The sequence below is a fragment of the Varroa destructor genome, unplaced genomic scaffold, assembly GCF_002443255.2.
Source record: "Varroa destructor unplaced genomic scaffold, Vdes_3.0 BEIS01000007.1, whole genome shotgun sequence".
Taxonomy (NCBI): Eukaryota; Metazoa; Arthropoda; class Arachnida; order Mesostigmata; family Varroidae; genus Varroa; species Varroa destructor.
In genome coordinates this window covers 34,146,462-34,217,503 of record NW_019211460.1, presented here as the reverse complement: position 1 = coordinate 34,217,503, position 71,042 = coordinate 34,146,462, and the positions used below count along the sequence as shown (strand labels likewise).

At 44.1% G+C, this 71,042-nt stretch overlaps 1 protein-coding gene and 1 long non-coding RNA gene across 3 annotated transcripts; both read right to left on the bottom strand.

Moving 5' to 3' along the window:
• Positions 1–12,972: 12,972 nt before the first annotated feature.
• Positions 12,973–50,162, bottom strand: tinc (transmembrane protein tincar). 2 transcript variants are annotated; one of them, XM_022814907.2, is made up of 6 exons: positions 49,246–50,162; positions 19,764–20,008; positions 18,266–19,610; positions 17,370–17,694; positions 16,782–16,888; positions 12,973–16,660 (listed from the first exon to the last, which is right to left on the bottom strand). In XM_022814907.2, the coding sequence occupies exons 2-6, from the start codon at positions 19,978–19,980 to the stop codon at positions 16,117–16,119; spliced, it is 2,538 nt and encodes an 845-aa protein (XP_022670642.1). In that variant the 5' UTR covers positions 19,981–20,008; positions 49,246–50,162; the 3' UTR covers positions 12,973–16,116. The 2 variants fall into 2 exon arrangements, with proteins under 2 accessions (XP_022670642.1, XP_022670641.1); XM_022814906.2 differs by having other exon boundaries at positions 16,782–16,942; positions 49,246–50,161.
• A 13,272-nt stretch (positions 50,163–63,434) lies between these two features.
• On the bottom strand, positions 63,435–69,282 carry LOC147754622 (uncharacterized). The gene is made up of 3 exons (XR_015317910.1): positions 69,139–69,282; positions 65,092–65,220; positions 63,435–63,848 (listed from the first exon to the last, which is right to left on the bottom strand). It is a non-coding gene; the product is annotated as an uncharacterized LOC147754622 (long non-coding RNA).
• Positions 69,283–71,042: the final 1,760 nt, after the last annotated feature.

Genomic DNA, 71,042 nt, shown 5'->3' with positions numbered 1-71,042 from the left:
CGGCCGAATCGATTTTCAACTTAGGGAAAAGCAGCCGCCAGCTTCCATCTGCTTGGTCTTTCTAGCCATCAACGGTTGTACCCGCGATGATGAAGTCTGAACCGGCAGAAAAGTTACTCTCTACTGTAGATAAAGTATATGCATCCGTATAATAACAATATATGATTAGTATAAAAAAAAAAGGTATAAAAAGAAAATATTTATTTAAACGTCTGTGCAGGTAAAATATACGGACTGCGGCCTTCTGGCTTATGAGATGGAGAGAAAAGGGTATTGCACACGCTTCAGATCATCCTTGCAGACTTTGACAATGGTATTCCCAGGTTCTCCTGCATGAGCTCTACTAGGACCTTTAAAAGGCTAGAATGTCATACGTATAAGTCCTTCTCGATAACTGCTTAGGCCAGGTATAACCTAACAAGTGGAATCAGAAGGCAAGACAGATGACACGCCATTACCCATTCTTCTTGTATAGTTGTACTGCAGGACAAGGCTGTTCAACTAGGAAGAGGCCTGTGAGGTAATATTGTTCGTTTATAATGCTCCTGGGACACCATGATCATAATCAATAGCCTATTAAGGTGCTAGACCTTCTTCTAGCGGAAAACAACTTGCCGACCTAGTTAAAATATAAACAGCTTGTAGTACAATTTGTAAGGTGCCTTTAGCTGCTAATTAATTATATCATCAGTTTGGAACATTTAGTAGTATTCGGTCGTCAAATATTAAATCCTGTATATCAATCTATAATGGTACTAATAACGTTAATGGTAAGTTTTTCAAGCAAAAAAAAATTTGCCATCTGTTACCTTTTTTTAAATATAAGGGCCATTCCAATATCGATATTCGATGTTTTAAACACACTGAGAAAACTGAAAGACATATAGATAAGAAAAAATGTATATAGATTACAAAAAACAACTCAATGAATAGTTAGCCCAAAAGCGGACGTATGTTCCTATGAACCTGGTAGTTTATACCAGCCATTGCCCCTTACGTAACAAATCTTATTAGTCGAATAACATGCTTGTCCAAATGCACTGTAATTTTATAATTAATAGCCCCTATAACTAGAGCTTGGTTCCAAGGCATGCTCATCATGCTTCCTAACATTCCTAGAGCTGTATGTAACCGTGTCGGTACTTCTTGGTTGGATTCAAACAACATGAATCGGGTGGTTCAGTGTAGGTGAAGCCGAAAAGGGGAAGAATGTTATATGCCTCTATATACTTATTTCTACATATACATTGGTGCGCTTGATAGAAAACGTAAAGCTGTCATGATGGGTAAAAAGGATAAATGAGATCTGAGCTTGTATGGCCGTATTGTGGAGAATAGGGACAGATGTGGGGCTCCGGTAGGGCAGAGTACATTTTTATCATTGCATGTTAGCTCTGCCGGAGGACGTACGAACGGATGCGGCAATACAAAGCCTCAATATGGGGACAGAGGACATGATACGGGGATCGCGTTACGAAAGCTAAGGATTCGTACGCCTTTCTTCCAGGTTTGTTTCAAATACACGCATCTAAGTTCTCTCTGTTCTTCTTCTTTCGTCCTCCATTAAAATCGCGCCCCTCCTTTTTCTTTGTTGCTATCCAGCTTTCTGTCACAGCCATGTCTGCTACTTGCCATAGCGCACAATCTAGGCTATTAACTGAATTGACAGGGCTGCCGCAGCAAACAAACATAACAGAGAATGCAAGGCACAGGACACACGGGTCCTCGAAAAGGGAGACCATGCCTTATCAGAAGTACATTTGTATAGGGTACATCCGGTAGACAAGGAGAGAGTCTACGAAGGTAGGATAAATAACTGAAAAGGATTTGCTAACCTGACGTTCAGATGTCGAACTCGCATGTGGGTGTATGAAGGAGGGGGCTCAGATGTGAAGGCATATTTCTAAACAAAATACGCTGAGTTACACAAAAGAAAAAAGGTCGTCACTATATTGTTGAAATCGCCAGCCACTTATCCAAACATGAGTCTATTATTTGTACAACGGTTGTAGTTGATACATGAACATCATTTCCTTATTAACAATATCTTCTGTCTCATTACAGCAGGTCTCCTCAGAAGTGTAGTCGCGGCTGTTTAATTTTTCTGTGCACCTTTATACTCAACTTCCCTTTGTTTACGGCTAAGGTAAACTTGTTGGCCTGTACTCCCATTCCAAAACTAGTCATTTTGTCCGGGTCCTTTACAATAACTTTCGAAGGGACAGCAGCGTTTTGGTATTCAAGTTACGTTCTGGTCATCTGGCATTGGAAAAATTAATATGTAAAGAGATGGGTATAGTTACGGAAACGGAAAAAAGAAAATAAAAAAGTTGCCTGTCCTCAACCTTAGCGCATTTGGAGCTCTACTGAATCGCCACCCATCAATACGGCTTTGAATATACGCGCCTATATATATATACCACACCATGATCTTAATGAGTGTCGTGTCTGGACTTTAATGTAGCGCGATATCTTCTATCGCATCTGTCGGAGATGAGCTGTAGATTCGGCGCAGCTACCTCGGATAGTATATGACATGCAAGGGTAGTTTCTGCAACAGGATTGTAGCCACTGGCTGTATAGGGTATAATGTTCTACAAGCCAAATAGTTAAATACGGCTTTAATGATTTGACTTGGGAAAGCGTGCCGCTAGAACCGTAGTAACTGAATTAGTCCAAGAACTATAGAAGACTTTGAAGAGATATTTCAATAAATCTGTAAATGATTATTTCATATCTTTAATGTAGAGGCATGCAAACGATGTTTCACATTTTAAATAATGTTGTAAGAAAGATGACGCTTAGAAGAGGACAATCAATACTTGACTGTGAACTTGTTTAGGCCTGCATGAGGTCGTTGCTTAATCTTAGAATCATTCCTGGCGTTTTTTTCACTGTACTTCAATAAAAATGGAAATAGATATCTACAAAGAAGCAGGAAACTCTTTGTGATAGTCTATAACTTAGCTGAAACCAATAGGCTTCACAAATTATCTAATTATTATAGTAGATATATACAGAGGATGATCGTTCTTATTATTTTCCTAGAAAACGGTATGCTTGAGGTATGCATCTGTTGGTGACCTTATACATTTATTTCAGCTGTCACCATTTTTAAGATTTCGATAACAAGTCTGTTTCTTTTTGTGGTTTTTTGTGTTTAGGTTTCAAACGAGAATAGCACGAGCATTGTAGAAATCACTATGGTTGTTTGAGGCGTGGAATCGTAAGTAAGGATGGGTAAAAAAATTGGCTGAAATCATAAGAGCTAAAAATAGGATTACAATAGACGTTTACAGCAAGGCGATTAGCAAGCGGATTTTTGGTTTAATGCAAGCAGTTTATGGGTTAATTCAGGGTCCAACTGCGAATGAGGAAAGCTCTAATATCTCGCGTAACTTAAAACACATACACACAGGTGAACAAAGACAAATAACACTAGTGTTAAAACAGTGCTTCTGCTTGGCAGGTAAGCCGTTGTGAGCTTCTGACACGCCGAACTTCGTTTGTGGCCCTGTAGAGAATAGGCGGATAATGTGTATAGCACGTTCCCCCTAATAGCCCCTTGGCCATGCTCACACCATCGGTGTGAATTAGAAAGTGGCATGAATTGATGGCCGGGTATCAAAGCTTAAAACCTTGGAAGGGCCGCAAAAATATCTATAAATTAACTAAGAGGGGTTGACTCTTTGACTGACTGTCTAGTGGGGCGATTATAATGAGCTATGCACAGCGAGAAATGACTGCTGGAGGGAAGAAAGTCATCGCAAATTCACTTCCAGCGCCACTATTTTCTTGCAGAGAATACTTGAATAGGACTCGCTGCTGAGGACTTGTGCGGGCGTCCCGTAGCGCACGTCAGTCGGTCTTCTGTAGCGACAGACCGGGTAATCGCCTTGTGAGGGGTACTTGATTCCACGTCATTCACTACACGAAAACTCACAGACGTAAGGCCGCGTACGTACGAATATAGCCAGCAGTGCCTCCTGGTAGTGATCTGCGAGTTCATATTGTTTTCTGTAACGGCCTCATACACATGGCAATTAGACCGTTGCATGGCAGCTGGCCCGCAGATGTCTCTACAGATATGACTGACGTGGCCGTCCGTCAGTTGGCATCAGGATACGTTACCGCTGTTCCCGCCATTCACCCAGTTTACTAAGACCCACAGAAGACGGGCCAAAACGCGAACGAAGGTTGAGTTTATGTAAAAGAGCATGGTATGGAGTTGTCGATGTACGTGAGCAGATGCCATCTGTGGAGCAACGCCACCTGCACTAAATCGTTCAGCCTGAGCTTGTTGTGAAATTGTTTCACTGAAGTACTCTGACTGATTTGGCCGGTCTGAATGTTAAAAGGTAGCGTATGGATAAACCTCAACGAGTGTAGCTGGGTAATACATATCGATAACTTTGTGGGTTATACGATGAAATGATATATTGTATATGATATTTACCAAAAAGCCGGCAATAAGACTGTTACCTAGTTAATAGTAAATATTCAATATATAATAGTGAACATGATTAAATTTCAAGCTAAACGTGCTATCAGGTCCACACTATGCTCCATTATATAACATGTACAGTATATGTAGGTTACCGTATGTAATATTTAGGATATAATGCTTGCTCAGTTGCTTCACTTGCAATATTCAAGTCAGACAAAAATTAATTAACCAAAAAATTGATAACCATTGAACACGGACCGGGGTCTTAAGCTGTTGGTTACTACTAGCTCAGTCGTTCAGAATTAGACCTAGCTCAGAATTACAGCCACACTATGCACAGCGAATAAGTCACAGTGTGAGATAGTAGAGTAGTAGGTATCAAACTTTGTATTTTTTAGTGTATTTTAAAAAGTATAAACGTAACTGTTTGGTACTACATACTTATAAAATATTACAGGTATGTGGCTGAACGACAGCCGCTTCCACAGGACTAAGAACTGACTCTGTAAATAGCTTTTATTGGGGGTAATAACAGCATCGTATGCTTCCATTCTGCTTTCAGGGCAAACCCTCGAGAGTAACAAAGCGCATTGTAAACATCTAATAGAGTCTTCTTAAGCGTTCTATTCAAACAATCTCTAGAAACGTATATCAGTCGCCATATGAATAGTCGGTCGGAAGCTAGATACCAGTAAATACAATTTAGTTGTTCTCAGATATTAACGTCCCGAAGGCAGTAAATGAACGAGAAGTACTCGTAAATGTGGTGGAAATACTTGTAAATATAGAACAATGACTCAGCATGTACGTATAGTAAATGTCGATGCTTTTTTTTGATGTGAGGCTGCATGCCATCCTTACATACAAGGTGGTTGATCGAACGTGATGCTACTATAGACATTGATCATGCTAGTACATATAAGCTGTCCATTCTGTTTTCATTTCCTTAGTTTCCTCTCCTACAAGAGCATATCGCTTGAAACCATTTTCTCGTTATTCTTTGCTTACTATAATTTTGAGCTTCCAAGCTTCCGCTGATCCCGCATAACTCCCCAGGAATCTTTCCTCGCAGGTTTCACCTGGTATCATCACCCCACCCCACCCTACATGACACTAAGAAGTGGGCAAGGAAGGTCCCGTCTGAATCCTGACTAGGTGGCAACACGTGACAAAGGCCAATGTAGCGTAGGCCGTACTGTTGGCCTAGGCTAAAACCACTATACGATGGACTCTTTCAGCTCTGTATACAGTACTTGCGTACCGATATATTACACATAGACACATACATTGATCGTCGAGTTAGATTCACCCTAACCTAGATCCATTGCGCTGTAGTGCCCACCCGGTATGTCATGGCTTTATTTCTTACCCCCCCCCCCCCCCTTTTCTACTTTTCTCTTGAACATGTTGCCCTCGGCCGGGTATACCAGAACTCCGCTGCGGTAATACTAAGAGTGCAAGAGCTTCGACAGACAGGGGTTTGGGTCTGGCTTGTCGACATTGAAAATCCATTCTCCCCCGCTGGCCGGACAGGGGACTCCTTGCCATCGTCCTTTTTCCCCTCGATCCTTTGATATATTACAAACCAGGTTATGGTGAAGGGATGGGGTAACGGACTGGTGCAAAGACTAGGCAGCAGGATCACGGCGGGTACGAACTGCCGCTGATGCTACGAAGACCACGGACTTCTGAACACCGAAAATCCTCTATAGGGGCTCTTATTTACGCTGTTAGCAATGCTGCTAGCCCGATGCTAAGTCGTGCCAAAAAAGAATCATGAACGAAATTAGGCAAAGCTCTATCGAAAAGAAGGGATGTTATTATTGCTGTTGTTGTTGTTGTTATCATTTTGCCAGCCAAAAATAACTTTTCGCTCTTCGCCCATCCAAGTCCAATGTGATCGCACACTGCGACCCCTGGAGGCCTTTGCAACCAACCAATCCCCTGTGAAACACATTGGCTGCCCCATTTGTGCTCGGTCGACACACACTTTGTGGATTCGCAATGACATTGCTGCTTCAAGAAATAGCAGCAAAAAGAGAAGCAGTCGAATTATGTTTTTTTTTTCTCCACTGTCGTAGACATAGAGTAAAAAAAGTGAGAACTTACAAAGGGAGGGCTAACGAACAAACATCATATCTTACAATCAGGCCATGGGGTTAGGGCTAAGACGGCAATCCAATGACAATGGAAATATTTGAAACGTCTGAGATGTAAACAGCAGGAGCCTTAACGGGTGACAATTCTCATCGTTATTTTCATGCTAAGCTTTTTTTTTTTTGTTTTCGCATGACTATCGTTCATTAGTTTCCTTTGCGGGCGCCAAAATTCAACTTTATCCATCAAATTTTACACATAGGCACATGCTCATAACTCTAGGGCCTCCACGACATATTCATCGAGCCATAGAACGAACACTCCGTACGTAAAGCGGAGAAGAGTAGATAGCTGTTTTCGCATATTGTCCTACCAGACTGACACATCACTGTTACCTAGAACACGCTCAAACGAGTGAAAAAAATGTATCTATTGCCAAACGAACACGTTTATTCACGGGCGCGAACACTAAATAAAGGCGGATATGTAGTGGGGAGATAAGCAGGAATGATAAGGATCATGACTGTTGTTGGCTTTGCACCTCTTCCCCCGCCTTCCCTCGTGTGCCCCACACACCAATGCCAATATCCCATCCTACTCTTACTGTTACCCGTTCCAAGTTGTTGCTCCTAGAAACATCTCCACCGCTTAACCACGATGCTGCCTTTGTGCTCAGTCCCACTCGCTGGCTAGGATCACTATTTGTTCCCGCTTCTCCAACTCCTCTTTTTCGCAGTGCTTCAGTTGGATGATTGTCTTATCTAGATTCGTCTCATGTCCGCTTACCGTACATCTCTGCCTGTTGACCTGCCGGTCTACCGATCCGCTCTTCAGTGACTCGCAACCACGCGGGTACTTACATATGCTTGTGTGAGTATATGTCGATGTGATACGATAACACGCTCTATACCAGCCGAGCGTGCTCAAGCCGGTGCGGTAGGTTGTTCCTATTAGCTGCGGTTTTGGCTGAAGTAACCATTGAAGAACGGACCTAACTGAGGGTACACAGACAAGCACACCAACAAATGCAACCATTGACCGACCATATGTGCGCTGCTGTAGGTAAGTCTTCGCATGCATTCTGCCGCTTTACTAAAGTTCTACCGGCCTCTACGCTGTAAACGGTGGCGATACATACTAGTGGGTTACTGGTGCACTAGTGGTGTAAAGGGGTCCGGTTCTATTGTGGCACTAGTGATGCTGGGTGGTAGTGCGTGGGGTGATTTTTTATCGAAGTTCGCAAAGAGGTAAAGAACGCGTGAGTGAGGCAAAGAAATGAGCCAGGCGTGCAGAATGCTGCCACCCCCCCGGCCTCCCGCCACTGCTGCTCTGCTTATTGGCCGTGGGTTTGGTTTGGACATTTCGTTGTACATCGCGAAACATCATCACTTGGGCGTGGGCAACATGATGGACTCACGCGCTCGGCCACAAATTTGACGCCATTTCTACTCTATCTTCATTTAAATCTCTCGACATTTCTAGATTTGTGTATACAGATACTAGTAGTTGATTTTATGGCGCTCGTTTGAAGTGGGAAGCGCTACAATTCCAGCGCTTGTTGCATATCGACGTACCCATCCAATCAGGGCCAGACAGTATTTGCACGCATAAATGGTTACTTTTGTTATTTTCGAAGGGTGAGATAAGCCCAATCTTAGAATAGAATATTTTTGGTCTTGCCTCAAAATGGTTTTATTCATGTTTTTGTTTATGAGACCATTATACGATACTAATTACAAAATAGATTGCTTTATTTGCGTAACGCGGGTGAGCAGAGCCATGATTTCACACGTATATCATACATTGACTTTATATCATACATTAACACCGAATGATATCTGTATTTAAAAATATTCAAGGATATGTATATAGGTATTTAGTAATCCTATTTAAAATCCTCTTTCGGTATCCTTTTTCTGAAACAGCAGTAGATATCTAGAAAATTCCGTTTATGCTTTTTGTTCTTATGATTATGTCCATATGTATATGGTATGTTCTTTTCTGTGCACACACAATATCTACTTTATTTATGTCATATTGATTTATCTGTTCCCCGTCGCAGGATTCCATCGGTGCCATAGTATGGCCTTGTAGTACACTAACAATTACTGCTTCCACAAGTTTGTGTCGTAGAGCAAGTTAATCAAGGGAAGCTTTATGGTATAAACGACTCGAATCGTCTTTCTTCAATCGATCATGCCATTTTGAAATTCTTCACTAAACTCAAGATACAATCATTCCCTATGCTCTTCTGTGTTCAAATCCAAATCCGAGCACCCAGATCCGTCGGCGGACCTGTATTTCGGATAGCGGGAGCAAACAGCGTTGCCGATTTTGATACGAATACCAAGGCGGCAAATAGACGCGAGTTCCAAGACGAAACTGCCCTGGACCAGCTTGGCCTCGGCAAAGCTAGAGGAAAATCAAAGGGATGAAAAGATCCCGCTGGAGGCGGCTCTATTTCCCTCCAATTTGGATCTTTGCTCATACCATGCCCGGGCTCTTTTCAGATATTGGATTCTATACACTCAGAGTTGAAGCGAGGAGCTCAGAGCAAGGACGGAGACTTCGCCGGGTTTGTGTCGGAATGGAAACCTGAGTGAATACGGCTTGAGGCAATGAGTAAATGACGGAAGGAAAACCTAGTACTACTTTTGGTTGTAGCAGTAGTTGTTCTACTGAAAAGATGTGCAAGGCAGTTGCTTGAGGCAGGCTGGAGGTGCGGTCGATCGAAACTACAAGAAGGCGAAGGACAGACAGACAGACAGCTAGCCAACCCGGGCTTTAGAGAGCCGTCCACGTACACAGAGTGAAAATCCATACACGTAGTCCAGTCCTGACTACAGCTGCAACAAGCGACGTAAGAGCGAAAGCTAGCAGAGGGAGCCAAATAGGATTAGACGAAGGGGAAGGAACTGCTATGGGTATAAATTGAGTACTATGCGCCGCAGCTGAACAGAGGAATACAGTAATTGGCGGTGGTGGACTCTCATTGTCTCGCGGAGGGGAGGCAACGTATGTTTGTTTATGCTGGAAAAGGGATTAGAGATGCAGAATGCGCCAAATATGCTATATGACCCAGAAATACGTCCAACCTACACTAGTATTAGTTATGTTAATTTTGCGGAGAAGCACTAAGGGATTAGAACGTAAAGGAATTTATGATGAACCCTTGGACCAAAGCAAGGAAATGGGTCAAACGTAAAGGTGTAAATGAGTTACGGCACTGTGTTCTGGTGGATTATTTCCATGATCTGAACCTGATAGGCCATCTTCGAGTATTACACCTCTAACTAATAAACGCATGTAACAAACATCGTGTTTGCACGATAAAAGAAATTAAACATACAGTAGTAACATAAGCTTCCCCATTTTGGAAAACAGTTTAGCGATCCGTAAAAGAGCGGCGTAAGGTAAGTAATCCTTTCAAGTCGTTTCCAAGAACTCTTTCGGTCGTTCACCGCGTATGCAAATCGTCACGTTTGAAATATATATATATATATACACATATACTTGTCAGGCCGCTGTATTTGCGACAGGTTACTGCTGATTACCCTCATACGATATTTCTAAACGGCACTTTACGCTGGGAAAAAGGGAGCGTGTAATAATAATTAAGGGTTTGAGCTAACGGTGACAAGCGTTTGTAGTTACGCTAAAGCTCTATACATATAAGGCTTATGCCTCACGGCTTTTTTATTTGCCTACCAAAAGTGCCTCCAGCATACTTCTCATGGTTTCGAGTTTGCGTTCTACCCCCCTCGCCCTTGCCAACAATATAATCACTAACGATATTATCACTAGCAGCAGCTCTCTTCTGCCGGGGTTCAGGGAGGGCAATCATCTTCTTCAGCCTTTTTATTTATATGCTTACACTATTCCTCTTGTAAATGTATGTATGTAACCAACACTCGAGCATAACGGACCCAAACGAAGACAAGGGAAGAGCTGTGCATCAAGTGAACAAACGGCCTCGTTTTCGTCGTTTTCTTTCCGTCCTTCTCGGCTGCGTTTATCTGACACCTACGGATTTATTTTGTGTAGTGACTGAGCAATAATGGCGGTAGCAGTAATGACAGAAGCAGTGGCAATCTACGAGGTGAGCGACCCAATCTCCGTCAAACTCAACTAGGGCTCTGAACGCTGCTGTGCGTACGGCAGTTCTGGTTGAAACAGTTTTCCTGTGCCCACTTTCTCTTCAGCTTCCTGTCCTTTCTCTCTCTCTCTCTCTCTCTCTCCCATACACACTCTCTCTTTCGTTGTTTCTCTTGTGTATAATACTTCAAACCGTCGACATCGGGTCTCGCATCTTCTGCAAGCGAACGACGGTCGCGGCGACGGGCTTCAAATTATCCAGCGAGTCGACTGGCCGACGGATCGTTTGCAAGTGGGTATTCCGCAAAAGCTCGGGGGTAGCGATGCCTTTAGTTCTGTCCGCTTGGCTTTTTCCTAGTCTTGTACGTTCTCCTTCTTGAACACAAGTGCAGATACGAGCTTGTTGAGAGTGCGTATTCAGTACGGCGGCTAGGAGACGAAAAATGAACGCTGCCTTGGGGGCTTCGGTGAAGGACTTGGGAGCTACTGGAAATAGGAACAGGAAGGAGAACCAAGGACCAAAGGAGTTTGATTAAGTTTCGGATAAACGATTACCACCGTAAAGCGAAAGCAGTCCGAAGAACCTGAACAGCAACAAAGCAGTCCCCGCAGGCGGCGGTTGCAACATGGCGGTGGCAGGTGACGCTAGCAAGCGTTGAAATGGTAACGCCGCATTGCCGCAGGCTAGGGGCCTTTCTTTGGTACTTGTGCGGCAGGGTCAATAATTCGAATATATATACTGACGTATAGTACGATCTATAAATGTAGCAAATGCAGTTACCGACACTTACCGTCATTAAGCTAAGAATAGGAGGACCCGTAAAGGAAAGCTTAAAAGCACAGTGTCGAGCAATCGACAACTGTGAAATTCAGGAGCAATTCAGGAGCTATATATGTCACGGGTGCACCTAAGTGCCTCTCTTATCTGTGTGCTCCAAACTTTTTCAAAAGAGCGGAGTGACATGAACTGCGTTAAAGACTGGAAACGCGCCACTAAAATGGGAGGCTGAGTGGAGGTGGGCTCCAGTGCTACTGATTCGGACCAACCGCAATCAAACGAACGGGTGGTAGCGCTGTTAGCGCAAGGGGCAAAATATGGGGACAAAAGCCAGGACTGAGCAGGAGAAATACACGAGATCAAGTAGTAGCATAGGTGGGCTCACTAGAAAGAGATGTAGAACAGAAGCTTCGGCACTCGGTGCGTCGCGATTTGCGTAACGATCTTTGGACGGCGGCACAATCAGACCCAAAATGGTGCAGTGAGGGTTAAGGGAAAAAGTGCTAGAAGGAGCGCAAAGAAAGATGTTAGCACAGACTTGGACTGGACTGGCGGGAGCGAGTTGACAATTGGGATGTGGCTTTAGCCCTCAATAACGAGAGACCGGCGATGATGTACTTCTCGGGAGACAGGTGCAAGTTCGTCCTGGTTGGCCTCGCCACGTAAATCTGTCGGACGAGGCAAAGCACGGAAGTAGAACTGTGGAACTATGGTTGGGATGAAATGAGGAGGTGACAGTTGATTACAGGGGTGTATCGATCTAGGCCACCACCCCACCAACTGAAAATAGTGACGGCGGCAGCTACGGTCTTAGTCGCTCGGATGAAAAAAGCACTTATCGTGTCTTGCTCGAGTCGGGTGCATGAACAAAATTGAAGTTGAGTTCTCATGGGACTAAGTGGTTTTTCCTAGACCTTCCCTTGAAATGGATCGATTGGATATAAAAGTAAATGAACATAGAACAAGCAAATTAGCTCGAGTAAATTTGACAAGCAGGAAAGTCTTGTGTGGCTCTTGTATAGAGAACATATAGATCGACACTGACCGTTTTGTCGTATTTTCCCAAGTTCTTCCAGGTCAATTCAAAAGGAACGGTTGCCGACAAAACCTCATCTCCCTTATCTAATAATAAACACTTTAATTTTTCGGGGACAGTACAAATAATAGAGCATTAAATTAATTTATTATTATTATTATTTAATAATCATCGCCTTCATGTAATAATTTCAATCATAGTATTTGCTGCCTTTGCGGCATTTTTCATTCGTGTACACATGTTCACGCGGGCGCATTGTATACTATACAGCGGGAAATTTCACCTTATTGTCTTTCTCGTAATACCTAGGCAGTACTTTCTCCACAGCATCGTAAATAACACAATGGAAACCAAATGTATCGTTTACCTAATGCCATATTGTATTGTGTTGCCTGTAACAGATTTTACGCTAAGCACAGGTTTGCTGATGGACAAAAGTGAACCACGCATTTGAGAACTAGCTTATGGCAGACGCTTATTTTTCGGCATACGATACATCAGCCCATTTTTTTTTCCCCATTTCACGTTCGCCTCCTGAGAGAGACCGACAACCCCACAATACGGTCGGTTAACAACTGGGCAACCCGAAATTCACGCAATTCTGTACTGGGCGTGATGATCTCTCAAGTACGCTTAAATTGATGATTTGTTTACTTGACATATCGTAGTTGAAAACAACCAGTATTTGGAAAATTGTCGTATGTTCGCCCATCTGAGATGTTTTCCTTCAATTATCTTATCTTGATTTATACATTTCATTCGTTAGTATGTACTTACTATCAGTCATCGCTGCTGTTATCATTCTCATAAATACTGTTGCGTTAAGATTACAGCAGTAGCAGAATAGCCCATAAAGACGTGGTTCTCTCTTGTAGTCGCTTTAGACTGTCTATATATATATATATATATATATATATATATATATATATATTATATAATAGTGTACATTCTAATTGCTTTGGGATGTGCCTAAGCGTTCACGTTGCTTTCCGAACCCAAGACACTTAAAGGATTCATATCGCCATGGTGCGCGTCCTTTATCCGCCGCTTCCCTTTAACGGCTACCATCGTCCCACATCCGCATGTAGCATTGTTGACCGTTGACTACAGCCGTCGATCGTACGACAGCCGTTCTTAGTTACTTCACTTTTATCTCATCACATACAAACTCTGCTCACTTTTAGTTCCTATTTCTGTCTGTCGAATTTAACCTGGGATTAGTTTTAGTTTCTTGCATTTTGACAGTTATTGCTTTGCCAAAAAATGCAAATGTGTTAACGGACACACTCAGTGTTGTCGCCGACGGTTAGAGAATTGTATTTACAAAGGGAGACGTTAACATATCAATACACACGCTTTACCCTATGTGCATGTAGAGATATTCGGGTGTACTGATAGATTTTCAGTCTTGTTCGTATACGCCATGTACATACATGCTGTTGTTGTATAGAGTTTTGACGCCATTTCTGCTCATGCTGAGGGGGGAGAACGTCTCGATCAACGAACGCTCAGATAGAATGGCATTAGCTGTAAATATACCGTATATACATGTACATAACTATTTTCCTCCTCAGATTAGAGCGTTAATACTATTGGAGTTGCTTAATGTGTCATTAACAGAAAGTCAACTTACAGAGAAAAACAGAGTGAACAATAAAAATAAGAGTAAAAAATAGTTTTATAAAAAATACCACTATATCAGAAGGTGTGGGAGCGCCGATTTTTTTCGTTCTGTTCTTTGTATAGTATGGTTTGTTTGAACTTGTTGATCAGTTACATCCTTCTTTCAGGTCCTGATGGCATTGGCCTTCGACAACTTATCTACGATGGCTCCACCACCAGCCGCATAATCCTACAAAAATGCAAGATCATTGCCTCGGCTCCATAATTTAGCCGCTTTTCCTTCAAAAGAAAACACCGTCGGTCTCTTATATATTATTAGTTTTCCCTTTACTCGCCTAATCGAATACGACTCTTACACGTGAATATTTATTTGCTGCCTTTCGTTTGAACCGCCCTTAATGGTCGGTAACCTCCATTTTTTACCTTTGTTTAGCAAATATTAAGTGACTTACACAAATATAGCATGTTTTTTTTTCTCTAGATTATTATCGTCATCGATAGTATAGAACCGATTAATCCGATATGATTGTTAATTATATGAAAACAGAAATATTATCAAAAATTTATTAAAAATAACATTCATAATTAGTACTCACATAAATATATGGCATCGTTAATAAGATATTGCGAAGTGTCCAGCTCGGGCTGAGATGACTAATCAAGTCGGTCGATCACCTCTGACGGAACACTCTCATGTTTGTGCTTTCCTATCAATAGTATAATGTTTCTCGCGTGAATCTTTACAGAAATGGAGCTGCCCCAACCTCAAAAACAATGAAGTAACAGGCAGTGCGTCGTTAAGCTTCAGGGACATAAGATCGTTACCGATGTCAAGTCTAGATATAATTATTGTTTTTTCTATTTGCTGCCATTTTTTTTTAAATTAACCTTCCCTATTATAAAAATCGCTATGATTTCCTGCTACGGGTAATTTGTTAGCAGCACAATGCAAAATTCTGTTAAGTTGATCGGCATCAATCGACGAACTCACTCTGGTCACTGATGGGCTTTCTCAGATTGCATGATCGGACAAGTCAATGTAAATGTGCAGAGGATACAGACTTGGTCATCTTACATTTATTTTTCACTGTTAGGGAAACTTTACAATTTTGTGCAAGCATGTGAGAGGAGGACCGGGCAAACAGCGGAGTTACCTCTACCTCCAGGACTCGCGATGAGCCTATGGCACAGCTCAGTGGCCATTCGTCCGATCTGGGACAAACACACATACACGGACACAGCGGTATAGATACTGAGTATTTCGATTCCGGATCGACGACTGACGCTGATCATGGCGGGGTAACGCCAGCCGAGATGGTAGTATGGTAGAACATGTAGAACAAGGAGCACGTTTCGTACAGCGAATAACAAAGGCGTACGAGACCGTAGCATATTCACCTCATTCACCTGCTGTGTTTAACCTTTAAAACACGCTCACACGCGTAGCACGAGTAGACTCTGCTCCGGTACCGAAGTACCTTCTCAGGCTTGTTCCTAAGTATCTTTGCTTCTTTCTCAATATATATATATATATATATATATATATATATATATATATATATATATATATATATATATGTATATATGGTACAGCAAACTTAAATAGGCATACGTGTGTGCACTATTAGTCTTGCCGGTTTGGTCGCTGATTCACTTTGAAGAGTTTAAAAAGTTACTTGACGATTCGCAAAGGCCTTCAAGCAACCAGCGGCCCTGGACAACGGCGCGTTCCTTTAATAAGTTATTCCTTTCTTTTACGCACCTTTTCCCTCTTCCGCGTTATCTCTTTCCATTTTTGAATGTTTTCTTCACACAGGATTCAACTTGAAGATAGCCTAGGTTAAATCACGTCGCTATTTGCGCTAAGTGTAGAATACTTACAGAGACACAGCCATAGTTCAAACTCCCTTCGGCTCTGACTCGTCTTTATTTCTCCATATTTTTAGTTTCCTATCTGTTAACTTAGTTTCGACGTACACCGAAGACGACTATTCCATGTGAGCCGTTGGTTTTTCTAGTTTGCTGTTTATATTGATATATTTACTGTTGTGCGGCTGCTGGGGCTCGCTGATTCCAGTCGGAGTTATCCGAGAGCTGCAATCCGCTTTGGGGAAGGGGTGGCATCGCAGGCGGTTTGGAGAAGTTGGGCATTGATGGGAGCGAAGGGACCGTTGGTGGCAAGATCCGCGTAGGTCCAACGGTGAAGTCCGGCTGTTCGGTGAACGACGTTAACCGCATAGGCGGTCGTCTGGCTTGCATATCGCACACGTTCGACGCGTTCCTCCGGATAACAAGACTGTTTGTACCGTCCCCGTACCCATTGTGAGTTATCCCGTTGACTCCACCCATCGTCGTGCGCTGGAGGGACATGCTCTTCCAGTTGTGCTGCACGGATCCCGAACGCTGATGTATCGTCGCCGTAGGCGGCAGCGGAATCTGGTTTTGGACTTCAACAAGTAACTGTTCAAGAGAATTCGTCCTCTTGAGCTGATCGCTGCACGCGGAATGCACGCCTGAGCTATTTGAGTCATTTGAACTTCCTCCCTTCTCTGGACTCGTTGATGTATCGCTAACACAATCTGACCTGCAGTAATATTGAAAAGAAATCGCATTGTCAGCTACAATGAACGTGTATCAGTCAGTTTTACCCTACCAATATGTTACAACTTGCACAATATCCATACAGATAAGTGTTTACAACTCACCGTGGTGTGAGTGTTGCGGGGCTCAGGGTACCGCCATTTTGCTGGGTCAATATACCCCGCAACTGAGGATTTTGTGTGTCGATCGTCAACGGATCAAATTCACCGTTCTGCGCAAGAAGAACGCCATTAGCTTCATTCTCGTCGGACAGAGGACATAGTGACTGCAGGTTTCGTACGTAGCAGAGCCACGTCGGACAAACCCATCGTTTCAATGGCACGGGACATAAACACGCAACAAATACAACAAGCAGAGGATCGCCGAACAGCAACGAATAGAAGGACGGAATACGCTTGTTAATAAATTATAAAGTGCGAGTATAGCAAGAACTGGTGAGCACCGATACGTGTAAGCATCGACAAAAGAAAACAAAAAACTGAATAGGCTAACAAAAAAATAGATATTCAATGAAAATATAAAGATTATTACATTTTAACTGCGCGAGAAACTTCAGTGCGATAAACAAACAATGCAAACACATCGAGCGCAATAAAAGCTAAATTTTGTCAAAAATACACAAAAAGTTGCTTGGCAACTTTTATAAAAAACAAAAAAATTCTAAAAACATAACTCCAGATTTGTTTTCCTACCTTGTAAAATTGGCTGCTTGTTTCTCGGCGAAGTGATGATGAGTTTTTCAGTGGGCTCATCTCATTGCCATGATTTAGCTCTTCCGGCAATTTAGCCGGCGGCTTCTTGAGTTTCTTTGGGCTTTTTCCAGCGCTGCGAGTTTTACTTGGACTATTCGAAGTATCAAACGTCACTTTAGGTTTCGACGGTGGTCCACTGGCAGGTGGACCCTGAGGCCCGGTCGGAGCCTGACCATTAATCAATGGCTGGCCCTGATAGTTTTTAGGCTTTTGCGAACGAAGCCATGAGAGGCTGTTAGGCTGGTCGCCCTCTTTGATTGGCATCCTATAATACGAACGAAAAAAAAACAGCCGCATTAATGCTTATGTGTTATATGGGGCTGTGAAAGTAAAACCTAATCTTAACTATCATTGATTTCCTTCAAATAAAGAAAATTTCGCAGTTATTTCCGTAAACAGCTCGAATATTTACGTAACACATATTCTCTTTGGAAATATCCTTCTAGGACAAACCAGAGTGCTTCTAGCATCCCGTATTGTTTGCCGCTGCCTTCGATTCTAATATTTGGAGTTAACTAACTAGTGCGTGTTGGTAAAGTCTTTCAAGGAAAAACGTAATTTGGATTTAAATACATACTGGAGTTAATGGTGTGGACTAAAGAGGAACAGCTGTGAATGGCCCGACATTTAAGGACGTTGAAGAAACTGGGTGTTTTACCGTAATGGAATGGCCAAACTGTCGTCAAAATTGCAACTGAGCAAAAACTTAAGCTTATATGATGTAACTACTCGATCAACGACTTTAACTCGATCGTTTGATTCGAGAAAATACCTAAAGTCAATTTTAAACATGATGTTCGATACTACCATTGACTATGATCCTCATGGAAGCTTACCTTGGTTTCAGCCAGTAGATATCTTCATCCTCGGAAGGATGAGGTAGTTTTTGGACCTGCTGTTGACGTGAAGCCAGTCCGAGAATAGCTTTCTTCGAGGATATCTCACTGACTCGATACGTTTGCCCGTTGTCAACAACCAGCAACGGATGATCAGGCCCGTCAGCAATTTTCAGCAAGGGCGTGTAACTATACTGATTTTGACCCGTTGCACGTGCTGATGTCGAAAAGTTCATCGGGTGCTCGGAGAGCGGGCCGTTCTCAGCACAGAAATCCCACTCGTGTTTCACAGTGAACAGGAGCCACATCAGAATCCATATGGCGATATGTCCAACAATTCCGCAAATCGTGACGAGAACTACGCCATCTAGGCTAGCTTGATAGATTTTGACAAGATCATGGACAATGGGAGCTCCGACGAGAACCATCGACACCAGAACTAAGAGAGAGTAGATGTGCGGCCCATGACCATAAAACGTAATCCCGCCTGCCTGAGCGCCCTGCCATGTGATGTGGTGCTTAAGCGCCGTTCTCGACTTCCACTCGGAGTATTTAAGTAACCCATACGAGTAGACGAGAGAACCTGAAACCGTGACGAGGACCGTATAGATGAAGTAAAGGCCAAGCGTTGAAGGCACATTGAGTATAAACGGTGCGAAGCGGTGCAAGAGGTCTCGCTGGCCCACGATGTGTACACCATGCAGTATTCCAACCGAAGTGAAGACGAGTAACTTGAGGCAAACCATCGTAAAAACCAGATAGAGAGAAAAGAACAGTGAAAAACACTTGTTTCGCTTCCAGAATACGGCAGGATAACGCAGAGAGTAGATGAATAGTGCTAGAGCATAGTTGATAAACTCAGCTGAAATATGGCCAGTTACATCAAGATGGTTAATAGCTGGCCTCGACGGCTCCTGTGTGTCACGCTCCCAGAGTTCTGTCTCGTTTACTGTGGGTAGAAAGTGTATGGGAACGAGACGTTCGCGGTGCGGGATCAAAAAGTCCATGTCCGTGTGCCACACGTCGCTCCGCTTGAGGAAACCGTGTCGGATAAGACGAGCATGCATAATTGCTTTAGGCACAAGCAGGCAAAAAGCCGACCAAAGGTGTAACGTTGGTGCAGTAGGGCCGCCATGACGCCAAGCAGCCTTCAGCCAGCGCTTTAAAGCGCCTCCACACATTCCTGGTTTACGACGCGCGCGTCGCGGTAGGTTCTCATAGAGTGCTGACGGGTCGGGTGCAGGTGTGGCCTCATCGACTTCTCCACCAACAGTTGCCGCATCATTCGACATGTTTCCCACTTGAAGGACCGCTGATGCCACAAAAAATGGCAAGAGAACGACTCCTGAAATCGAATAGGTTAAGTTATCAAATAGAACAAGAAATAATGCTTCTGCCTAAGCAGACTATATCAGTCATAAAACTCGCTGCGTGCACGTCTTAAATAACGTATAGATCAATTACTTAATTTAGTAATGATGGTAACACCATGACTTACCAGCTCCTATACAAGCGACGTATGCATTGAGCTCTATATACGGTTGGTCCCTCGAAGGCCAGGGCAGAGACATGTATCTAGTAAAGCGCTGCACACTGCCCGCTATTACGTAGATGGACAGCGCGAGTCCGGCTGTGCAGTACCACACGCTCGATAGCGTGTTGAGGTGAGGTTCCCGGCAGACCGGGAAACCGTGCCGTCGCGGACCGTCCGCCATTTTAAATATGATTGCCTATCGTCGGGTCCTGAGATAAAAAGGAAAAAGAAAATTTAATTAGACATATTGATGTCGACATACAATAAATATATATACGCACACGCATACTCACGTACTACTAATAATATTTGAATTATATATACACATTGTTTGTAGATTTTCGCCATCTGCCCGAGCAAGTATAATTCGATTATAATTTAATGTCACAGATGTGCATGAATATATCGGGGAGCGTGTGACCAACTCCCACGGACACAGAATGATGGCGGTGATGATGGGAAGAGTCAGCGTACACAGGACCATGCAGTGGATACGCCGCCAAGACGGGATGGCGCCGAGGTTCTCACTAGCCTTTCAGCGACCTAACAACAACGGATAGCTGGCTGGATTCGCTATTAGACGGGGGCAATGAAAGGCACAACGTACATAGGATTAGCATGTGTAGCTTGCCGTCAATTCGTGAATATTAAACTTTTACTGAGATCCCGCTGGGCACACATATTCATATCGATGCCTGTTAGTATGATGCGTTGCACTGCAAGTTGTGCGTGCAAAGCACTGATCTTTTAATGTCGGTCTCTTCTGTTCACTACGCTAGACTCTAGCCCGCGGCCCCTACTGTATAAGCAGCGTTTTCAGTCATAAGAAGCCATACACTATGTTATTTAGTACTATTATTGAAAATACGAACGAATTAGTCGATCAGAAAGAAAGCGCTTGTCCCTGCTTCGAACGGGTACCGTTCAGAGCGAAAGTGGAGGCATTGACCAGGTAAACACAACATATTCCACTGAACTGTAATATTTGTTTCGTGTGATAATCCTGTTCAGGCCGTATCTAATTTACAGTACTATAATAAGGTAGGCCCATCATATAGGTTTACAAGTAGGAAATCATACTTCGTTGCGTTTGTCGATCGTTGGCGCCGACATGAGTCGAGCTGCGATTGAACCTGTCTGAAGTGATACTAAGGTGCAATTTGCGCTAAAAGGCTTCGGGCCGTCCACCTGTGGGTGGAGTGGATGCTAAAGGCCGGCGAAACCAACAAACTATTTATATAGAACTCATATGAATAAAAGCTCGGCAATAACTGACAATATTTTGCGAAATCTGTGTTGAACAACGCACACCAGTACGAGCTTTCAAAAGCGAGTATATAGAAATGCAGAAGTTCCGCACGTCCTGAGGCTCAGAAGATTCATAGACAGGACAAACGTTTTCACATACTCACAAAGTTTGCTACACACAGGAGTTTAGTAATATACGGCGAATCTGCCCCAATTACACTTCCAAATAGAAGCGCTTTTACCTGCGACCAAAATTGCTGTCTCCAGTTTGCTTTCGCCTGATGGCCATAATGGCTCCGGATCGCGACTTATATCGAAGCGCGTTCAAGTTGGCTAGTACGGCTGCTGGTTGTCCTCTTGTCCGCAGACCCTCCAACGTAACGTTTAATAGCAATCCACTCTGTTGAGGCTAGATAAGTGGTGACTGTTAGCGATCCAATGACGAACGGACTTCGTCAATAGTAAAGTGCAGGGGGTCGTACGGGCCCATATTTTTCCAAACTGTTCTCCAAGCCAAAACTCATAAAGTTACTCTCGGGATTGAACGAGAAGGCTAGAGAGCGGGCGAGTTAGGCAAAAATGCCATCTATGTAAGCCAACGATATAAGCAGCTAAATACCTCATACACAGAACAGCGAGGGTTTTTAATAGTTAGTAGTCAACTTGGACGTATTGAATTTTCCTTATATATTAAGTCTACGAAGCAGATGGGGCTTCCATCTAGCACGCAATGCAACATCGGCAATGTAGACCAATAGGATTCACGGGGCCAATAATGACGAACAATTGTTCGATCCGTTTAGCCTCCGGTCCTTCGTGACTGCAGATGCCAGTTTTCAGAAGTCCACTGTTGATGACGGTTTCCTGTTCGGAGACATGTATAGCATAACAACCATGACTGTATTATATCCGCGCGTAATTTCTTTCTACCTAAAAGCGCCATGAAACTTTGAACAGACTCAGTAATTATTATTACGGCACAATAGATATCCAAGCATTCACCGCTTGCAATCAGATATTATGTGTGTGACGATACTGGTAACGTTCCTCTAAGAAGCTGAAATTCGTGTTCCATTTGTCGTATATTAGTTGCCAGGTCCGTAATTCAGCTAGCCTCCGATAATATTATATTTTGCGTGCGATTTGCGTTCAGCATGGGCGTACATCCGTATATAAGAGCATGGTTCTATCAAAAAATAAATATAACGTCACATACGACCGATCCGTGATGGATAACAAAAGACTGTGCTTGTGCTTGTGCGTGTGCCTCTGGGGAGTGTCGGCACGCAAACCGATTTCTTTACTCACCAAATGAAAAAAGGGGCCTTGACCATAACAACCAACCGTTGCTGCCCGCGTCCAAGTACGCACTTTTGCAAAACTATGCCTTGAACTCCATAAGCACCCTTCCGTGACCGTGCGAGCCGGTAAACGAAGCAGGCAATGGGTCGGCTTCATTAAAATAAATGGACTTCGACCTAAAACGGAGAACCATACCTCGACGTTGCTTTCGTCCAAGCTGCGGTTCCGATCCCCTGTGAAACCCACCCTCATCGCTTCCACCACCACCTTCCACTCATAACGGAGGCCAAATCCCCACTGCATTCTAATACTGCCTTAGTGGTGGAGTCGATTTGCCTCCTTTTCTGGAGAACCGGCCATACGCAGCCACCACCTATGACTGACGCACACACAGCGCAGTACTCACATATCTAAAGTACGCCGAAATGTCAGACTTCCTATTGAAGTCGTACGTTTCTTCGGTAACTGTATCAGTATGTCTACACATATAAACAGGTCTACGCACGCTCCAACAAGTTAGTGAATCCATTCCTGTCAGCCGTCCATGTTACGCAACATGGCCTTTCAGTCAGCCGAAAACCCTCTAAATACTATATCAGCCTGCTTGCAATACGTCTGTCTGCTCGAGTACTAAGGAAGCGGGATACAAGAACCTCAGGTAAAGTTCCCATGTCATTGGCTTGCATTGCTAAATAACTTAGTGATGTACTACCTTACCGCCATCTGTATAGCTCCATAAGATAGGTCGCATACTGCTGAACCGATAAACAGGCAGGTTCAGGCTGTTAGTGATGTCATTGTGGCCATTGCCTGCAGTTCTGTGCAGCTCCAAGCAGAGATTAAACAGTCGTGGGCTATTGCAACGCCTTTTGGCAAGCAACTTCAGTAAATTCGTATCTCAGTAAAGGCAATTACGAATGGGACTGATATTAAGTATTACCTAGCATCTTGACCGCATTACATTTACTGCTAGTCACAAGCAACCCAGCGTGATCTGAGGCAGACTGTAATACAGTCTCGTTAAAAATAGTGAACTCTAGACATGCGCGAGAGGGTCACTCTTAGCTTGCCTTCAGCTTGAGTCTTGATTCGGCCTAAAGACGAAGGACTCCCAAGCCGCACGAAAGTGAGCTGCCAAGTTAATATCCACAAGATGATGCTGGCGACCCCACGCAAAAAGCACCGCAACACTTCGTAATAGCTGGGGGACTAGCATAGCAACTTTCCCTTGATTGCAGGTGAAGGCTCGCCGCAACGTTTGATTAATCTGCAATTACTGCAGACTATTCGCAGCTAAAGGCGGCCACAAGTGCAGTTGACCGGTAGCTGATTTACCCCCCCCGCGCCCCCCCCCCCAAAAAAGCTCGGTCAAGTTAGGCTCCTTAGTCAGCTAACGCTTAATCCAAACAACCGGGCTACCCCGTTTTGGTCATCAATGAATTTCGTCACTCGTTACCACTGTAATGTATACTCGGGGCACTATTTAACATCCCAACATGACTGAACAGCCATGCTCTGAGAGTACTAGCTTCAGCTGTCACACGACAGACTATAAATACTCTGCGAAATAAAAGCTAGCTAAATATCAAAATTTGATTTAACATATCTTTATTTTATGTCCTCGTGTCGCCTTAAAACATATTTCGTACAACTGAGAATATTCACGGGTGAATGGAAAGACATCGTAAGTAGCACTTAAGATGCCTCTGTATCAAGTAAACGTATTACTTTATTAAACAGAACAAAATTGTTATCTCGATAATTTGTTGTGGTGGCCGCTGTCATAGTTTTCGTGTCTGCTCAAAGTTTTAGGTTTTAACAAACACGATGTCGAGACTACATTGTTATTGTTGTTATTCTGTTAGAGTGTTTATTGTTTGATGCCCTTCCCTGACATGATTATGTTACTTACTAGCGGAACGTGAAGCTCCGGCCACCGCCTTTCCCTTTGGACGCGTAGAGAAACGGAAACCATTTCTTCTTTTAACTTTGAAGTCAGCACAATTTTGCTTTACTTGGTTGTTGCCTTGCATTCGTAAGCAATAAATAACAGCATCGGGTGTGAGCAGACACCGTCGAATCTTGTGTTTTATATGAATGCATTTGACCATTGTCGCCCTATTTAAACTACGTGCTTGAGCTAGATATCGTTGCTTTTCTATTGTCATCGCCTCCGCTTGGCTCCTATAATCCAGTCTAGGATATAGATGACTAACATGATGAATAAGTTGCATGCATTTTTTATCTGACTCCTTCGTCTAACCTTCCCCGCCACACGCAGGTTCCAAATTTCCACCGAGATCGTGTACTAGAGGTCGTCGCCATCGTACACCAACATGCGGCACCAAGTTACACCAACGACCATTAGCACATCAACTACTACCACTATTGCTGCAGTTGCTTGTGCGCTCCACCGTTTAATTTAATATGGCCGCAAGGATTACACAATCGCCAGTGTCGTCTCCTTAACATTTGACATCTTTTTTCTGCCTTGCTCTGAATCTTCGTTCGACATCGTCTAGATATTCATATATTTATCTTCCCCTTTTGACTGCTCACCCCCGTCGCTTTCATACACATGCCCCCCTGTGATGGCGCCCTCATTCTGTGTCTATGGGCGCCTCCTATCCGATCTTTTCGCAGAATGTAGGAACCGCCTACAGCTAGGGTATCACTGTAACCCCCTTAGAGGATCCAAGCATGGAGGCATCATTCCTCCTTTTGGTTAGACGTTTAACACGCATAACGTACTAGTAAGGATAGTGGCAGTCATGAGCGCGAAACGTGTCACGTGCTCCTCCTCGACGTTCTTGTCTTCTGCTTCATCGCTACAACCTTGCCTAACGCTCGCCTACCAGGCATCGCATATGTTACCGTCATTGTTTCGGTAATTGTCGGGGTCTCGGATGGTAGAAAGGTGGGCTCTTCCTGGCGTCTACGCCAGAGGCGGCATCGCTGCATGGGATTAGGCAACCGATTGCGCAACAAAGAAGAAAAAGGTGTCGCCAGCTTGACTGGGCCGAGCGAGAGCTACCACAGGGTCTGTAAAAGGTGTCTGCTGGCTGTGCTCCACGAACTCGATGGATATAGGAGGGGGGCGATGTGATTTGTGAAGGGAACAAACGATATTAGATAGCAGTGGTTGTTCAATGGCCGATTAACATCTGCACAATGATTTTTTTATGTATTTGAAGAGGGCGAAGCAGACGAGGTAATGTGTTTAAAAGTTGCCTTATTGAGATGAAATGGGTTTTTATAAATGAATTGTTACAGTTTCTGCTACAGTGGCACAAATATCCAATGTTACCAGGGAAATTGTTTTTGGCGCTCATACAGCAATTACTATACGCGACTGGGGCAAACATCGTTTTATAGGTGCGGCGCCGGCTATCTCATTACTGATCCCTGCGAAAACTCCTGACTGCGTGTTGAACCAGACCCAAGTTTATGCATGTCTCATTACATCATCCATCCGACATGAGCCATATATTTACCGTAAGACTATAAAATATAAATTGTTGGTGACTATCAGCACGGAAGTGGTTAGAAAATAAAAACATGAGCCGCTAGTTATTCACAATGTGTTTATATTTGGGTACGTGTTGGCATCTATATGGATCTCGATACACCTGAAATATTTGGATTAATAAACGCACCTTGTAGCATACTGCGATAGCTCGCCTAATAACTACCTCCATGAAGTTCTTTGATTATCATCTTCAATTATCTGTCATGTTGTACGCTGCCGGTTAGGGAAGCGTGATTTGAAGACAGGGCTTGAAGTAAAGTGCCCGCGACAGCTGGCGATTGGTCGCACACGATTGGGCGATTATTAATCAGGCTTATCAAAGCCTATTCCTACTGTTCTACTCTCCAGCATCCTTGCCATTGGTTGCTTCCATCGACAGCACTGGGCTGACGCGTCGTGACTAACGGAAGTGAACCAACGACGTGCGGCGTTGCTTTCCCTCCTCTTTCCCATCTCTCGTGCTGTTCACAAAAGCAGGACACCCTCGCTTCATTCCGAGATAACTTGTTTGCCCATGCTTGCCTAGCACACGTAATTAAAATGGCGGCCCGGCCGAGTAACTGCGGGTACCGCCCGTTCCTCCAGCTGTATATCGAGCGGACGACAGTGGCGGTGTTTATGAACAACAATTTAATGTGACCATGATGCGGCGGCCCCAGTCCGCAGAACAATCGCAGTCACTTCACATATCGAATAACTGTAGGGACTACCTCTGCTGTGACGAAATCCGACCAATATTCTCGATGCCTTCTTCATTGGAGCGACGAGAACAGATTTCAGCCAGTCGGTGGGGAGACCTGTCATAGTGGCTTTTACGAAACACAGTTGCTACACGCAACGCACTTGTCGACTCCTTGTTTTTCTTCTCACCCAACTGAAACTCCACAGGGATGGCGGATGGAATCTTAATTAATAAAATTGATTCAAATCCTGCCTTTCATTCGACCGTCCATTCCCTTTGGCCGCCTCTCTTCATGGGTTGTTCCCCTTAGGCCTTCCTTCAGCTTACCCTATGCGAGTCAAAGTACCACCAAGCCCCTTAACATATTACACAGCCGTTCCTCTTAGGGGGTAGCAGCTTTGCTCTTATACTTATGCCACTGCGTTAATGGCTATTGCCATTACCGTTGCTCCTTTCCCGTGCAATTGCAGATTTTTCTTTTTGCCCGCCCGTACTGTACGGATGCAGATGTAACAATAATTCTAGTTGGACCTTTGATGCCAGCTAGTGCATGTGCATGTGTTGTACATATATATATATATATATATATATATTACCCATGGGTATCCACGCACGGTCGCACAATGTGTACGTCCTTATTCTTCACCCCTCCATCATTTCTGTCTGGATACCTCATCGCTTGTATGCTCCTCGTTGTTTGCGACGTGCACCCCACAAAAACGTCCAATTCATAATTATGCTGGTAGCGGACCGCAGTGCACAATCCAAAGTCCCAGTTTTCCTCTTGCGTCCCTGCCCTACATCATCTTAGACAAGGATTATCTTTTAGCCCTTCGTTCTGTTAGCTGACCGCCGTTGAATGTTGGGTTTCCCCCATTCAGCTAGTGGCAAAGCGAGAACGGAGAGTAGCGAATAAATTTACAAAAAAATTGCCATAGGATGACGACTGCTAGCAACTAGCCCATGAGGGATAAGGCGACAGTGATGGTTCACATCAATGCGGGAGGTAAAGGGGTGAGAGAAAGAAGAATCACTTTTGGAGACTACTGGGATCCCCCCTCCCCGGTTGCGCCTCATATGGTGACGCTTAGCCAGCATACCACAAATGCAACTCAGCAGTACAAACAAGGCGGTTCTCATCTTATGTTACGTGCCCAAGAGCAAAGGTAGCTGTGGCAGCGCCTGGCGACAGTCAAACGGAAAGGTCGGCGTACTCCGATTGTTGTGAACAAAAAAGAGAAATGGCTAGAGAACGATGGATTGGACTAGTAGTAAAACTCCAAATTTCCTTTTTTTTCTTACTTTACATATAAGAGTACGCGATATTTGTACGCGGACTAAGAAAAAAACAGAGGAGGTCATGCCGCTCGCCGTACACACTACCGCCCTCTTTTCTGTAACAATTTCCTCCTCGTCGTTGCTCGCTCCGTCGTTCTACAATACTTCAGCACAGCATTGACTCCACTGTTCTCAACTCGGACAACCCCATCGGCCCCTTCCCTGACAAAATGCGACCCCAAAACAGGCTGATGTTGTTTGCGGTGAAGCATTAAAGCGAAAATGGAGAACTGCGCATTTTCTTGTCTGGTGTTTTATTCCTTTAGCTGTAGCGGTCGTATGAGGTTCTTTCAAAGTAACGGTGCGAGGTCAGATCAGAGCAGTGCAGGCCATAGCTACATATGACAACAGCTTCGTATCCGTTCAGCTTAAATTCAACAGCGACGAGGGCCTTTGGCATCTGGGCGTGATCACTTAACATCATCATAATTTTTCTCGACACGCCGATAGCCAGAAATCTAGATTAGATGCCGTACGGAAGCCTCCACTCCATACTATCAGTACATGATGGGAGGGCAAGACAACGCCTGGGTTTCTTGCATGGCCAGTAAACATCGGCAGAGTCGTTATCATCCATGATCCTTTAGGTCCTACTGTTACGTTAGACAAATACGGCTCGAACTACAATGAAATCAGCGCAAAAATCGCAACTAAACTGAGGAGTTCTACGGGGCGACAATGTCTTTTGCCGATTGGCTGTCACGACACGAGAAGTAGCATTCTCACTTTGCATTTGCAGGGCGCTGCGCGTTGTTTTGTATTCTTGAGGGCAGGCCTAAAGTTGAAATTAAGTGAATCTCCTCATCGTTAATTTTTGAAAAAGTTCTGTTTCCTCAAATCGTTGTATGGTTATGAAGAAAACGTGTGCAATAATAGCAAGCAATTCAATTGTCCCGTGACATAAGAGGGAAGCATCTGGGCCAACAGTATTTTTAAAGAAACTCGAGCGTCCGCTGCCTCTAATCTACCGTAACCGACTGGACCTTCGACCGCTTGTAACAAACTGCTGGACGTTCGTTTGTCTCCAGATCGCAGACAATCGTTCGGGATGTATTGGCTTGAGTGTCAGTGCATTTGCCCCCACCATTGTATGCATTTTAAGGAGGATGACATAAAAGACGACAGCTAAAGGAGAAAGACGGTCGGCAGATTTGCCAGCATATGTCAGGGACGATACGTACCACAGCCAACCTGATAACGTGCCGAGGGCTTGAAGTCATGTAACAATATCGGTTGCCACCTAATTGCTACCTCTCAACAGTAGGTTTGCCACACGCGAGTTTGCTGATTTAATAACGAAAGCAAATGTTTGCATTGCCGGTAGTTTCGCTTCAAGCTCTCTTCCATCTGCATCCGACAAATCAGTGGGTAACAAATGAGAAATTTCTGAAAGATCTCAGAGGCTGGTCGACCTAGACGATTGAACTAATCACCAGTCGGTGGGAGAAAGGGCAATGATTTCCAAACAATTGTTCTATTTCCTTTCTTAGCATTATAAGGCTATGACGAAGGTGGCAGCACTGGCGACTACATAAGGCTGAACTGTGCGTTGTGGGCCATGCGCACCTGCATGAACCTCAATAGTTCCGACTGCTGTAACTGCTAATAAGCAAACCATCACTTCGATTACAAGCGGAGCCGAGATGAAACACGGCAATGTCCCTCGAAGTAGGCTGGACTTCAAACCTCAGCTGTTTTTGCCATTCGCCCCCCACAATAGATACGACACGATGTATGAAGAGGATGAAAGTTCAATGGTAGCTTTTCTTGGCTCACTTAACGTTCGCCACTTCATCAGCTTTAGTGAGCTTCATTTGAATCTTTTGTACTATTTTACGCTCAGGCTCTAAGCGACATACGATGGATTATGTAAATAAACAGTTCTATAGCTATTCAAGTCATTTGAAGCAAGCGGTCTAAATAGCGCCGTTCCGTGTGAGCATCATAAAACCCGAACATTTTTCAATACAGAAAAGGTGAAGACGAAGACGTTTTCACGATAACTCGCAGCCGTTGTAAGAACTCCATCGCCGACGGCTAAGGAGGCCAAAGTGACAGGCTTTTCCCGAGCGTTGCACGCCTGCCGTAGTTGGTACTTTGCTAGTAGAATTATTTCCAATATGACTCTACTCTTATTTGTGCAAGAAAATTCGTGCTACATTCGGTGAAAACAAACAAACAATAGTCATAGAAGATCCGGCTGCTGTCCCACTATCATGACTATTGTATTTATTTGGGTTCCCCATCGGCGCTGCTGCTGCTACTATTGCTTCGTCTCTGTTATGCGCCCCCTTGTGTGTGTGTGTTGTACAAACGCAAAGAAACGATTGGTAAGCGCTGAGTGCAATACAAATGCAGATTTTACTTGCCTTCTTCCCTCAGGATCAGTCACTTTGCTGCCCTTCCATAGATTAGCAGTAGCGATTTCGTCGTCTCTATCGCCGCGACCGCCACCTGCACGGCCGCACCATCTGCTGCGTCACCAACTGCAATACCAGCAGCGTCTGCTACGACCTGCGACAGCGTCAAAGTTGCCCTGTGTGTGCATTTGCTCTATAGACAACAAGCTTTATCCGTTCGTTTTCAGGGCCCGTTTGCTTTCAAGTCCTTTTTGTCCAAACACCAGCACCCAATTGGTGTACCAGAAAGGATACAGTGGCAATAAGTAACGGCGACGGATAGCCAAAACAACGTCAACAGGAAGCATCGACTGCAACGATTAGAATAGAATATTTGGTACTGCCGTTGTTCGGGCGAAATAAATGAATAGATGAATCAGAGAAGCGAGGCTAGGTATTGAGAAATTTCTGTTTAGGATAAAAGAGCGCTCTGAGCCGACCGGAGCGGTGTCGTCAGAGAATAGCTGGCAACTTTGTTGTACGAGGAGGCGGACCAGTGAAGACAGCAGTGAAGCAGTGCTTGTGGCCAACGTGAACCTCCCCGGTAGTGGTGGCCTGGCTAAAACGAAGCATCGAGGAAAGTCCTCTTTTTGGCCGCCTGTCTGACGCTTGGACTAGGTTGCTTCGTCGCTGCCTAGGCGCACCGCCATCACCGATGACTCATCGGAGAGCGAAAGGAGAGGGAATTGCTTTTGAGAGGGGTTCGGGGGTGGAATCGGGATAACGACTACTGTGGCGTCGTGCGAAAAAGAATCATCTATCCTGCGATTGACAAATATCCTCAACTCAATGACATCCTTAAAGCTAAGCAATACAGTACAATTACAATAGGCTAGCTTTTTCATATACAAGACCCCCTTTGAGAAACACCTTTTTTTATTTAACTGAAACTTACTGAGAAACCAGTCATTTCTAACAGTTTATTAAGTTTAATGCTGTTATCGTTCTAACAGATACTTGTTACTACGTAGAAATATGGGATAACAACGAGACTACCTATGTTCGTTGAGATCGCCACGCGTATCGTCCTTGTGCATATATAGCCTATCGCCAGTTTCTGCCTTGGATTAATACAAACTCTATTCCATCAATTTATTGTTTGCTCAATAGACGTTAGCAGTGGCCATATGGAAGTTGTATATATTCCTTTATTCGGTCATACACCGGTTGGCAAGCAACGGGTTAACATTAGTTGCTCTACCGTTCGTGTCCCAGCGACAGTCGCGTACTGGCAGCTAGTACTTGGGTAACATCGATCGTTGAAATGAGCAAAATAGGGAATCGAGGACCCAAACTAGTGAAGATGGTTGCGTGGCAGAAGCATTTCGATCCGCCGAAGTACGTTAGTTTCGTCGGAGGACAACGCAGTTGTATGTCAGAGACGGAAATGGGTTGGCGGTCGACACCGCCGAAGAGGAGTGAATCTTAACACTGTAGAAGCTAGAGGAGCGAAACTATAAGACAGGCAAGAGGAGCCCCAGTGGAAGGGGTATTACCGTTGGGACAATAGGCGGCCACAGCCTATAGTAGTTGCAGTAAGAAACAGAAGCCGAACTAACAGGAGCAATTGCAATAGACGCGCTGGATGCTAAGAAAGTTCGGGTAGTGCAGCGATCTTGCAATGGCAAGATCCTGTCGTGCTAGGCCCAGATGGCTCGTTCCAGTGTTCAATGAGGTCCCCTGAAGTAAACGAAGAACGACATCAGGAAGACCCATGCAGGGAACTAGGTTAGGGGGGATATAATTGCAGAGAAAGAAAGGTGGCAGCGAGGTGGATTATACTTCCCAGCAGCGTTGTAGTTTCTCTAGGTAGTTGTCGCACACCGCTGTAGATGGAATCCTTGCTGTAGACGGTTACATTTCGTGGTTAGGTTTCTTTGAGGACATTTCCGATGCAATTCTCTTAGTTAGGCTGGGCAGTAACTGTTGCTGCTGCTCTTGGTTCTAGTGTTTGTGTATCTGACTCCTTCCTTCTGTTGCTGCTCGTCGTCCAACAATTTCCGCAATGCTAAAGGTTGGACACCCTAGTGGTAGTAGCTATGGGTCATGTCAATATCCGCATGACATCTAGTCACAGATAGAATTTAAGAAAAGTAACTGAATGCACAGTAAATCCACTCTTCTACTGCTACAGAGCAGACTCACACAAGCAGACAAGCGAAACGGGAGTTTCCCAAGAGAGGGAAGCTAGAAACTTGGCTGTTCGTCGACCGGAGTTGCATCGGCACCCCAGTAGGAGAAGAGCCACTTTGAGACCACACGCCAGGGTGCTGACTCATGTCGATCTGGTTAAGTAGATCATTCATCCCCTAGAGTAGATGAGACGGACGTCTTTGAGCATCGAAGAGCCAACCACGCCTTAGCCCCGGGCTGGCTGGAAGCCAAGCTCCAGAATAAAGAAGAGGATCCAGACGCGAATAACGTTGTTGCATTTATACCCAATCGTGTTGCTACCCGCCTCTCCATATTGGCCACCATCGGTGCTTTTCCTATTATTACACTTTCAGACTTATCTTAATATTGGTCCATTGTCAGGTTGGGCTAGGTCTAAATTACCTTCTGTTATTTCTCTCGAATACACATATTACTTTGCCTTTAGACTAAGGATGGTGGCCTGAAAAACATTTTACCTGCGCAACAAGTTATGCAGTCAGTGGTTCAAATTGATCAATCTCAATTCTAACTTGTTCGAACGAGTGTTGGAAGGACTCATCTCTTCTAGCAGAGCCTAGGCAGATACATGACCCAGGTTTACCGGCAAAATTACGTATGTCGGTTACATGTCTCACGCTCAAGTTTCGTGTCTCTTGCCTGTAGCAGCGGGCTAACTTCCACCCGGCATCAGTTGCACTCACTGTAAACTAACAGGCCAGTCGTCTTACATCGATACTTCATTCCTCGCTGTTCGTCAGGGTACACCATTTCCTGGCCAGGTTACCTAATAGGCTTAGTGGTACACCAATAAATTTGCAGTCAGGCTTTTGGCCTCATACAGTGACGTGCTTCGAAGGCAGCAGCGGACTATGCGTGAATAAACTTAATCTAATCGTGACGGGCGGCAGCACGAATCTCAAACGATTTGCGTGACAGAAAAGCAGAAAAAAGTGAAGACGACGAACGCCTACTTACGACAATGGGAATAAATAAAGTAGGCTAAACGTCGCATGGGGTGAGGAACAGGTTGCATATTTTTCGATTCAAGACGAAGTGTAGATTTGATATTAACTGGTGCATATTTTTTTATATCAGCTATATTTGCGTAGCCTAGGTGATACCAAAAAGAGTCCTACCTTTGCCAGAAAGACACCTTTAAGAATCCTCTACGTTTGGATGCATGCAACACCTGTTGTCGGACATGTGTGTAACAATGCATTGTTATTGAATAAAGATTTTGGCAGTGTTAATCATGACGCTAACACGGAGATAGTACGAAATTATCTATCTATTTGTATGTACACGGATGAGTAATTAATGGTAATAGTGGACTACATAAGTCATGGCCAAATATCTGTGTGCTTTTCATATTGCTATACTCCTTGGGAGTCAATAAATACCAATTCAAAACAGACGGCTTCTCCTTTATGTAGAGTTTTTTTTAGAAGAGTGACCCTAAATACGAACATGCTACACCTACATTGCCTGCAGGAACACTGCGAACGTATGAATGTCGAATGTCGACATTACCCAGGCTGAGTTGGGCCTTCTTCAGCACCCAGATGGATAGTGGAGGAAACCTCGCGGAGCTTTCTTGTATTTGCCATTGCCTGCCAGCGTAGCCTGCGCCGACATGATCTGAATTTATGAACCTTCATTCGCAACTCTTCCCTCCCCCCACAGTCCGCAAAGCAGCTCTGCTCTCCTTCGTAGATTCCTTTACACAGCAAGTGACGATATGCGAACTCCGCTTTATGACATGTCATCATCCTGATTGAAATATATTGCAACTATAGAAAATATCCCCCATTCCCCTATGACGTCCGTAATAGTAGGTGTAGTAATCGACGCTCATAGGACGGAATATTTATTTACCCGAATGCGTTGACGCAGGTGCTGGACTATCAAGAGGGGAACAAACGAAGCGAACGTCTCGCATTATTCAGTGCAAGCACATGGCAGGCTATTGACCTATTGTATTTACCATATATTGCCCTTCTTGAGCATATTCTATATACGTTCACTGTTTTTGGTCACAAATGCTAAAATTGCTAATAGTCCTATGGGTTTGCTTAATGCGAAACATATCTGCAATACAGTTAGTCTATAAAATGTTTAGCGTGATTGAATAAAAATAATTTATGGCCCATGGCATTACATCTGTGCTCGCGCACTATTTTAAGAGTCAACGAGGAGAAATCGCCTACAATTTCCTAAAGGGAGATAGTGTGTTCGTATGACCGATAAGTCTAGAAAAACTTAAAGGGGGTATATTCTATGCAGGTGCTCGGTACCGTTGGTCAAGATCAGAGATCGGTTATGTTGAATGGTCCCGTACGATCCTAACGTTTTTATTCTGCGCAAGCGAGAGGACGATATACGGATAAGATTATGAGCCTGAGCTATTTGTCAAACACGAAGACCTTTTTACGATTTCAGTTGACGAAGAAGGCAAAAAAGGGGTATTAATGCAGCAAATAAAGAAGGGAGAAAGCAGAAACAAGGCCGAATGGACCTTGACGGGCCTGAGACTGAGTAGAAAGGAAGCGCGCACCACTAAGTCCTATGTAGCTGTTGTGCCAGTGACATACTAGCCTCAGGAAGCCTAGCTAGCTACCTAGCTAAATAAATACTCCGCCTGCTAGTCCTGCCATCTAGCGTTCAGTAGTCCCGCTTCCAGTAGAGCGCTTCGGTGTCCACTTAAAGTAGCTTTTTTTTCTCGTAACGGCACCTCGATACCGTTTATCGCGCTGGAGTAACACGCATAGGAACCTTCTGTCCCAGAACCACATATGTATTCTCCCTGACGCAAGATTTGATTGTGCATAAAGGGACGGATCGATCGATTACAAAATCACCGACGCAATCCAGAACAGCAGTTCGTAGAAGCGGCTAACAAATATAGTAACAACAGCGGCTTGAATCCCGCTATATTATCACACACATAAATGGCTAGATATAGCTTGTTTAGATTTTCTGCTATTTCACAGCTCTGCAACGGGTCCTCGCCGTATTGCCCCCATTTCCGATTCTTTCTACTCTAGGTTTTGCGTTAATAGGGTCATTGATCTAGCTAACGTAAATGACTCTTTGATACTATTAGAGTGTTAATCCCTACCCAAATCGCTAATTTGTAACGGATTTTATGAGAATATTTTTCTCACACAAATGAAGCAGACGCTTATTAAAGTAAAGGAGAGCAGATTTAAGTATTTAAGACGTGCGTTCGAGTCGACCGTTATCTAAATTAAACTGAAAAAAAAAAACCTAATATAGAGACAAGCTATTTAATATTGATAGTATTATTACACATCTATCACAACCAATATGTGTGCCTCTTAGTATAGGCCAATCAATAGTCATAATACGCTTCGTATAGCGTTTGACGACTCGGTACGCTATGTTTAAAAAAAGTTTTGGAACTAACACCTAATTTCAATTGAATCAAGCCACCACTCTACTTAAGTATATGAATCATAGTAATATTGGACCCGTATCTCAACAGAGCGAAACCAAGATGGCAACATGTATCTATACTGTCAAGACAACAGTAGTAGGCTATGTTAAGCTAGAGCAACGACGATTCTGGGATCTAACAGCTCAAAATTTGTACGTTTCTGTATCGTACGTGTGTTTGCATCGATCAAATGCTATATCGTACGATTCTATTCTTACCGAGTTCTTTCTGTTTCCTTCGAAACCTTTGAAGTAGGGATCGCTGGACATAAGTCGCTCCACTGCTATGTCTGGGTCGATACTTTGGCCCCCTTGGCCGACGTGCATCGATCAGCTACGACTGGTAACTTGGCTCGTATACGCGGGAGAACTTCATTTAAGTTTTCGTGCCTAGTACAGTGTGCCTTCTTTACAACTCTGCTCCAGGGTAGGGTCGATTGAGACCATCATAACGCTCTGCTGTACTTGTAAGATATCATACTAGCTGCTTCTATGGTAGTGCAGCCGAGTTGTGGTCCTGCTCTGTATGCTCTTTCCCATTCCACAATTCATGCACTATCGGCCGCGCGGAAAGTTCTTTCAGTTCTACTGATTCAAACAGCGACAGAGATAAACATCTCTTCGCGGTGCAGAAGGAGTGTTACGCTTCTTTCGGCGCGAAACAGCATAACGACAGTTGTATATATAATATCATACCGCCACCGTCTATTTGCAACCTTAGTGAGTGTTCAAACCTTCAAACGGCCAAAGTCTCTTTAAGGTTGCCTGGTCCGACTTTTCTGCCAACATGTGTCATGGGTAAATCTATCTAGAAGGGAATTCGCAAGTCTGCAAGAACGAGTGTTTGGTAAGGCTCTGGGTTGATGCCGAACAACGTATGTCTTTCACACAATATCTACCTATAGATCTATCTGCCATAATATTGTATAGCTTTCCGAAGCTATCCTAATACAGCTTCGCGGTCGCTATAAGCATTTAAAAAGTATGTCTGCAAATCCTCAACACTATTGCTAAATTTTTCCCTCTCTTCTAAAGCTTTCGTTCCTAGTTTAGTAACACAATGTTAGGAATTTTTCACACATAAAACCGATTGGCTTCCAATCAACACTCCTCAAATTAGAAAAGCTTTTACTATGTCTACCGGCAGATAAACCGATTTACCTAGTATGTGTGTGTGTCTGTCAATTGTTTTGTCGTCGAATTTATGACTGTCGGTCCGGGAGTTCTCTTTCTGTTTCGGTCTTCGGACACCGCATCCCCGGACGGAATCCGCTGTAGGGCCCAATCCGTCACGTGCAGATGCTTGCTCTCATTCCTTGTCACGATCGTTTATAAAAGGGGCTAGCAGACACGGACGACCGCGGCGGCGAGCCCAATTACGTTGTCCGCCCCCTCAGCAGAATGACTGGGTATATCCGAATCTGGCTATTTCTCTTAGTGGCTGCCACCATGATAGAGCGACCCACAAAAGAAACCGGAGAATCGACGTCGAGAGCTTTTTTACGTCAGGAGATTGGCTGCTCGAAAGCATAACGAGACGACAACACCAATCTAGTTTTTTCCTTTTATGTTGACACGTTCTCCGCGAGTAGGTAACGGAGCGTGAGTGTTTTGTTCAAAGGCGACTTGCCGCGGTCTACTGCAATGCACACTGCTTGATAGTTTCACATTTATAATATTGACATTATGTAAAAAAATTGCATCTAGCAGAAGTTACCATAACATTAGTACCATGACTAACAAACGGTGTGCCAGCCGTCTGACATATGTATATATATATATATATATTTATTTAAGCCTATTTTACAGTGGCTTAGACGTTTTCGCTTGATTTCTTGCAGCTAATGACAAAAAAGCAAAAAACCCTTAATAGTAAAATCGATGCTGGAAGCAACAACCGACGGTGCCTCTGCAGAACCCAACTACCTTAATGTTTTCTTCCTCAAAATGAGCGAACCTCTTTATGCTATCACCTAAACGTAGAAGGAGAATCTGGCAAATAACCCCCGCTACCCAATTCCCTGTCCTCCATTGTTCTAGCAACCGACAAAATTGTTCATATTGTCATTCCAAGCTCATTTCAAGGGCCACACCATAATGAACTGATGGCTACAATGAAGTTTGAGCGCTTGTTAGCATGTTCCCTTTGGCGTTGTCGGCGTTTACTTCATAGCCACTAGCTCTAGCATCAGCACTAACCAGGAACTGATCGTAGAAAAGTGTTCAGACCGCCCCGGAAACGGTTTCAATACGTCCAACATTGGCAATCCAAACGTCCGCTCACAAAAGCGGTTCTGTTCTGTTTTCTCACAGTAAGAGAGTGCTATCGGTAGAAGCAGTATAAGGTCCAAGAAAGCTTCATAGAAGATTTCGCCTCTTATCGGTTGGTATAGCGGCTTGTAACGACACAACAAAGGAATGTGTATTTATCTATTTCACATGCAATCATAGAGCGTCAACAGCTGCGCTTCTAGTCGAAAAAGCTTATTAACCACGCAGTCTAAGACGGCAAACCGTAGCCATACGATTTGGACTCGGCTTGAGGAACCTTCGTTATGATGTGACATGTTCTGTTTTGTACTGTACTAATAGTCCGCCGGATAATGTACTTTTGTGACAACGATTCATCCCGCTAACGAGGCAGCTCACCTTTTTGTTGCAGTCTTTTCGCCATTATGTTCACATCGCGCGGCGCTGCCATTCTCGGAACTATCGTACTTTTATTGACACTGTGTAAACTGTTTTGTCTCAGCAAAATGCACAACTACGACAGCTATTGTCATTCGTGATGACAGAACTGGTCACACAGTGTTCACATGTTGTGTGGTCAGATAGATGTCATCTTTGCTCAGCCAGTGATAGGCTCCTTATACGCAACAGAAATAAGGAGGAACGTCGACAGTCGCGTGAGATGATAACGAACGACCTGCAACGTCCGTGCCAGTCAGCGGTCTGACCGGCAGCTCCTAAATACACTTCTTCACATCGGGCTATCTAGTACAGCCGCGTCGAAGTCCTGCTTGACACCCGCACCGTTTTTGACAAAGCACCGCACACGTCCGTCCACAAAGTCGAACTCGTTTCCAGGAATGTAACAGCCTGCCCTGCGTGTTGACTTTGGCTTCATGGCATACTACGTAAGCCATCAGCCTCTGTGCTGAGTTACACTATCGAATAACTCTGATAAAATCGTTGCCGCTAGAAGTTTCCGTCGGTATATTGTCTCATCGCTTTTTTTGTCTACACTAGATTATTTGAAGTCGAGTCTTCGCAGCAAAACATTAAGCTTGCCTTTTTTTCGCTCTACTGTCAGTGATAGGGGCGGACCTAGCGCGTTTCACATGGATGCCCGTACTTGCCATTTGCAAGGTACGTAAACACAGCTTATCTAAGCAGTTTCTGGCTGCATTAAAGGGTGCTTCTGGAAAAACGTAGAACGATATGGACTTCCAAGATCTGGAATTGATCTGGATAGGTAGGAGACCAATCTGCAATATCACTAAACAATTTTTGAAAGGCCGCCCAAAAAAGAAAATCATTTCCAGATTACGTTCTAAGAACTGGCAAGTTGTTTCTTAGGCTGCTGCCTAGGTTATCGAATGCACTGAGAGCAATCTACCGCCTACAGGTTCAAGGTGTGCCGTGTATTGCAGCTGTTAATGTTGCTCTAGTAGCGAATGACCAGGTGTTCATGATTGCGTCTTGTTTGCCGCTACCACTCTCACCTTTGGTAAGAAGCTTCCCGTTTGCCATGCCACGCGTTCTTGTGCTGCGTGTGAGCATCAGTTTACGCCTTACCGTGGGCTTTTGCAGCCAAACGCACCTTTTCTTGCTTAATAAACATGCAGCAATTTATCAACAGTGAACTTTTTTCTCTTAGATTTCTGTACAAGACCAGCAAAACCTTCTTTCTCTGCCGCCGCCTCAAGTAGCTTCGTGTCTTCGCCATCCCATGCCCCTAGTCCTACTCTTTAATCAAGCCGTCCTTTGTTAGCACTACTGGAACTAGTACAGCTTGCTTGTCTAGCCGATCGCTCCCATCGTTTGAAGGTTGTCAGAGACAGAGGTGAGCAATGCGTGTCGTACATCATATATCACCCTGGCGATGCGTGCTGCATAGGTATTATGCGAGTGCGACTCGACAATCGTACACATACCCACATATGTATAGCGCATACGTGAGTATGAGTATGTTCTAGGACTCTACAGTAAGTAAAGGGGCAGGTAAAGGGAATTAAGTGGGGGACTCCCTTCGCTCTCCCTCCCCCCCTCTCTCTCGTTCTCTTTTTTCTTTGAACGAACTGACTACCGTTTCTTTGAGGAAGGGTAGGATGTAGGGAGGTCATTGCCCGCGAGCTGCATAATCGGAGGCAATACAGACCAACACCACTCGACGAGACCCTTTAATAGCAAACAGCGCCTTCCGCAGCCAGTGGCCATCTGCGCTGCATTCCGCACTGGTTGGTATCGTTGCCGTCGGCCGGCCGGCCGGTCGCTGCGTTAGCTGTCCTGCGTCTCGTGTAATAGAAGGACCTGATCGCAGAGGCATGAACCGGGGCAAATAGCGTACTGCGAGATCGAGGAAGGGGAGGAAACGGACAAACGCTTATGGTGGTTCTACCGCTGCTCGCTGTAGAGTGCAAGGGTTCTTGGGACCAGATCCGACTTCTTCTCCACCGGCTTTCCCCTCATACCATCTGTAGTGCTGTGACCATTTCGCGAAACGCAGCAACTGGGACAAGATCGGGCGGCCAGCCAGGAGATATCAACTAAATGAACTGAACAACAGTTCGTCATTGACGCAAGGAAAAAATCCACCTTTGATTGAAAAGTTTACAATAAAGTAGACAGCTTTTGCTGTCAACGTGTGGGAACAAAGCAATTGGACCTAGCGATTTCATACAAACTCTCTGCTCTCCATGAACATAGAGTTTGCCAAAGCTGAGAGCCACGAGGCCACTATTGGTCCTTTGGATGTGCCTGGCGAAAAAAAGGACAGGGAAGCAGAAAAGCATCGTGGAAGAAAAAAGAGAAAATTGAATCGATTGCTATAATAAAGTCCACTCAAATAACGCGTTTCTGACGAAGAGAGAGCAAGAAAATATATGCAGACTTTATTTGCGTTTTTTTATGTTCTCTCTACATTTACTAGATTCAATTTGAAACAATCACTTTCACTGCTCATATCAACACCAGTCAACTACGCCAACAGACCTCTTTTTGACGTTACAAAATCCGATTAGTATAACAATGATCAATGATTACGGAAATGGAAAAGGTGGTGGCTTCAATAAGTTGCATGTAAAAGCCATATAAAATGCAACGCGCAGTATAATGCGTCTGCCTATGAACATGTTCGTGGGTCCTGCCGGATAAAACTGCTCATCACCCCAAAATGCTGTAAGACATCTTTACGCTTTCGGCGGCCGTTGCTGTTATCGCTGCTGCATTTTCCACTGTTTCTACCGCCACTGTCGTAAAGTGCCACTAGCTAGTTGCTCTAAAGCGGTAATACCGTAGCAAAAAGAAAAGCTGCGGCATTCGCACGAGCCAGTCACGGCATGAATTGCGTCTATTCTAGTCATAAAGCTTTGCAAAGCGGTGCCTAGGTGGTTGGATCTTCCTCCTGCAGCTGTACCATGACGCATCCCCTTCAAACACTTTAGCGTCTCTTCCCTTCGCTCCCTTTGAACCCCCATGTCCCTGGCATACGCCTGAATCGGTGACAACAATAAGCGGCCGCTGGTCGACAGCGTTGCTAGCAAATAGAACACAACGCCTTTGTTGAAATGATGACACACCGTTGGCGTGCCGGGGTTCCTGCTGCTGACCCAGCTACGAAAAGAGGCGAAGCCCCAGCAAGTAGAAGACAGAAGTGGCAAGATAAGACTAAAGAAACAAGTAAGTAGAGTTGGTTGACATTGCGTTGCCAGGCGCTTGTCTCTACGATGGAGCTAGGTTCTATCAACGGTCCCCATCAGTAGCTTCTAGCATTCTATAACAGGAGTAGCAGCGATAACAATGGTGACGGATACGGCGGAGGCGGCAAAGGTGATGCAGGGAACGTAAAGCGTGCCGCAGACTCATGAAGCCTTGCGCCGGAAGGCCGGCTGTAGTAGATGAAAAATTTGAACTATAGCAGTTTCTTGTTTGCTGTAGTCTACAGATGAAAAATCCAATATGCAGTAATACGCAAGGAAACAGTAACGCGCTCTTAAACGATGGTAGGAATGCTGAACAGCCAAGTTTAGTGAACCCCTTAAGAACAGCACGCACGGGCGTAACGGCTGAAAAAACGGTATCCAACCACAGTAGACATACATAGTAATGGAATTACTATTCTCACTTTATTATAAAAGATTCTTAGTTTCGATGCCCTAGCGACATTAAGAGGAACGCCTGCTCTGTTGTAATCGTCATTTACAATTTAAAGCCGGAAAGAACAGTTTTTCCAGTTGACCCTCCCCACTTACTCGAACGTGGACCACCCCTGGGCTTAGCTTTGGAGATCGGCAACGCCCAAATTCAGCTTGCTGTGCAATCAGGTTACCGCCTCAGGCAGAGATCAGCCACTTAATGACAGGCGCTCCCACGACAAAGTTAAGCCAAGTACGCATGCAGCTTTGAAAAAGACGCTCATCACACATCCCACCTCTTCGAGCTGACGCGGTTGTATGCGTGACCCCCATTACGACGCTCGCTGCGGTTCCCGGTTTGGCACACCTCCGCTTATATCTGCTCGCCGCTGTTCACTCCTTCAGTAAAACGGGATGGCTAGATATAGAGATCGACAAGACTATACTGGTTACCTTGGTGCTTATCCTCAAATACCTACGCCGCTTTCAATCCGGCCGATTTCATCTTTGCACAACCGCGAGTCGGAATCTATCAATGTCTTTAACTAATGGTTCCCACGTGTGCATTGCATTATGCAGTGGTAGTGTAAAGTATTTGCGTGAAATGGCTTCCTAGAGATGATCGCTCTACCAAGGACAGAAAGAAGCCAAGAAACTTCAGATTCTACCCCATTTCACTTCAGTAAACGTAGTAGAATGAATTGATGCATGCGAGTACAATGTCAGCCTATATGGTGAACAACGTATCCTTGTAGAACATAAAATGCTTGATATCGTACCCGATTGTACAACACGCCCAAAGTCTATGGGACTCTTCATAAGACGGGCTGAGGGTTGTATCCTGTCCCAAAGCTTAGTCGTCTCCGACTCGACAAAGTGATGCCTGCGATCCAGCATATTGTCCGACCACTGTCAGTAGTAATAGCACAGCTCGCTTGACAAAGGGTTTTTACAGGAGATTACTCAAACGCGAAGCCCAATTAGACTCATCAAGAGGAGAGAATGAGTGACTCGTTGAAAATGCTCCGGATCCCCTAAACAGTGAATCATGGGACTAATGCAGACCGAACAGAAAGGATTCGGCACACGAGATTTCAAGGGGAGCAGCCATTAGGTCGAGAACCAAGGCTTCCGATGTACCACTGTTTCTTAGGTAAGAAATGTAGTCTACCTTGAAAGTTGTTCTTATTGGATCTCTGATATAAAACCTATGCGAATAGAGAATAAATCTACGCCTCGACCACGAGTGATATCGTTTTCAGTGGTTTACATATGTATACAAAAAAAATGGGCGCATAGTTCAAGTAAGTTGGGCGTTACACATTTGCTTCGAAAACGTTTTTCCTCTATGAAGACCCAAGTGGGCATATTTGCGGGCTTTTCATTCTCTATAAGAACTCTTTCTCGGTCAAAACTGTGCAGGCAGCCCTGCCTGCCCTTTCGTCCAAATGTGTAGTCATTGTTTTAGAGAATCAAGGACTTTCTGCGGACCCATCTCACTAATCATATCTCACGCAGTCTAAGGCGCTACACGGCTTCTTTACGGCTTGCAACAATATGCCATATATGTTGTCGCGTTGGCCCTATCACCACGAACACTTCCTCTAGGTAATTCCCCAGATTCACCTCTGTTCGACCTTCTGATATCGGTCCATGATCGCCGCCGCCGCCATCCTCACTATCTCCGTCGCCATAATCACCGCCACTCTAAAGTCTATGCTATAAGCCTTTTCAATAACCCCAGTACTCAAAAAAAATTGCGTTATGCAAGTGCACGTGTGAATCCCAATGTATTTTAGATACAATTGGGTCAGGCAAATGACCATTCATCCAGCCCCTAGCAATCTAGTCTATCCTGCCCTATGATTTAGTGTATATGCGTTGTGCACACAGAAATGGTGAAATTCAACATTTCATTCAGTTTTTTGTTTTTTCTAGCTTGTTCGACATACACAGATCAGTCAGTAAAAAGTTCACGGAGAACCGGACTCAAGTGCTAGACGTATCTAAATGAACTGGAAACGAGATGGTGGAGCTACTAAATACATTAAACGCCAACATCGTGATCCGCTGTTCAGACTTGAAGACAGGTGAAGCACGATCACCATATAAATGGAGTTATTGTTCACACACTCAATTGCGTCATCGACATAGCCTGACGGGCAATGCAACCGTCCAGCGAAACTAGTGGAGGTAGAGATTCTCAAAAGAGGAAAACAGGGCGGCGTTGAAGTCTCTGGACGGGTAACCATTGCTCCGCGCGTTGCTGTTGAACGGTACAGAAAGTACAAAGGTGCTGAAAGCCCTGACCTACGCATAGTTAAGGTAACGACAGCCAAGGACTAGGAGAGGTCTCACTTTTTTAATGTGAGGAGCTACTCCTACTCAGGTACATTTTGCCTGGCCTGTTGCTAGACGTGCTCGAGTTGTGTTAACGAACGCCGTTACCCCCCCCCCCCTCGTCGCTGCATCGCCCCATTATACAACTACGCTCTGAGATCTCACAGTCAAGCAACGTCACCTTGTAAAGATCATGAGCTGACAACGCATACCCACAACTCACTTTGCCAACAAGGACCTTTCGGTCTGCGTCCATATTGCCTGCCGAGGCAAAACGGCCCTAAATAAATAAAATATAAAACATTAATTTAAAAAACAGAAATGGCCCATAAGAACGCTTTGCCTTGTGCTTCATATCCAACGCGGAGTCCAGCAATCCTGCGGGTTTGCTTCAACCTACGACACCATCAATTGCTGCCGAAGAACTTACGGGCAAAGTCTACTGTTGCTATGGATATATATCGCGATTTAGTAGGTGTACAGCTGTGGTATCTGTATATAACCAGGGCACATCGAATTCGCATAATGAGCGAAAATATGCTCTTCGTGTATCTTCTACATTAAAGGCTAACGTGTCAATAGAACAAAAGGGACAATTAACGAAAGGCCGTGTGCACAAGTTGTGCGTCCTGATGTACTGAAAATTAGTCAAATCTGTGAAACAAGGCAGGACATCTAAATTGTGCAGAAGCAGCAGCAGAAGAAATGGGTTTATTTTTTCGGGAAGCTTCCTCGTCATCTCTCGAGGGCCAAGAAGGTGTAACAAAAGAGGCGGAATTCTGCTGAAAACCAACCTCAGACCACAACAACGTTTGCAGGTCTTACGCCGTTTCGTTTTGCCCCAGGGCAAGTCTCTCTGCCCGGGGTGGCGTGGTCGCTTCTATTCAGTTCATTGCCTTTAGCTGGGTAGCATGCCTGACGAAGGAAGTCATGGAAAAGAGGGAAGCCTTTAAGTAGAATACTATGATCCTTAAAAGCCGCCCCCTTTCCCAGGTGTATTCTGTTGCGGTTTTTAGGTAGCTATCCCAAAACCCCTTTTAGTTTCAAGAGGATACGCGGGCATTGATCTAGCAATGCTACTACAACTGTTCTTCTTCGTGCTTCTCTCAGTAGACCAATGAGCAGGACTCAAATAATCCCTACATCGAGTAGAAGCCAGGGGTCCATGGAAGGCTCTAATCTTTATCCTATCTTCACCCTCTGCTTAACTATATATATATAACGTATATATATATATATATATATATATCTTAATTAAACACTGGAGGTCTTTTCCTACATTAAAAAGGATCAGAATGCAGGCCGATAACTGTCGCCATGCGGTTGTACCCTTCCAGCTAAACCTATAATGACCTGGTTGTAAATTCACAGCGGTTACAGCAAGCGGCTTGCCGTTTGACTCTTCCCAGTCTTCATTCTTGTCTCGATCTTTGACCATGCACTAGACGACCCCCTGTTCACGTGCAAGCTAACCTAACAACAGCCAGCGTCAGCCAGCTATTAAGAATGCCCCCAAAGGGAGTAGAGGCGATAGACACTACTTTAAAGTAGTACGGAGCTCTATACTGTGTAGGTCACAAAGTACTCCGCTTAGAACACTCGATGAAAGCGGGAGTCAATATTTGCATTAAACGAAGACTGGATTAAAAAACCGACCTCATAAACAAACGGAAAGTTATAAAAATTGTGTGTACATGTGGCTACAGTCTTGCATAGTGAATGAAATACAGAGTGACGGTAAGAGAACGAGAGAGGGGTGGAGCGGGAGGGCGGCGGGGGTAGAGCGGAAGGCAAATAAAGTTGTACGAATCTACCACGCGAACTAGCTGTATTCCCTTTGTTCATTCCTAGTAGAAATTAAATCAACTCATTTTGTCTTGGTTAAGCAGGAACTCGACACCCCTTACAATCTGTGCGCTTTTCTAAAAAAATATTTTGCCTAGTTCTATCTAACTTCAACGTAGGTTAGATTTGTTTATTTCAATAAGCGTTGCCTTACATGGTTAGCTCTTTTCCCGCGATAATTATCTGAACAAAAACTATGTAAGTATTTTGTTTTACATATTCGATTCTGCATGACCTTCATGTAAGTTCTGCCCTCACATAGTTTTCAAACTTAGAGGCACTGCTAGCTGGTAGCTTTTGCAAAATTTAATTGGATGTTCTTAGTAATTATCCGTAATACCTAAATGTCTCGAGTCCTAGATGTGGTAATGACATTAAGTAATTTTCTTAGACAATTGGCACTTAGTGCGAGACGAAATGCCTCTAAGCTTGATTTGAAACCGAGTTTGTGCCTAAGTTTAGTAGGCAAGCACATTGCCATTGCAGTATCACATACTTTTTTTTTATCTGTAATATAGACTATCGTATAAATAGTCCTGCATAGCTTGAAATAACGTTGTCTGTTGTTGTGTGTGCATGTAAATATTGTGTAGTTTCTGTGAACACTATCTGTATTTCATTGTTTACCGTATTATGGTTTAATGAAGATCAGCCTTTGTTGTCTACAACCCAGACGTAAACGCAAGCTGCTGGGAATACTGAAGGGATCATCACAGACGCTCTGAGGTTTGCGTCTCGCTCCTGCCCATATATACATCTATTTATCAACCACGTCGGATGGCCAAGTCTCCAACAAGATGGTCTCTCTAAACTCTAATCTCGAAGTCGGCGGACCAGACAGAATGAAACAGGCGTGCATTACGCTGTCTTGAACCCGTATAGTTTGTCTGCTAGCATATGCACTTTTCTTGATCCCAAGGATTTCGCGAACCACTTCTCAACGGTCAGCGCCGGTGGCAGTCGGTGGTTTCTCCCTTAATGGACAAAGCGGAAGGCAACAGCAGGAACTGAATCTCCTCCTTCTTCTCCTCCTTTGTAGTGTTGGATCTGATGTCTTCCGTTGAATCTATTGCCACGAATGGGAGCAGGCCGCCACGTTAACATAAGAACGTCACATGCTTTGTCCCTATCCTTAGCTGAACACTGCCTATCCGTTTTTCCATTGCCCCCACCCCGTATAGAGCCGCTGAACCCATAAAGGAATCATCGGTAGAGACGCTATAGCGATCAGTTATGCCTGCTCGCGTTTTTTTCTACATAGGGCTCCAATTTCTTCGTTCAGTGCTGCTCAGTCGTCAGCTCGTACAGCTACGTACATTAATGCGAAACCCCGGCTCGTTCTGTTGGCCAAGAAGCACAAAGCAAAGCACAAGTGCGTTCCACTTGCTCATGGCGGCGATAGGGGTAGTGATGGTATCGGCGGTTGTAATAGCGTCTTGAAAAGCAAGACTCTCGTCCCAGTCACCACTAAGTCCTTCGTTCGGATCAGACCTTCTGCCATTGGGTTAGTCCTCTGACTTTCAACTTGTGCCGGGGCAAACAGCGGCGGTAGCAATGGCAGCAGACCGGTCGTCCAGACGTCGGAAAGATCGGTTGGCCAGCTAGGCCAACAGCCCCACCCATCACCACGCGGGATTCTAGCCGCATCAAACGAAGTTCGTAAGAAGAAGGCGGTGAAAAGAAGAGGACGAGCGCTCGGAATAGCGGACATTATCGACGCCTGGTGATGCCGCTTGTAGAGCGTGCGCATCTGTCTTTCGTTTCATTCGAATTTGGTCGTCATTGTCTTTGTTTCCTGTTATCATCATAAAACTCTTTTCAGTTATTCATGGTCCTTCTTGACGGCCGATGAAAGTTTCAAAATAATAGGACGTTATAGGACGCACAGAAACATCCACATCGAGGGGTAAAGGTTGGTGCAGAAATTTCATTGAACAAAGCGTTTAGTTGGGGGGGGGGGGGGGGCGAAGAAATGTAAAAGGGCTGCAGTGGATATTAGCGTCGTGAGGATAGGAGCAGTGAGTAAATGCCACAGGCGAGGCCCAAACACCGGCAAGCGTAATAAAGGGATAATAGAAACTGTGCGCTCGAAGAGACGGAAGCAGCGTAACAGAAGTAGAGATAGCAGTTGCAGAAGTAACTTTGGGGATTAAGTTGTAGCTAAAGGATAACATTGTGCACTATTTCGAAATTTCGACAACCGACGTGGTAGCTGGCAACGAAACGCGAGCGAAGATAGTGCCGAGACTTAGTGTCAGCTGTTGACATCATTGACATGCTGGACAAAGTAGCGCTTTTCTTTGTGCTAACTGTTTACTTAGATACTGGGTGCTTCTCGACACTTATTGACTGACGAAACCCATCGTTTCGTTTGTGAGTATCTTCTATATACATTTATAGAGTATCAGTTTAGGAAACTTTGCTCACCCCGCACATTATCGAATGGCACATTTAAGCACCCGCCGCACATCTAAACAACCGGTGACGCATTGAGTACATACAGCAAATACGAACCCGGCCCGCATACACGTGAGCAGGTCAATCATACAAGCGATGCTTTAATCGGCAATGAAAGGGAGACTCTTACGATGACCAGAAAATTGGCCACATCGCAAACCACCAGGCAAATTCAACTCTGTTCGTCGCGCGCGGAAGCCTTTCTTGTTTGCGAGCTCAGATGTACGTCACATACCATTATACACACACTCACACCCATATGTATATGTGTATATATATATTGCCGATATACAAAAAACGGAACTGTAAGGATGAACATGATGACTCGATTACTACTTACCAGAATGGTCTCGGCCGACGTCAACTTATACGAAAGTTGTAACTGGCTGTTGTGTCTAATTGCTCTGAGTTTTTGCTGAAGTTATTGATATTGTTTCGTGCGTGGTCGCTACCCTCAACAAGAGTTGCTTCGATCTTTGTTGAGGGTTTTCGTCGTGTTTTTGAGGTTAGGTACGGTCCCCGTGTGTATATCCTCACAGAGTGCGTGGCATCCTTCACATTAACTTGCTTATTAACTTTTTCTTTTCCACTAGCTCTATCCAACAAAGACAGCAGTTGCATGCAGTGTTGTCACCGTCACATTACGCCACCGCGAAGGCAATCATTTCTCTAATTGTCCACCCAAAAGCTGCCGTTACCATCTGGCCGCCATCAAATCTCAACAATAACTTGACACGTTTCTTCCTTCATGTACTTTTGCCAACAGCTTATTCGTACACACACATGCACACACACTAATGCGCGCAGGTACCCTGGCGATGATGTACTCAGTACGTTTTTTAGTGCTACCTCCTATCTATGTATGCTGATATCTAGGTTTTTGGCGGCATAAGCACTTCTAGCTCTTCACGCTAACACGACAGCCGTCAGAGCGAAACGCACGCGCTGAAAATTCGTCACAGTCGCCTAGCGCTTTCTTTGCTCTTCAGATTATCATTTTCGTCGTGCCTCAGTCGTAAATCCCGATTTGATATATTTGTTTCTCGCATTCATAGAGCCGTGCGCGCGCGCGCGCGTCTCGTTTTGCGGCAGCTACTCCACCGCTGTCGACTGTTTTCTATCAGCGCTCGCTCCTTTCCTTTTGCTGCTTTACCTCCTTGGTACAAACAACGCCTGCTGTCACAAACAGGCACATGCGTGGCACAGAGAGGCCCGACAGCACAGCCTCTTGTAGTGCGGTCTCGACGAGATCTGGCCGCTTAACCATTCCGCCCTCTACCTCCAGACAATGGGAAAGGGAGCCGACAGCAATTGATGGCGGCCAACGAAAACCGAACCCAAAGCCGGTGTAGAGCCATTCACTGCTGTTGGTGCTGGCGTGGAACAGTGACGAGGCTCTCGTATGAGAGAGGGTCGTTGTCTGAGCAGGACAGAGACCCCAGCAGGCACCGAAGAACACCGACCCCAAAAGCCGCCGCTGCTGACGCGAACTGAGAACTGGCGGGGTAGTCAGCGGAGGCGGTCCACGAGAAGCTTTGGCGAAAGCCAGCTGGTCGACGTGGATTGCATGCTACCGGCGCAAGCTGCTTTACTCGGGTCCGTGAAAGTGGACTCCGGCGCACATCCAAAACGCCATAGGCGGCACAAAACGTACGACGATTCCTCACAGGTTGGGTAGTGCTTTGAGTATCGACAAAATAGCGATATACTGGCAGGTTTTTCCGAATAGATGCGTACATTGTTCTAATAACAGTTGAAATAGAGTTTAGTAATAACAATGTCTTGAGGCATTACATTAATTATTTATTAAGGTATGCATATGAAAACTTGGGTCTATAGTTTCTTACGTTGTAAGGTTAGATTTGTGCGAACAGTCGGCTCGCACTGCTTGCAAACAACTCAAAAGTAAACTGTAGTATATCAAATCATTACTCGGCAATATGTTATTAAAGATCACTTAAGGACACTTTGAAAGTGTAAGACCTGAATGTCCGCTGAGCTGTTTCAGGTTAAACTCGAGGCCGTGCAACTGTATTTGTGAACTCGATTCCCAAATGCTACATCTTCTGTAAGATACCCTGATGAAATCATTGAATATCCACTTCGCGGACGCTGTTCACTGCTAACGACAATATAAGGCGGCTGCAGTAAATAGTAATGATGATGATAAGGCATCCTGTTCAAGAATTCTTCATGCAAAAAACTGCAAGTTTTTTTTACAGGAGCATGCATTACGCTGGTATGACTGTTTTGTTATCAATTTAATTGACTCGTTGTCACCAAAAACATGTTTTCATTAAACTAAAACTGTCGTAGTAAATAGCGCCTGTTTCAATAATATTCATAAGCATTTATGAGGCGGTCTCTAAGAGCTCGACATGGCCGACGTACCTCGTTGTTTAGCCCTCGTTTTTTTGCTAATTTTTCATTACCATGTCGACATCTCATCAAGTTCATTTATAAGCTGTGCTATCATGGGATCTGTCCCTAACGCTCTGTGTGTGATGGGCATGAATCCCGAAGTGGCGGATACAGGCTGGCTTTCACGGAAGCTGAAATAATCATGGCAAGGAACCACGGACGGCTCACGCGGAAGCGTTCACTTAGCTCAAGTCAGGGGTTAGTAGGTGCGCCGATTGGCGGCGTATCGAATCCTCAGCACCGCTGGAAATCGTATCGTCTTCTTATCAGATATTGTAGTGGTCGTCTGGCTGCACGTACGGGCGTTGCTAGTGACGGCCGCGCTGGCGTGGTCGGTCAGTTACTCGGAAGCAGCCGAATGCGTTAATCCTAAGCGGCTTAAAAGGACTGCGGTGAAAGTATCTGTCTTCAGTCGTCGACCATCGCTAGGGAACATGGACAGTGAGTTCCCAGGTAGCAGTATTTGTAATGGTAGTAATAGCAAAAGTAAGTGAACCCCTTGTAAGGATACTATATGTTAAGACGGGGTGGGTGCCTACCTGTTTCGTTGTACCCGATGCGTAGACTCGTCCGCTCTCTGCCTGAATACTGTCTCTCGTCTTCGCATTCAAGAGTCCTCCGTCTCTTTGAGACGAACTTCGTGTTTGCTAACGTAACCGCCTATATAAATCACTGTCCACGACGCTCCTCAGTTTCACCAATAATGATACTGTTCCATATCGACAAAGAGGAGAAAAACGAAGACGATCAGATTTAGTATATGCTGTTAATGCAAATAATGAAAATCTTTAATACCCCCCCCCCTCCCCTCCCTTCCCCTGCTCGTCCATTCAATCCCCTCCAGACTGCCTCTCCGCGACTCTGGAGCATTCCCCTATAAACCCCTTGGATGCTGTGGAATCGGTAAGGTAAGCGGGCGAATATCCCCACGCTGCTGAGCTAGTGCGCAGATCACAGAGAGACAGGATTATCATATCAGACAGGAAGAGGAAGGGGACTCCGCCTACAAGGATCTCTCACCTATATAACGACCCAGAACTATGGTGTTCGTATATATGACTGTGCTCATGGTTGCTATAGGTATTTGTTTTCATTCTCAAAGTAGAAGTACTTTGTGCGTTACACTGTTGCTATCATCGGATACGCGATACAGAGCGACGTGTCAACAGTTAGAAAGCTCAAGATTACAAGACAAGTAAATCTTTTCTCAACCAGCCTTTATGAAGTAAACCCATATGAGAGGAAGTTCGACAAAGAGTGGATTTAATGAGATTATATTGGCGATACGATAGACTGGTTCATCATATCTATTGCTATACCCTATATGTAGGTAGAAAATAAAGAAAACGTGTTTCCATAAATAGAGGCACGCGTTTGAGCTTGAAAGGAGTTACTACCTTTTAATGGGTCGAACGATAAAGTCCTGCTTTGACACATGGGTTGACCGACTCCTTTCGCGACTTTATTAACAAAAATTATACCATTTGCAGCACTGAAGGAAAATAATTGTCCACCTGTTATAAGCCTCTTTTTCGAATAGCCGTCGTTGTGAATTTCATGGGGCGAATAGGGAAGTTCAGAAGTTACAGCGTGAGAACTTCCGCTGAAAGAGACCTTCATCATTCAACCAGCAGTGTGCTCGTACTATGTTCTCGTACGCTAATCTGCCGCCGCTCACCGTATGTTAGAAGCCCACTGCTACATGTAAGAAGTACGAAAGATAACTGACGGTCGTGTTACGGGTTTCAATGAAGGCCAATAAGCGAATCATAAAAGCATGCCCATATGTCGAAGGCGAGGCGAGAGACACTACCGTAACGCTACCAATCAAAGCTCTTGGTTGATCGTTGAACGAATTTCCATGGGAACATAACTGAGCGCAGTAGTTACTTCGAAGGCTGTACTGGGGGGCGGAACTGGGGTAATTGTTGAAAGAATCGGTAAATGTGAGATAAAAACGGTTATTTTTTAATGCAGTCGGGGTTCCGATTGCAGCCCTCTAATCCGAAATCGACAATGTCATCATAGCCTGTACAAAAATAATATAAATTAATTAAATACATTTTAAGTTTGAATCTGAATATATTAGTAACACATAATTTAGGATACAACCGAAGTAGGTTTTTTTTTTAAAAATTATATTTGTTTGATTTGACTAATCATATTGTCAATATTATATTTGCTTTCTGTCGTCTGCCATCTTGATATCTATTAGATTTTAGGAGCAAGTTCACCGGCAGACCGTTACGTATGCTTTCAATAGCTCTACAACTTTTACGCATTTAATTAACTGGCCTATTTTTGGTCGATACTCGCCCTAGTACCTCTTGTTAACCCTTGTACATGTTAGACTGGCAGACTGGATGAAAATAGAATATGGTCTACCCCCCGGTTTATCTTTTAGCTACCCTAGCAACGACTAATTTATGCCCCAAGCGCATTTCGCTTGCTCATGAGTTCCGGTGACATAGCTGATCAGTTTGCTAAGAACTTCCTTCCTGGGCTTCTTTACGCTATCATTGAAGATGCATTCAGCCGGGTTCCCTCTACATTCCTTCTTTGCCTTTTTCCATTTGTGCGTTTGTACTGGCGCTTTCTGAAGATCTAAATTTGCGGGCAATTACACTCTAGCGCCAGCGATGCCATTCGTGATGGCTTCTGTGTAGCAGCAACAGCTGCATCAAGAAGCTATGATGTTTCTTCACCTTTTTCCGTCCTCAATCGACCCCTCAAAAGAGACTCTCCCTAAAGTGTGAGGTTCATTCTGTGTCACCTACCTCAGCTACCCGAATCTGCACACTGGACATGCTACCTCCCCCTTTCTATACACGCTGCTGCCTTTCGACCTACCTACACGTCACTCTGCAACAGCGGCAGCCATCCAGACGAACGAAACCTGTCGGCGAACTTACGCACAAGACTGAGGGCGCCCTCGTTATACGATGGACAAGCAAAGAACACCTTGAATCACGATTAATACACGAATCTAGTAGTGATCCAGGAAGACAGCGATTTCTGAAAGGGTTTCTTGTCGGAGCACAAGGCCTGGCGTGAGCGCATGACGGCTCACCTCGTTGAAATCGAGGTACGCAAAGATAAATACGCGGCACACTTAATACACTACATGTGAAGGAGGTAAACCAGCGAATAGTGTGACTATTTTAGGGAATATAAAGCAGACGTAAGAAAAACGCGATAACGCTAATGGCAGGAGTGGCACAATATCCAGACGAAATTACGGTAAACAGCCGGGAAAACGTTATGATGCCCCGATGCTTGGTATAATGGCAGAGACGGCTAGTCGTAGGCCGACTGTGGCAACATTAGTAACAACACAACAAATACTGTAATTCGCCGGAAGCACATGTATACAAGTTTGTCCTCGTGATAACGCGGTACTAACGTCTTCACCTACTAAATTTAGGGGACTCGTGGTGGGTTAGGTTCGAATGCAGACATAGACACACTTCCTTTCATGTTGCGAGCAGCAGTCTGAAGTGACGCTTAACGGTATCTATTAGCAAGTAAATACTGTGCCCACAATGAAATCAATTGCGGACGAGCTAAGATGGTGGTCGTGATGATGGCCATGAGCAATAATCTTAACGGAACGCTCTGTACAAAATGAAACAAGACTCCTATCTACGGTCGTAGTAAGACTTCCTGTGGCACGCGTGCAATTTGGTATCGTTCCAGGACCAGCGAAACCACCAACCGATAAGGAACTACTATCCGCTATACACTGTCGGAGCGGAAGATAATTTAAGGCTAGTTTTTTCTGTTCGAATAGAATATATAGCTGCGCGGAGTTGTTGTTGATCCTGATTCAGACGCTACATGGTGACTGCTAGAACAGTCATAGATGCTGCAGAAATGATGAATAGTCCGGTTTATCTGTAGCTGAGTCACATAGCCAGAATGCGTTGTAGATGCTTCAATAACGAAAATGTCATAGTTTTGCTGCTGATGATGTCCGACGGACATCATGGTTATTTTTGCCATGCTGTTCAGGAACAACGTCATCGAGATCGGTCCGTTGGAAGACACTCCGTTGGGGCAATGAGTAAGAAAAAAAAGAAAGAGCTCGTTGAGACGCATAATCCAGTTAAGTTGGTTTTTCAATGTGGTTTTACACGCTGTCTATTTACACGGACGATGAAAAGAAGAAGCTTACCATAGATAATATGTCGACAAGAGCTAGGACTAGAGTGGAACCTGGGCCATTGCTGAACCTCTGTCTATCCGCCGGTCTACCTATCCATTTTATAGGTGGGTAGCTGCAAAGCAAAATGATTTTAGGACTCTAAACAGGTAGTACGGTAACGACGGGGTTAGCGACCCGTGAAATCGTATTGGTTGGTTTGTCAATAGTTTTTGAGCCATGGAAACGTACATATTGGTCAGGTAAGATGAAGACGGGATGACACACAAGGAAGAGATAGCACATGGGAGTGTATGGCTAGCGGTAATGGGCTCTTGCGACGTGCTCATATCGCAGATCATTGTGTCTCATGAATGTTTGCGCGGATCGACACGATTTAGATATGTGGCTTTCATCAAAAGCTTCGATAGCTTCATTCGAAAACCAGTGGCTTTTACTATCAAGATAAGATAGGCGCAAATCAGTCAAAATTTTTGCTCATATCGAAGATGTGTTTCGTGCCATTTAAATCTCGTATGAATAACTATGGGTGTTGCATTTATGTATCTACATAAACCTATTGCCCAGAGATAATATTGCTTCATCTTATGCGGTCTAATCGAGTATTTCCACTGATTTCCACGGTGTTAATTCTAGCCGTATCTACAAGAACCTTGAACCAATGTTTGCTTTTTTCTCTTTACGCACACGCTCTAGAAAACCTTATCGGCTTCAAACAAAAGTGGGCTTGACGGATGGCAAACTTTATGATAGATCCGATTTTGCCCTTCTTCCTTACAGAGAAGTTAATCACCCTTTATCCGAAATTGATTTTCCCTTCACTTTAGACGCTTTCCCTATTACTTTTGCTTTGAAGCATGCCATGCACAGAGTACCACAGTTCCGAAGCTATGCCCTGAAGCCACTGATTTAAATTTCAGTAGTATGCCGATGACTCTTGCCGCTCTCGGATCTTTATGCTAATTTCGTATGTAGAAAACGATGGAGGCTATGATTATTCACTCGTTGACAGCGTCAATTGCATAACTGAGGGACATGAGGTATCAAGACATTAGGGTATGAAAGATAACCGTTTCACCTGTAGGTCGGACAAGCCAAGTTTATGCATACATCGCCGAGCAAGGCGTTTGTTGAGCAAACTACAGACTCGGTGGTTTTGCCCAGATCTAAATACAAACCCAATTGCAGCGCGATATTTTGAAGCAGCAAAAAATAACGACAGCGACGCCACCATCTAGCCCTCATTAGGCTGACCGTCACAAAACATATCTGGAGTATTCATCAATAATCCTAGTAATTGCATAGCTAGGAACATCAAGAAAAGGCAAAGATGAATATACTTTTGCAATTAAAGAAATGTACTTTTTTAATTAGTTGTGGCGTTCTTGTAGTACTTATCCTGTCTTATCGTTTCCGTCTCGGTCTGCTGCTGTCTCCCCTGGAGCGGCGCCCTCGGCCACAAAGCGGCAAAATCTACCTTCTTTCTGGTAACTATGGAAGTTCACAACGTCGGTGGGATTTCTCCGTTGCAAAGATGTGGGGCAACAATCCTTGCTCATATATTTGAGGATAAACCTATTGCCTCTGCCACTGTGGGTCTGGTTTTTTTTAGAAAAAAAAACTCTTTTTTCGTATTAAAGATACCATATGAAGACATGCTCGTTTCGAAAAATTGGCTCAGTATATTGATGACATTATACACACATCGAGAGTATATATATACTCGCGTATATGCGAGACTATGGGTAGCTTGAGAGATCGGACCAATGGTAGACTCCAAGCGACTTTGGAACCCTGACTTGGTCAGGTAGTTGGTATGTCGGTTCGCTAGTGGGGGAATGTGTGGGGATGGTTGGTTAACTGAGATGGGTTATCCTACAGCCACGCTGTGTCTCAGTTGGTGTAAATTAGGAACTCTGCAGGAAATCTGGTAGAGCAAGGACGGGGTCCTCAAAAGAGGTAGAGACAAGTGGAAGTTATTCTGAGGATTGGGTCCTGGTGCCGCTGCGGCGGCGTCGTTGTTGTCTTCACCAGCTGCGCTAGAAGTATTGCAGCCACAGTTGATGCGTTACCGTCGGCGCAATACTCCCTATCTGCGAAAGTAGGTTGGCAGCGTGGCACTTGGATAAGCCGTCGGTGACAGTGGTGACGCTAGCTTGACAATACCATGCATAGTAGTGCCAGTAGTCATGATGGTGGTGTTGTTAAAGCATAGCTGGCGTCTCGCTTCCGCGGCACTCCTACCGTCTGAACTACACTACTCGGCGCAACTTCTAGTCCCATTTCTATCGCTATCGCAGACCCCATCTCTGCTCCAGCTTCCTTATTCGATCTCCACATTTCGTCTTCCTGCACAGCGTGTGGGGAGGCGAGCTTTCAGACGAGCGACGAGACATGGAGGGATGCCACCAGATGACGAATGGCCACGTAAGTTCTAATCTGTGTACTTTACTAATTATAACTGCACGTTCCTAGGACGAGGAACAGACGAAGGCGGCGGCTGGGAAAGGTCAGCAACAGTGGGCATACGTAGTAAGCTAAACCTCGTGTCTTATAGGCAGCCTCCTGTTACTTGCTTGAGAGACGAGTTTATAACCGGGGCAGTAAGGACAGTTGGACATTAAACTGGACTGGTATAATGCACACAGAACGCAAGCAGCCGCACACGTATGCGGTAGTTTCTACTGGGTTCGTTGAACTCTCTCGGTGGGTTTGTCTCTGTGAGAAGCCTCTACATAACTTTACTCAGCTAGGAGACTGGGGGGCTATTACGCACGGTTTTGCCTAGAACTAAGACGATAAGGGACGATGAACTAATTATTGCGAGCGGTCATTTGGGACAACAACGTACGTACATATGGTATCTATACCAGTGTGTTGACCGTAGGCGTACGCTTAACTGGTTACGTAGGGCGGATGGCCACTCGAAATTACATGATCGCATCGTTACTATAGTTGGCTGGGGGCGCGGTAAATATCAACAAGCGTTTCCTTTTCAGGTTGGGTGGACAAAGTGCTATAGCGGTACGGAATAGGCCAACAAAATGAGCAGGAAAGGACTCTTTGCTCTTTGGCTACATTGGCTGGAAAAGCACAGAACTAGCAAACTTAGATGAGATGAAATCTTTGCAGTCACTACGGGGGTGGTGGCCCCAGTACCAAGTTTTAAAGGGTAACCGTTGCTATAGTGTAATAATATAATACTGTCGTCACGGACAACAATAATAGGAATACTGCCCTGCATTTATTCGCATGAATGAATCAATACTGTATATTAATTTGCGTAGCAATGGTACGTTTAAATGGGCTTTGGTACTTCGAAATTCGGGTTCAGGCTGAACATTTGTCTCATCGAACGTTCTTGAATCATATTTGCTATTGTTTGCTGAATTGGTTTCTTATATCTATTATTAAAATCTATCAGTATATTTGCTGGGTTCAGGTCACACTGACCTATGTCTCTAAAAAAAATCGACAGACAATTAAGTTAAACAAGGATATAGGAGAAATAAAGAAATAAGTTAAATTACAAAGGTGCAAGCTTTGAGCGAATTGAATTTACATTGAGAATGAAACAGAGAGGCTTAAATTTCAACTGTCGATTTGTTGTGTCACACAACGACGACCAAAGCAGCAAACAAGGAAGGCCCTATGGTTCAATGAGCACAAAATATGCGGACGTAATTGCCCCTAAAGCTCTTTAGGTTCAGTCTACATTGAGGCCGAAAGGAAGAAGGAACGCAAGGGGGGCTAAAGCAAATAAGATTTCATATGCAAAACGGGGTCGTTTTCGGGTCTCGTGTGATCGGTCCATTGCTTTCGTTAAGGCGAAAAAGTACCGTACAGAGGCAGGAAAACAGCATTCACCATTGCTTCATGTACCTCCTATGACGGTAGTTTTTCTTACTGACCGTCGTGGCGTTCTTCTCTTTCCATACGAGCACTGGCGATTCCTTCTGCTCTTGACGCTCACCCATATACTAGCACCCTTAGGTAACCTACACTTGTGTTCTGAAGGGAATCACTCCTTGTCACACAACCTCTATTGGTTACAGCAACGCCTGTGTTAGTTTTTATGCGGCTCTCTAAGACGCTGGGTACGTTTAGTTGATCGTCGGCCCCCCTGCGATTTACACCGTAAACATCGAATCGACAAAGGACGCAGCGCCCGAAAGCGGCATAGGAGTGCAATGAAGCTACCTTCTCCGTACACCGTATCCGATACAACGTCCCTTGTACTACTATATTCCAGCATGATGGTTGGCCGCACCTTTTGCAGCCAGACTGTACATGTCAGAGCACTGTCGAACTTCGCCTTTGAATCCGCCAGTTTCGAAGTCCCTGTACCGTCTCCATAGCTAACATAGTCACTGCGTCTTTCCCAATGGGATCTCGGATCTGGTCATATGGATCTGCTTTGCATACGCTTCCTGATAGAGATTATTCAGCCGAAGGGTAAGTAGCAGCGGTAGAAGGAAGTGCAGTGCCCAACCGGATCCGTGGCCAACCACCCCACCACCGGATTAGTCGGCTGAGGCCAAGCAAGCTTCTGCCCAATCTAATGGGAAAACTGCTCGCTCCGAACAACTGCTGTTGCCAAGATCCAACAAACCGGCTTTTTCTGACAATAGACCCTTGACTCGACAGCCGATGTCCCGGAACATTCGCTGGCCGGTTCAGCTAGTGTTGCGTTGCTGACGTGACTCTGCTAGCCGAAACCAGATGCCGCACAGATCGCCCTCGATTTGGCCCAGAGTTCAGTGTGAGCAGGTTTCGATGAAAGGGCGTCAAACGTCAAACGGATAGAAAGACGAAGCGCCAAACGAGTCCCACTGTGTCCTTTACCGCCCTACCACAAGATGCACGACCCTCTGAGTATTTACACCATAGTGTGGATCCACTGACCAGTCGTACGGAGATTGTGTCATCCTGAGCTGACACAAAAAGACAAAATTTCTGACATCTCAATAGAAAACGAGATTTTACTTCCCATGATATTCCAACGTGGCTCAAGCGTGAACATTATTACCGTGGGATTTCTAAGATGAGGGTAACGTATAAACGAAATAAAACCATGTGTTCTTTTGAGAATATGCTCACTCAATAGTACCTATAGGCTAATAAAAATCGGCACTAATAAAGATATTATAAAACATTTTACCGAGTTACAGGCAGTGATCTGCACAGCGAATGGTCCGCTCGGATTTATTTCGGAAAATTAAAAACTAAAAAACAATTGAAATTAAAAGATTCATTCATTAAACGAACAACTGACATAAAGTTAAGAATTTCTAATGACAATGCAAACTCATAAAGGAGGACTTCGTACTTTCCTTCAAGTTAAAAGCCCAGAGAGCCAACAGGGTCACTTTGACAATAATTACGCAGATGAAAGATAATATGTTAATATTGACGAAAAGCATTATATATATATAATCTATTCATGAGTCTTTCTATAAGTGTATTTCCTAATATTATATATATATATATATATAATTAATAGATAGATTGAATTCGCCGGCGGGTCTTCACGTCAGTCTATTGACTTAATCTGCCAACAGTTTTTTTCCAGTCCTGTCAGGGGTGTTAGCAGGCTTTGCCAGGGATGAGAACCGCTTGTGCCGGACTGATGCTCTTAGCTGTGGCGACCCTGAAGAAGTGAAAAGTGTCCGACAAGTTTCAATTTTCTGTAGAACAGAACGTGTACGCCCACTCGACGTTGACGAAGCCGGCAGCCATCTTGATGACGAAATAATGAACGCAAGCTTATTGCAGATCGTCGCTCTTTCCCCTACGTTCTAACATCCAAATAACGGAACAGCCTCGAAAAAATTGTTGAAAGTCATAGACAAGTTACTTCAATATTCAGGCTTAAATTTGTCATAGAAAAAAGACACTAGCCCGCTACAGTGCAAAACATCATGTTAATTCTTTGAGAGGCTGGTAATTAGATAGTAAACATCATGTTATCACTCAACAAAGAACAACATCTGACACTTATTACACTGGACGCATTTAAAATGAATTGAAGATTGGATAATACACAAGTTCAAGTAGTAGTAGTATTCATTCAGACGGTCAGTAAAATTCTCTGCGACTGACTATTTTTTGTCATATATTATAGGGTATGGTGAGAAGAGGCCGGCAAAGATGCATCTGCGTTTCTGAAGAGAATAAGCTTACATTTTTCTTTCTACAACAATGTGATTTAATATAACTGAGAGCATATGTAAATGAGGAGTGGAGGAGAATGCTCCTATACATATAATAGGGCAACGCTAATTCTGTGTAAAGTTCAACGACAGGACTAAGGAAGGCACTGGTACCTTTTAGGGGAAGGATGTAAGCATTTTAGTTTACCGATATCTTACAAGGTGCAATCGGCACTCGATAGCATTATATTAGCAACGATTGATTAAAACAAATAATGGCACACTGATATGGGTACTTATAAATATTCGCATGATTAAAAAACCCCTGTTGTAGCTGATCGTTTTAGAATATTAAACATATTTATTAGTTCGTCTCCTTCCTAAATTTTTCTTGCATATAAGTAACGATTAACTCACCTTCGCGTCCATTTTAGGCCCATTTCTTTTTGCTTTTAGGTAACTTTGCAACTAAAGTTCCTTGTATCTTTTGAAGCTTTTTTTTGTCGATAACTATAGGAAAAACGTATCCTAAACAGCAAAAATTACGTTTTTGTAGAAATTCGTTCATCGTTTGTTCGATAACTGTACACTCTTACACTCGCCATTATTGTCTTCGGGGGTTATGGGTTGACTTCTTTTTTTGTACGGATCTGTTTTTTACGAGGGTGCTCATTGCCGTCGTGCTACGAAAGTGATTTGTCGATAAGGAACCGACAGTCAGCTCACAAATGGCGTTGCTATCATTGAACATGCATCGCCCAACAGGCGCCTTGAAGGTGATCGAAGCGGGACTGTATAGAAACAGCGGCGGACAGAGCTGTCCTGCCTCCTGTATTTGCCGTTATAATAATAACTCAATTCATTATCGAACTACAATTACCTGCTCACTATAGCGTTTCAGGTGATGTCGGTATAGGGTAACGGCATTACGAGAATTACAGCGTACGTGTATGTACATTACGTGCGTGATGAAGAGAGATATCGTCTATTGAGTAAGCCATCACTTCGTAGTGCATTACTTTCATTACTACCAAGGTACGCGTGTCGAGACCAGAAACGTTTCCTTTGATGTCGAAGGAGGAGCGGTATCGATGATGCCGGCAGACAGAGATGCAGGTGCGCAAATTAATAAAAGTTTAAATAAACGTATTGATTCACAGTAAAAAATAACTCTGAGACGTTTAACGAATTGACGTACCTTTCATAAGATATTGGATCAAGACGGGTTATTCTATAGCACCGATATTCTAATTAATGGAAATTTTGTACGAAACTGTGATCTGTGTCAGCCTGTTGACATGCAGAGTACTGCTGTTACCTGAGTTAAAGTCTGCTCTTTCTGGTTTCTGCCTTGAACCAAATTAGAAAGTCGTTTGCAATGCAAGATTAGTGTATTATGAGGCGGGAATTTCAATGCTTATTCCCCGTAGGTGTTCCAACATCCCATCACAGCAGGCACAACTTGTCTTTGTTGATGGTTTTTACCACGTTTCAATATCAACCACGTTTAATATGGTTCTATGTCCGATTACAATCATCGCCTATCAAATGTACGCTGCTAACTGGATAAAGTAACCGGACCTTCGAGACCTCGACTCTACCTTAGCCCTGTTCATTTCAAGCAAACAAATAAACATTCGTCTGCTGAAAAGTAATGTGGATTCGGTTCTCTTGCATACCTCTCTAAGGGTCGAGATCAGAGTGGGGTTGACATTCTGTCAATTTCTGTCGAGTTGACAACAACTCAAGTAACTTCGACCCCGTTTCGCTGTCACAGCGCCGAGTCCTTGGCCACGGTAGAATGCGCCTAACTTTCTTGCAAGACGGACCCAGTGGCGAGGTTCCTTTCGTTGGTTCGTCGGCAAAGTGCGAGAAACAATAGTCTTCGCTTAGCTCGCGTGCTTACTGCAGTGCGCTAGCCCGCCTTCTTCCGTCCAACGTCGAGGGCTGAAGCGCGTTCTTCAAGGCTGGCATACATACTCCTGTGGCATCTACGACTTGCCCTTGATGCTTCTGGCTGTAGAGCAAACTCTGTTGACTGCCTGACACGTTCGACCGAGCGAGTTACTTTGGCATGGTGGAAGTACCAGGGTATGGGGCGACTGACCTGTCTATAGATTCACCTCGCTCGACCTTCTCGACAGCATCGGCTTTGCTCTTAATGCAATCCATAATATTAGCATCTCTCTATTCGCCGAATGGAGGTTTCTGTAAATTGAGGGTGACACATTAAATGGCCTTAGGTCTATGGCGATGTAAAGGTGAACCTTCGGTGGAAAGAGAAAAAGGGCATTAAGAAATTACCTTAATGATAGCATTCGCTACCCTACACTAATTTAACATCATTGAAAAATTGAAAATTATCCTTCTACTGTTAAATGCTCTCAAAAGTGTAAATGCTATACGAAGCAGGGAGAAGTAGAAAAAAAGAAGAAAATAAAAGATCTTCGCGTCAGAATAATCGCGCCAAATTATGCGAGTAGCGTCATTGCATATTCTTCGATTTAAATGACAATTAATTTTAGTATATGTGACTGCATACTTCCTGATAAAATAATGTTAGTGAGGCCCGTATAACTATACATCCATGACCTATAAAATTGTCTACCAGCACACTATACGTGTAGGCAGCTCTGGCAGAATCAAAGAAACGTGCTCACTTTTGACCAGTCATCATTTCCTGATGATGAGGGCCTGATTCATAGTGCCCTTTATCTACTCGCTGGGTTAATCAGAACAGCAAATTGTACTAACGCACGGGACTTAATGCATGTTATTCTCGTTAGTATACTAACAAAAAAAGATTGAGTAGTTATTGAATCGAAAATTACCTATTGAGCCCAAGGTGAAATTTTCAGCTGAGGTGTGTCTGTTTTGCGCCGGCAATACACGACTGATATTATTACCTGAGGGATTACCGAACAGAAGGATAGTCCTAAGAGAACTAGTATAGGTTTCGATTTGCCGGTATCTGTTTGCAGAACTAAAGGCAACGGATCTTGCTGGGGTACATCTTTGATTTCAGCCGTCGAGAACGCAGTAGCATGAAGGGTTTGCACGTCGGACTTGCAAGAATAAGGTGCAAACGGTCTGTAGCATTATCAATGGAGCCCTGGGGAGACATTAGCATCACATGATGGTGCAAATAAATTGGCTGATGACCAAACATTGCCTCACGAGGCCTTTATTGTATCAGACTTGGACTGCGCGGGCGATTGCTAAACGTGGCGTTAGCCAATCGAGAGTGGATTTAGAAAACTTCGACCAGTTCTCGGGATCGAATCACATTTGTGACTGATATGTAAGCTTTACATTAGTCTCTCTCGGACAGCACGTTCTCACGTATAAAAGTAACTACGGTTCCTTTTAATGTATTGTGAAGCGAGAAAAAAGGACAATCAGTGGCCAGAAGACGCTACAGATTAAAAAAAAGATAAATGACAACACGTACGGTTTTTTGCTTCGAAGACCTTGGTAACGTACTGCCAAGTCTTGACATTTTTTGTCAACTCAAAACAACAGGTTAGATGCCTGCATATTCTTTTTCGTCACTCAGTAAATCATTGCAACACGGTTGAGTCTGTAATAGAAAGTAAAAAGTCAGATCAGTAGAAAGGGTTTTGTCAACCGTCTTGAGGCTGTATATCTGTGTAACCGGTTGCGCCATGATCATACTAGTTGTCTAGTTTCCACAATCAGTTACTATGCTTGTATGTAATGCATATAGTGTCGCTCATATAGCCACCTCGTTTAATATCTTTCTGTATAATTTTGTTCGTTCCCGGCTCGTTCTATACCTCCGACAGAGTCAGATGCAATCGAGCTCATTGTTAGCTTCACCGGTCTGTTTCTTGTTCGTGAGCATTGCGCCAGTTGTTCTCGAGCCACCGAGCTCGGTCACTGATCCTCCGTGAACACCTTAGCTCTCCCGTACTACTCTATGCTAGTAAGCAAGAAGATACCTTTAGTTCAACTACTTTTTTTCGCTGCCCCGTAACAATGACTGACTGAACCTCAGACGCACCTCGTCGTATTCGCCGCTTTAATTTCCCTATTCTGTTCTCTCAGCATCGTCTCAGCCTTCAAAGTAGCGTTAGAACCTCCCAAAATTCGCCTGCGAGCCTTCTGGCGCGATCTTTTTGCTCACTAACTGACTAGACTAGACTACCGGAGCGCCGTTTTCTTGGCCCCATCTTCAGCTGTCGCAGCGTGCTGTCCGACTCTTGCAGCGCATCTGGCCCATGGTCCTCAGCTCAAGATGAGGCTTCAGCGTAGTCATAGAACTGGTCTTGATAGGCCTAGATGGACGCTAAGATGGTCCAGATGATATTGCTTCTGGTTTACTTTGAAGAAGGTGACTGAGTGATCAGGAGTGAGACTCAGATGGCTTCGATGCACTCCATGATAGGTGCTCAAACTAGTGGCTCAGACTCCAGCTGGCAGAACTGATTTTCATGCATTAAGATCCTGTCCTTTTGCTTGTTTGATGACTGACGGAGAAAAACATGCGCCTTACAGTATCGTTGAAGCATACGATCGCACTAGAAACGCTATTCTACATAAGATTAACCAAGAATAGCCACACTAATAGAGGCGACAAAGCTGATGCTAGCCGTCACCAATAGTAGCTACAGAAAACGGAACTAGTTTACCATTGACATTGTGATACTGTCATAAATTTATTCGACCATGTCGACGCCGAAAATCGAGAAGTCACTGTAAATTGAAGGGACGTCTTGAATTCAAAGTAAAATAGAATAACTTAAACTGCCTCGCCAGTAACTTTTTTTCACTCATATCTGTGAAACTTTAACATCTCCTTAACAAGTATTTCCCATTACTTACTTATGATATCGCAGGCATGCATTGTATAATAAATACGCTAAGAGTTGCCTTCTCTCGCTGTCTTTCTATGTGCCCAAAACCTAATCTATTTTCATTTCTGTGTACACAGATGTAGGATATATATATATATATATAGATAGGATGTATTCTATCAATATACGTAGTCAGAAACATATAGATACACATGCCCGTTCTTTTTAGTCTGCCTGTTCGACAATGCGACGCATCATGGTACGCTAAATATAAAACAAATGAATATTGTGTGTGGTAATACGATGAAGCCCTTCACCCTGATTTCTCCTAAAATTTGGGCGTACAGATATTTCTTAGTGCACACCCTCTACGCAAAATACCTATTTACGTAAGGCCCCCAAGCAGCACAGAAAAGGGTGTCGATAGGTCTTATTCTTTCGGCGATCGGTCCACCTGGACTTGTAAAGCGTCTCATCTGCTCTGCCGTCATTGACCAGCTGTATATATATATATATAGCCTGGTCTGTTTCTCAGGGACATGTACCTTCCTCTCCATATTTCTGCGTGCATATTCTATGGCTCGTATTCCACGCACAAGGGGTTAAATTCTTCTCTGCAGATACGCCAACGTGTTAGAGCAATTTATATGTGCTTCAATGGACGGCCGGCCCTTATGGTTTGTTAGGCCGTGTTATTTTTTCCGCTATTCCCTGCCTTTGTTTTACTTACTGTTACTCCCGCTGCTTTCCCGCTCATGCAGAGTTCGGGGTGGATGTTATTATATAGTAAGGACCTGAATTGTGGGGCCTATTATCCTGCCGCACCTTTCACCTTTGCCTGTTCGCCTTTCCGCCAGTTAGCCTTTTTTCTCTCTTCGTTTAATCAGACGTCCACATTACCTCCATTCCCGACTCCTCCAGGCGGTTAACTGCAGCTGGCCATTGTCGCTAACGTAGTTTTCCCCAGGTATATTTCTTTTTTGGAGGTCTAACTGGCGGCTCGAATGTATACGACCTTCAGCCGTACTCGCCGTCCGCCTCCGAAGGTTAGCTATCGCCACGCCGCTTAGTTTACCCATACAAATTGTCAAGCAAACTGGCATCAGATGACAATAGAATCCCTCTCCATTTTGCTTTTTTGCTATCGTTAACATTAACAGTGAGAAAGAAGAAAGAATAGAAAAAGGGGGCAACGCTCAGAAACTGTGTGCGCGGCTATTTACCGTAACGGAACCAACGAAGCTGAACCACTAATGCAGATGCTGAAAAACAGTGCTCGTTTAGGACAACCGGCGTTATGATATGGCCACATTGAGACTATGCGAATACCCTAAAGCCGCTTGCCTATTCACTTGATTAGGTTGTCTCTAGTTTCTATCTTGCTTCCTGTGAATATTTTCACCCTCCTCTAACATTTACTTGCTTAATCTATATATTTTTCCTGTGCCAGGGTGTGCGTTTAGATAGACCCATGTCGCCGTAAAAGGCAACGCGATATTTATTATGTCATCTGTGTCGTTTGTAGCGAAATAGAACTAACCACTATCCAGCTGACGAGAGCGTCGAAAATACGAAGGACGCGGATAGCAAGAGGATGATAAGAAAAGGTGTAAACTTCGATACAAGTATAGACACACTGATGACGTGTGTTAGCATTACCGCTTGACACTCAGGCACTAATGTGATCCGCATGCTCGCTCGGACTCTGCTAGCGAATGGCATTGTGACAGTGTCAGCGGCTGCTTTCAAGGAGCCCCTTCCAGATGGGCTCCTGGGAGGCACCGTACCGCCAATACGACGCCCGTTATTATAATACGGCCACTATTAATCCGAACCTCTCTGTGTCCACGATACTCTTCGGTCGTTACGAATCTCTCGTCCCACTTTTTCTTTTCCGCCTCCTCCTTCCTCTTCTTTTTATAACGACGACCGATTCGTACCGAAAGGACCAACAGTAGCGTCCCGACTTGATAGTTGCCGCCCCGAAAGCTGCGCAGTCGCTTTGAAACTGCGATGCGATATTCGAGTGTCTGGCAGCAGTGGTTGTTATTGATTTTAAGCACGGCGTAATCGCAGAAATATCGTGCCGGGACCCTGTGACACACTAATAGATAACCACGGCCGGCCGACGCTGTGAGCGACACAGGCAGTACAGGTTCTGTTGTGGCTATCATCTGGGGTGTTACGTGTTTGCTGCTGCTGTTGCTGTGGCTGAACTTCGGCTAAGCGTGATTAAAGGGAGTGACGCGTGGGTCTAGATCGGCACCTTCAGATTTCGGACATTTTCCTCCATTTGTCTGTGTGGCATCTCGCTATTTGCTCACTACTTAATAATGGATTGGTTTCAAACTCTCTTTATCGGAGAAAAAGCAAGCAGGGGCGCCCATCTTGCATATTGTCTACCTTCTCTAAGGAAGGAAAAGAGCGCTGAGCAAAAAAAAGGAAAAGAAATTCAACGAACTTCATCTAGATTTAAAACAAATAATCCGCATTTCGACGTATGCGTATTAAATATACTTTTAAATTTTCAATTGAAGTTAGAAGGTAGCATGCAGAAGGGCCCAAAACAGCGCGCGCAGGCTGACACAGCGATGGGATCGGAATTGCTTGTCTGTGAGATAAATAGCTGATAGGACAGATCCGCAGCAGGATATTAGGGCGAATAAAAGTGAATGATATACCTTGAGTCAAATTGTCCGTGAGTGATGATTACTGCCTGGGGTGACGACTGTCTCCCTGGGAGAGTTGGCGTGTAGGAAACAATCGAAGATCGGGCTGAAAAAATGCTCGTTTCTGCGATAGGGACACATTTTTGGCATTACTTCCCACGTTAGCGATCTTTCAACCTCAAAAGATTACCACAAACAGATAGCAAGGTTAACGTTTTATTTTATACGAATATAAAGAATTTATTAATGATAGATGTTTAATTCCCTTAATAATAAATTATAATGATACTTAATTAATATACTATACAATAATGCACATACTAAATAAACGAGCATATAATATCTATTCGCGCATTGCTTGCCCGGGAAACGTTTGACGGGGCACAGTGCCCTTTAATGATTTTATGATAAAATTTTAAAGCTTTAATAAAATGCCGTTGTAAGGCATTCAAAACATTCTTCCCTTAAATATATAAAAACAATCTAAATTAATATTAAAGCAAGCTCAAACCACCTCAATATCATGATTTTTTAATAAAAATCGGTTATATATATTATCGATTAACGTGTTAATTATTCTCAAAATAATAATGAAAGGTAAAAAAAATCAAAGAGTGGTCATGAAAGAAAAAATTAGTTGTTCCATACCAGGGGAGTTTGTATTTATTCTTATGCAAATAGATCAAAAAGCTTACGCGTGTCGAACATTGCTGTTTTTAAACCCAGAAGATAATCCTAGGTTCGTTTAGACATCTGTTTATCAATGACGTTGAATCTTGTGAGAACAAGTAGCATGTTTGTTCTTTTTCTTACATATAAAAATAGTGCGTCTTGGTGGTTTGGCGACCTTTTCAATTCTTTCGGTCTTTTTTTCAAACTTGCGCTATGAAACCACGTGTGCCCTTAGTTAGTCATCGTACATTTTGAACCGCTTAATCAGACCTAAAAAAATCGGATCTTTCAGAACAAATCTGCGAAAGATGCAGCTAGGGTAGTAAGTTTCGCAGAAGACCGTATCTGTCAAATGTTCTGTGTCTTTCAGCTTCTTCTTACTTGTTTGCAAACGAAGTGTACTTAATTGAGTACCCAAAGTGTCAATTAGAATATTTATAAACGGATATTGTTATATCTGATCTGTTAATCCGCTCTAGAAACTTATCTAGCGTATCTCGCAACGATAAGCCGCCATCATCTTTGCTGGTTCTTGTTTAAATCTGGACAAAGCTTTATAATTACCAATGAAAGTAATATATACATCGTTGAATTTATATAGAAAATATACGCTAAATAGCATGTCGAAATACTGAGATGACAACAACTACAGACAAATACAGTCTGCAGGTAAACTGTCGCGTTTTTGAATATAGCCGCGTAAATGATGCTTCCTAGTAGCTTGCATGCTACCATGATTAGTGACCAATCGCGTCTTGCACGCCGACGTACGCTATAGCTGCTCGAAATATATCCGACACTTAAGCACGGTTGGGATGAAGTTCTGATACGGTACACAGATTTAGGTTCTACGCTTTTTAAACGTTGATCTTTTAACAAACGTACTTTTAGTTGGTTTCAAACTGGACTTTCTTCAGATACTCAGGTATCTCTACTAGGCTTACGTTCACATCACTCACAGTGAGCTACATAATAAACATAGATAGATAAAAAAAAAAAAAGCATCTAGAATCCAATTGGTTGGGCCGCAGCAGACGGATATGCAGATCTGAAGAAAACACTCAATATATTTGTTATTTTCACATAATACCCAAAGTGACTTTTCTAGTTCGACTGCAACCGTCGAATTCATCAGGCTACCGTTTAACCACTGCTTTGTCAGTTGACGCAATCTCAATGAGTGTTCAAACCGTTTATATAGTGAAAATAGAACAACGGGTAAATAAACAATTGTTCGTAATCTT

Bases quoted from the DNA above. Each gene is read 5' to 3' on its own strand.
- tinc (XM_022814906.2), bottom strand. From the start codon at position 19,980: ATGGCGGACGGTCCGCGACGGCACGGTTTCCCGGTCTGCCGGGAACCT. The intron at 19,611-19,763 runs GTAAGTCATGGT...ATTCGATTTCAG, and splicing joins CGTCGCTTGTATAGGAGCTG to GAGTCGTTCTCTTGCCATTT. The intron at 16,943-17,369 runs GTAGGAAAACAA...CGAAACCTGCAG, and splicing joins CAAGCAGCCAATTTTACAAG to TCACTATGTCCTCTGTCCGA.